Raw genomic sequence first — 72089 nt, forward strand, 5'->3', positions numbered from 1 at the left:
TGATACTGCCCTTCGTCTGGCAATTGTTTCTGCAATTGCCTGATTCATCCTTTAAAACTAACAGAATCTCTGCTTCCAGAACACTGCAGCTTTGGTTTTTGCAATGGCATGGTCAGAATAAAAGAGCAAAGTTCTGGGAGTTCATCCAGGTTATAGAGCAGGTTGTATGCCTCTTTTGTCCCTTTGCCAGCTTTGGTTTAAGGCCTGTTTCTAATAGAACCTGGGAGCAAAGTTTTAGGAGCAGAAACGTACACATTTCTGTAAGCAATTTACACATTGCTACTCAAACTGTGATGGATGCAATCAGCAGCATAGTTTTTCCCTGGGAGTTTATTAGAACTATAGAATCAGACCTACCCCAGGCCTACTGAATCAAAATCAGTATTTTAATGGGATCCCAGGCATTCATGCACGTTCTGTTATAGACTTCACTTACCTTGGAGTTTTAGTCGTTGATACTAAAACAGTCCGTTAATTGTGAAGCATGAGATTGGCTTAGGCCAGTTTGCAACAGAAAGCAAGGAGAATTCCCAAGGATTTTATGCTGGGATCTTTCTGCAAGGAGCTAGAAAAGAAGAGGGGAAGAGAAGCAGGGGTAGAAATAAAGCTTAGCTGAGGTTGCGAACTCACAGGCTTCCATAGACAAGGTCAGTAAGGGAAATGGAAAGTAGGGGTCACAGGGGACCACTGAGAAGTGGAGAATGCATGCCTCTTTCAAACACAGCTGCCACTGCTCCGATCTGGATGGTTGCTGCCCTGAAATGTGGGCTCAGTGTTGTCAGACCTTCTGACTTTTTCAAGAGCCTGGAATATACATTTTAATGGAGAATTCCCTGATTTTTATTCAGTGAGGTCCAGTAGACTAAATATAATTCTATCAGCTAATAACAACTGAGTGTACTCAGTCACTCCTTAAAAGGGCTGTGGCAAGTCATTTCTTCTCTCTGTATTTCTATGTGTGCATTCCTTCCATGGGTTATTATTAGAGAACATGTAATTTTCCACATACATTAGGATAATAACCACATGCTTGGGAGAGAGACCTGGGCCAAAGGCTCTGAGAGTATATCCCTGGTTTCAGTTGGAGGTGATGCAGTTTTCTAACGGGGTCTCAATTTTCTGATGGTGAATTCCAGGGTTTCACACTACTTAACCATCCATTGCTATGTGAACAGGTTACTAAGCTTTGCAGTTTGAGGGCATATAGCTGAGTTCAGAGATGAGGTATAGAGTTTTATTTCTCTAGAGAGATACCAGGCGTGGGGGGGAGCAGTGGGAAAGGTAGGAGGGCTCAGAACCGCTAGATGAATGTAGTGAGCAGCTGGGGACGTGCCTCATAAGGGAATCATTTTCAAGATGTTGTCTAAAACTCCCCTGTATTAAAATAACCTGGAGTGCATTTTTGCAATGCAGACTCCTAGGTCTACAGGAGTAGATAGATGCAGACTCCTGCAACTACAAATCTGCTAAATAAAAATCCAGGGAATGAAGCCATGGAGAAAAATCTCACAGATACTCCAGATCATGTGTATGTATATTAAGATTTTAGAGCAATGGTGTTTCAGTGAGATAATGCTAGGTGGTGTCTGAGTGTTCTTCGTTTCTACTGAGCATAGAGTAAAAAGAGAAGCACTTATCTTCTGTGAAAAGAATGAAGGTGTGTTGGAAAGGGCAATAGGACTGAGACGCTTGAGTGATAGTACCGTGCCATCGAGAGAGCACCCTGGCTTAGACCGGGTACCTGTGTCGCGCAGTAAGCCAGTTCTCCAGGGGGAATAACGCTCTGACTTGTAGTGTCTCCCTAGTCCTGTTGTACAGATAGGAGTATCTGTCGTCACTGAATGAGAAGTTGGGAGGGAACATGAAGAGCTTGCTTTCATGAGCCTGTGCCAGCTGGCTTCAGCTGACCACAGACAGCGCCTCCCAGAGCAGCCCTAGAGGGAAATGAAAGTGCAGGGAACAATGATCAGGCTTCATAAAGGAAAAAAAAAAAAAAAATATATATATATATATATATATACACACCATATTCCATATTCATGTATATACAGCACATATATATATATACACATATCATATATGTGGATTCATGTACCATATATATGTATACACACACACACACACACACACACACCATTTTAAATGGTATATATGGGCTGCCCTGGTGACTTAGACAGTAAAGAATCTGCCTGCAATGCAGGAGACCTGGGCTCAATCCCTGGGTTGGGAAGATCCTCTTCTTATATATGGTGTATGTATATATATATGTGCATATATATATATACATACACCATACAGTAAAACCACATAAAAATTTGCACTAAATCCCAGTGTAGTGCTTCAGATAGCTAGGTTGGACTAGGTGGAAGTCTCCTTTACCTTAATGAAGTTGATATACACACCTGGGGTGGGCTTCCCAGAATGTCCATGTGAGTCACCGGTGGATCTGCTTAAAGAGCAGATTCTGGTTTAGTCGGCTCTGGAACACGGCCAGAGAGAGTTTGTGTTTCTAACAGGCTCCCAAGTGAGACGGCTGATGCTGGTCCGTGGACTGCTTTGAGAATGTCAGCCGAGAGTCAAAGTAGGTTAAGTCATTTTGCTCCTTTTCCTTGAACACTAACCAAAGCCTCAAAGCTTATACTCCAAAGGGGGTTTTAAAGCCATACCCTAGTTAGCACCAGAGGAAATGGAGATAAAGAACTCCAAACGTGAGAAAAACTGTCCTGGTATTTGGTCAGCCAGTTCCACAGTGTTCTTCCTCAGGAACAGAGTAATTGGAATGAGAAGAAAGATTTCTTTTGCCTAGAGACCAAAATCAAAGGGCAGTTCCCTGCTTGTGTGGGTGACTGAAAATGGAAATCAAGAACAAAAGTTGGCTCTGAAATCTGCTTTTCAAGAGATGGCTGCAAACATGATAAATCGATTGCCCAACACAGACATAATAAATCAGTTGCTTATAGAGGTCATATTAGATTTGGGAGGACCAGGGGCATCCACTGTGGTTAGGGTTCTGCCTGACGTCCCTTTTTAATATGTACCACTTTAGTGTTCCTAAAGAATCTTTGAAAGATTAGCACTGGCTTTTGGAGCCAAGAAAACCATTCTTGTTAGTGAAACAATAGGTCTCTCTCTTTCGATGTCTGGACAATAATGGAGTGAGTGTATTTGAGTTTTTCTGGGTGTTGAGCATTGTGGTAGTTACTTCACTTAATTTTTCTTCAAATCTCTCACCAATAATGTGGGAAAGGATTACTGTCCATATAGTCAAAGCTATGGTTTTACCAGTAGTCATGTATGGATGTGAGAGTTGGACCATAAAGAAGGCTAAGCACTGAAAAATTGATGCTTTTGAACTGTGGTATTGGAGAAGACTCTTGAGAGTCCCTTGGACAGCAAGGAAATCCAACTAGTCAATCTTAAAGGAAATCAACCCTGAATATTCATTGGAAGGACTGATGCAGAAGCTCCATCCTTTGGCTTCCTGATGCGAAGAGACAGCTCATTGGTAAAGACCTTGATGCTGGGAAAGATTGAAGGCAAAAGGAGAAGGGGGTGGCAGAGGATTAGATGTCTGGATGGCATCACCGACTCAATGGATATGAGTTTGAGCAAATTCTGGGGGATAGTGAAGGACAGGGAAGCCTGGCGTGTTGCAGTCCATGGGGTCACAAAGAGTCAGACACGACTGAGGGACTGAACAGCAACAGATTACTGCCCTAATTCTCGAGTGAGAAACTGAGGCACAGTGAGATCATTCAGTGTGCCTGATGTCAAGGAACAAATTTCAGAGCCAGAATTTAAACCCAAGTCTGTTCTGCATTTTCTGTGTATGTTTGTCCTTTTTGCTTCTTAATTGTAAACTTCTGAGAATAAGGATTATGCCTTCTCTCTTTATTTTATCATGGAATACACAGACAGTATTGTGTCTGTGTGTGTGTCTGTTGTTTATATACACAAAATATCTATACACAATACTGTGTTTCTTGGAGCTCTTGGGGACTGAGAACTGTGCAAATAAAAATGTTAAATCAACATTATTTGTCTACTTATATGTTCATATAAGTCAATATGTTACAAATAATTCCAAGCTATTTTATGATTATTGCATATGTTTTCAGTATGTCACTGGTAGAATTCACTAATAATGTACAAGAAAATACATGCAGTATGGTATGAGCACATATCTGGACCACTCAGGGAGAAGCCAACAAGCCCAACAGCAGAACAGAGTTGGAAAAGCTCTATATATCCCCGTGGGCATAAGACTGGAAGACACTTAAAAGCCTAGCATGATCAAATAAAGATGATAGAATGGGAGAACCCTGTGCTCACTTTCTCCTGCAGACACACCAAAACTAAAACTATTAATGCATATAGAGTAACAATCTCTGAGAACAATCTGAAGATGAGCAGAACCGATTTTCTATAACTAAGGATAAAAACAAACTGTTCTGGATCATAACAAACTGGAAAATTCTTAAAGAGATGGAAATACCAGACCACCTTACCTTCCTCCTGAGAAATCTATGTATGCAAGTCAAGAAGCAACAGTTAGAACCAGACGTGGAACAATGGACTGGTTCCAAATAGTCAAGGCTGTATATTGTCACCCTGCTTATTTAACTTATATGCAGAGTACATCATGTGACTCCAGTGTTCTTGCCTGGAGAATCCCAGGGATGGGGGAGCCTGGTGGGCTGCTGTCTGTGGGGTCGCACAGAGTCGGACACGACTGAAGCAACTTAGCAGCAGCAGCAGCAGCACATCATGTGAAATATTGGGCTGGATGAAGCACAAGCTGAAATCAATATTGCTGGGAGAAATGTCAATAACCTCAGATATGGAGATGACACCACCCTTATGGCAGAAAGCAAAAAGGAACTGAAGAGCCTCTTGATGACAGTGAAAGAGAAGAGTGAAAAAACTGGCTTAAAACTCAACATTCAAAAAACAAAGATCATGGCATCTGGTCCCATCACTTCATGGGAAATAGATGGGGAAACAATGGAAACAGTGACAGACTTTATTTTCTTGGGCTCCAAAATCACTGCAGATGGTGATTGCAGCTATGAAATTAAAAGATGCTTTTTCCTTAGAAGAAAAGCTATGACCAACCTAGACAGCATATTAAAAAGCAGAGGTATTACTTTGCTGACAAAGGTCCATCTCATCAAAGCTATGATTTTTCCAGTAGTCATGTATGGATGTGAGAATTGGACCATAAAGAAAGCTATCTGTGTGGCTTCCTATTAACCTCAAACTCAAGTGACACTCAGGAGAGGGAGTTGAATAACCCACGCTTTGGAGGGAGAATCCAAGGTCCACAGCATTAGTGGTCTTCTTGACCACCTTTCATTTGTTCAAGAGCAAAGCACTGATGCTCGAAGTTGTGTACTGCTCCCATCTGGAAAAGGGCTTTCCTTCCTTGTGTTTCTGCTTGCCATGGGGTAACGGGTTCATGCTTCTTGAAATGAGAGCCAGCTCTGTCAAACTCTAACCTTCGGAAGTGTGCAGACACTGTGGATGTTGGTCCAGTTACTATTTTCTGCTTCCTTCCTGGCAAAGCCAGCCTCTGATGACAATGGCTAAAATGTTGGATACCCACTTGCCCAGTATCTCTATGGCTCCAGGTGGTCATGCCATTCATTCCTGCCAAATAGATTTAAAGAGAAGTATGTTAGGGAGTGGGGCTTCCCTGGTGGTTCAGTGATAAAGAACCTTCCTGCCAGTGCAGGAGTTGGGGGTTTAATCCTTGGGTCAGGAGGATTCCCTGGAGAAGGAAATGGCATCTGGCTCTAGTATTCTTGCCTGAAAAACCCCATAGACAGAGAAGGCTGGCAGGCTATAGTCCATGGGGTAGCAAAGAGTCATACATGACTGAGTGGCTGAACGTACGCACACACAAACACACACACACACACATACACATATTAGGGAATTCGGGGTAAAATTTTCTTCCCTGATGAAAAATTGTGCTGTGACCAAAGTGAAAGTGAAAGTGAAGTCACTCAGTTGTGTCCGACTCTTTGTGACCCCACAGACTGTAGCCTACCAGGCTCCTCTGTCCATGGGATTTTCCAGGCAATAGTACTTTAGTGGATTGCCATTTCCTTCTCCAGGGGATCTTCCCAACCCAGAGCTCAAACCCCGGTCTCCTGCATTGTAGACAGATGCTTTACCGCCTGAGCCACCAAAGAAGTCCTAACTCCCCTCTGTCTTGCCTGTGGTCTGGTGGTGTAAACGTGTAGTGTCTGGAACTGTAGCAGCCATCACAACACCACCGTGAGGCAAGAAGCCTAAAGACTGTGAGCCAACATGTCAGGGGTGGAAGGGAGGAAGGATGAATACAGCCAGGGTCCTTGATGTCATTGTTCATCTGCTGACCCAACCTTGGGACCCAGACTCCTTGTTCTGGAGGCTAACTCGAAGTGTTTTTGTTTAAGCCATTGTTAGATGCTCTGTTGCTTGTTTTTCAAACCATCCTAAGTGACACACAAGTTACATAAACTCTCTGAACCTAAAATTTCTCATCTAAAAAGTGAGGTCAGCACCACCTGGAGAATTGGGAGTAACTAAATAATTCGGTACATAAGTCACCTGACAGAATGCCCCCTCAGAATAGATACTCAGCACATTTTAGCTAAACGCAAAGAAAAACTGGGAGTGTGCCACACTGTATTTGGCCAAATGTGAACATTGCCACAGCTATTTGATGAACCTTCTCATGTATAAAGTGAACATACAATGATTTTTTTTCTTTTGCTTTACATTGGTTTATGTTATTACTCTGGGGAAGAAAATAACAGCCCATTCCAATATTCTTGCCTAGAGAACCCCATGGACAGAGGAGCCTGCAGGCTATGGTCCATGGGGTCGCAGGAGTTGGGCATGACTTAGCAATTAAAGAGAGGTAAATATGCATACCCACATTTACATTTTTTTTCTCCAACTGTCATTTTCACTGCTTAGTTGGGGAGCAGACTATTTCTTCTTTTTCTGGGAAGGAAGGGAGATTATCATAGTTGAGTTTAAAGGCTCAGAAAACAGTCTGGATATATACAATAGCTACCCATTTAAGAACTCTTTCTACAGCTGTCTAGGCTGGTTTAACACTCATCATATCAGGTTTTCCTGGTAACATTTTCTAAGTTTGTATAAGCTTCTGCCGACCAGACTTTAGCAGAACCTTGGACAAGATGCTCATTGATCTACTATGCAAACACTGTGAAACCCAGTTTTCCTCCCAGATGGAGGAAATATGTTCCCTGGTGAAGCTTCATCTCTTTTGTTACCCATCTCTTTGTCCTTTCAGAAGTAGCTGCTCTCACAGACTCCTGGGTGGTTGCTGAAATTGGCTTTATTTTTCTGCTTCTTAGAAAGCAATCAAGTTGTCTATGAAAATCATCTTCCATTGTCAGGCCAACAATGGCTCTTGCAGCCTCTTCTGTGTCTTCAAGTGGAATTCAAAAGGCATCAGTCTCTTCCAATTCCAAAGGGCCAGAAAGCAGCCGAGGCTCACCTCCTGAAGCACCTGATGAAAGTACTCCTGGGTCTTTCTTCCTTCTTACGGAAGTATACAAAATGGCCCTTTCTCACTGAAAATTTTCAAGAGGGGTGGAGTAGACCACTTCTTGTATGTTCCTCTTACCCACTTTTTTTTTGCAGCACACTACACTTCAAGATGCAGAGACCCACATCTTTGGTAACAGTGGCTGTGGGCTGGTCTGGCATAGGCTGGTGCTGAATTGGGCCAGCTTCCAGGGGAGGCAGCCCTGGGCCCCATGCCCATATTTTCCTTGCAGATTGAGGTCATATGGTTGTATGTGTGTATTAGTTGCTCAGTCATGTCCTACTCATTGTGACCCCATGGACTGTAGCCTGCTGTCCATGGAATTCTCCAGGCAAAACTACTGGAGTGGGTTGTCATACCCTTCTCCAAAGGATCTTCCCCACCCAGGGATCAAACCCAGGTCTCCTGCATTGCAGACAGATTCTTTACCATCTGAGCCATGAGGGAAGCCCCATATGGTTGTTCTCACCAAATCCAGAACCAGAACATGGCTCAAAATGCATCTTTCATAACTAGTGTGAACTCCTGGAGGCCGATGCTCAGTACAGACGGTTCAAGTCTTACGACTTCTCAACTTCATGATGGAACATGATACACACTCAGTAGAAACTGTACGTTGACTTCTTATCTCTTCCCCAGCCCAGGGATATGCAGTGTGATACTCCCTGTGATGTGGGGCCTCTACAGCAAGCCCCAGATCCTAGTCAACCACATGGTCACAAGGGTAAACAACGGACCCACTTCTACACCCATGCCACCATTCTGTTTGTCACTTTCAGTACAGAAATGCTGCTGAAGGAGATAAAACCCCTTCTCACTCAGTGTTTTGATTTTTCAATTCTGTGGCCAGTCGTGGCTTAGAAGAGCATATCAAACACCACCCAGAGTCCTTAGAGCACAGGTCTTACTGATTTCTAGCTAACAGACCTTGCAGAGTGAAGTGCTGTGCTCTGCCAAAGAATTGCACTCATTTGCTAGATGCATTTGGATTCTCCTTACAGTGAAATGCCTTGAGTATGCCTGGTGGCTTCTGAGCAAGGATGTAGCTAGAGACAGGAAAAGACAGGAAAACTGGAGGAAGAAAGTGCACAGGATACCTGGGGGCAGGACATAAAAAGGGAAATGTTGTTAGTTCTATTTTTTGATAAGGCTTTCTTTACCTTTCCATGACCTGCCTGTTCAAATAGTCCTTCTCATTACAGAAGGAGAAAATAAGATATAGAGCAATACATCTCCTTCTGTGAAAGCAAGCCAGATTCCGTTCTCATGTTCTAGTGAGTCAGTTCTTAATGCTGGTCCTTCCACTGCAGCTAAGGGAAGACAGTGGCCACAGCAGGAATGCTTGACATTTACTAAGCACTTGTGTGAACCAGGCCTGTGCTAAGTGCTGGACAGATATCATCACACCGCGTGTTTGTGTGTCTGTCTGTCTGTAAGGGTTCAACTGATTGCTAAGGTCGAGGTCTTCCAGAGGCATTCAGATTATAATACCACACACGTCAGTCTATGTTTCACCTGTTTTTGCATCTTTTATCTCATATACTGGTTAAGAATGAAGACCTCAGAGGCAGACTGAGCTTTAAATCCAGTTCAAGTACTTTCTAGCTGCATGGCCTAGGACAAGTGTTTTAACTTCCCTGGGCTTCCATTTCTTGGTTTATAAAGTAGGAGAATTAATAGTTTCTATTTCATGAAGTTGTGCAAATTAAATGAGATATAACACGGGCCTGGCACACAAAATCTATCATTTTCATTGATTCTCTATGATTCATCCTCCAAGGAAAATATAGTCATTGCTTTCAGTACTCACCTCCTTTCTTGTATGTGCTTAAGGGTCTTGATCTATAAAAAAGGGAATAGTATATGTCTCAGTGCATGTGTGCTCAGCTGCTCAGTTGTGTCTGACTGCGGCCCCATGGACTATAGTATGGACTAGAGTACTCTAGGCTTCTCTGTCCTTGGGATTCTCGAGGCAAGAATACGGGAGCAGGTTGTCATTTCCTTGACTATGCCAAAGCCTTTGACTGTGTGGATCACAACAAACTGTGGGAAATTCTTAAAGAGCTGGAAATACCAGACCACCTGACCTGCCTCCTGAGAAATCTGTATGCAGGTCAGGAAGAAACAGTTGGAACTGGATACAGAACAACAGACTGGCTCCAGATCGGGAAAGGAATATGTCAAGGTTGTATATTGTCACCCTGCTTATATGCAGAGTACATCCAGCGAAATGCTGGGCTGGATGAAGCACAAACTGGAATCAAGATTTCTGAGAGGAATATCAATAACCTCAGATATGCAGATGATACCACCCTTATGGCAGAAAGTGAAGAAGAACTAAAGGACCTCTTGATGAAAGTGAATAAAGAGAGTGAAAAAGTTGGCTTGAAACTCAACATTCAGAAAACTAATATTGTGGCATCTGGTCCCATAGCTTCATGGCAAATAGATGGGGAAACAGTGAAAATCACTGCACATGGTGACTGCAGCCATGAAATTAAAAGATGCTTGTTCATTGGAAGAAAAGCTATTACCAACCTAGACAGCATATTAAAAAGCAAAGACATTACTTTGCCAACAAAGGTCTGTCTAGTCAAGGCTATGATTTTTCCAGTGGTCATCTATGGATATGAGAATTGGACTATAAAGAAAGCTGAGGCTGAAGAATTCATGGCTTTGAACTGTGGTGTTGGAGAAGACTCTTGAGAGTCCCTTGGACTGCCTGGAGATCCAACCAGTCCATCCTAAAGGAAATCAGTCCTGAATATTCATTGAAAGGACTGATGCTGAAGCCGAAGCTCCAATACTTTGGCCACCTGATGTGAAAAACTGACTCACTGGAAAAGACCTTGATGCTGGGAAAAACTGAAAGCAGGAGGAGAAGGGGATGACAGAGCATGAGATAATTGGATGGCATCACTGACTCAATGGATGTGAGTTTGAAGAGACTCCAGGAGTTGGTGATGGACAGGGAGGCCTGGCATGCTGCAGTCCATGGGGTCACAAAGATTCAGACACAACTGAGCGACTGAACTGAACTGAATGACTTAGGGACTTAATATATGTAAAGTATTACCCTCTATACTATGTATGTCAAGTATTACACCTATATTGTCTGTTCACAGAGTGCCTTCCATAAATGAGTTTGAACTTCTCTTGATGTCGTAGTATGGAAACTTATTCTAAGATTTTTGTTTTATCTTTAATTTTGTGGGTGCCAATCAATAATAATGCATTCATTAATGTACAGATTTACTCATTAATATGTGAATTACTTTGACCTCAAAAGTATTGTTTCTTTTTTTTCCTGTAAAAGTCTCAACTCTATTAAATATGATATATGCTTCTAAATACACATATATCCAAAGAACAATGAAGTGACACACCAGTAAGTTAATACTAACCTCCAGGTAATTTTTTTAATGTGTTTATTTATTTATTTTTGATATAAATTTATTTATTTTAATTGGAGGTTAATTACTTTACAATATTGTATTGGTTTTGCCCAGGAGGATGGTACAGGGAGGGAGGAGAGAGGGGGGTTCAGGATGGGGAACACATGAAAAAAGTATTGTTTCTTGTATCAAGTGTAATGAAAAAAGAGAAATAACTTTTTAAGGCAATATGCAAAGTTGAAAGGTCATTTCCTAATCAGTAAAAACTTATGAACCAAAATGAACTTTGATTCAAACAAAAGTGAACGTGTTAGTCACTCAGTTGTGCCTCAACCCATGGACTATAGCTTACCAGACTCTTCTGTCCATGAGATTTCCAGGCAAGAATAATGGAGTGGGTAGCCATTCTCTTCTCCAGAGGATCTTCCCAATCCAGGAATCAAACCCCCAAACTTGACCACTACTAATTGAATATCTATGATGGTCATAGCACTCTGTTGGATAGAGAAAGAGGGAAAATTACTCCAAACCCCAGAGAGCTTTCCATCTCCCCAGGCAGACAAGGCACACACATGAAGCCGCAACATAAGAGCAGAAGGTAGGGCATGATTGACCTGCGAGTCCACTGAGTTCAGAGATGGTGGAAATCAGTGTGAACGCTGTTAGGGCTGGCAGTGGGTTCAGAGGAGCCTTGAAGAATTATTAAGGATTTAACCAGACAGAAGAAGAGTGCGCAGGGTATCCAGGTTGAGGAAGAGGATACGCCAATGCTGGATTCACCAGCATGTGACATAGAAAGGCTGGAAGTAGAGCCTCTCTGAAAGGGAGCTGTCAGCTACCAGGGTCGGTCCCAGGAAGGTTAGCGTTTAGAATAAAACAGCCAGGGATTGGAGACGACAGGACAGAAGTGAGCCAGAAACAGATGGAATAGAAAAAGCTCAGGGCAGGGGGAAGAGTTAGGCTTCCCGGGTGGCGCTAGTGGTAAAGAACCTGCCTGCCAATGTAGGATACCTAAGAGGGAAGGGTTCGATCCCTGGGTCAGGAAGATCCCCTCAACCCACTCTAGTATTCTTGCCTGGAGAATCCCCATGGACAGGGGAGCCTGGCGGGCTACAGTCTGTAGGGTTGCACAGAGTCAGACACGACTGAAGTGACTTAGCACGCACCAGGGGAAGAGTTAGGGATTTGCTGACAGAGAAAACGGCAACGGCAATGCATCTACTTGAGCTTTGACATTTCCTCAGTGCGAGGACACTTGAGTGCTGCTTTGTCAGAGGCAGTTGGAGGAAGAGAGGCTGCAGAGAGGGGAAAATAATTGATGATGAATTGCAACCTTTATTTTGAACTGAACTCCACATAGAGATAAGGATATCTGACATCTAGGTATTCCTTTCCCTTTTCTGTGGAGACACAAGACTACACCCTTATTTCATCTTATCCTTGTAAATGGCCAAGTGGGTTGTTAAGGGAAGCAGTGGTAGATTTAAAGTATTTAGCTTTTGTAAATATAAACTTTCCAGTTTTAAAAAACGAAGATCATGGCATCTGGTCCCATGACATCATGGCAAATAGATGGGGAAACAATGGAAACAGTGACTCTAAAATCACTGCAGATGGTGACTGCAGCCATGAAATTAAAAGATGCTTGCTCCTTGGATGAGAAGCTATGACCAATCTAGACAGCATATTAAAAAGCAGAGACATTACTTTGCTGACAGAGTTCCAGCTGGTCAAAACTATGGTTTTTCCAGTAACCACGTATGGATGTGAGAGTTGGACCATAAAGAAAGCTGAGCACTGAAGAGCTGATGCTTTTGAACTGTGGTGTTGGAGAAGACTCTTTAGTCCCTTGGACTGCAAGGAGATCCAACCAGTCCATTCTAAAGGAGATCAGTCCTGGGTGTTCACTGGAAGGACTAATGCTGAAGCTGAAACTCCAATACTTTGGCCACCGGATGTGAAAAACTGACTCATTGGAAAAGACCCTGATGATAGAAAAGATTAAATGCAAGAGGAGAAGGGGACGGCAGAAAATGAGATGGTTGGATGGCATTACTGACTCAATGGACGTGAATTTGAGCAAGCTTTGGGAGTTGGTGATGACCAGGGAAGCCTGGCATGCTGCAGTCCACGGTTTTGCAGAGTTGGACATGACTGAACGACTGAACTGAACTGAAATATAAACTTTTCAGTTTTCACATCTGTTAAAAAATAAAATCCATATAACATACTATTTGTCCCTTGTACAGAGAGGAAAACCAGGTCATAAGCAAGCTGAAAAATTTGCCCAAAGGAATAGCTGTGCATGATCAACCACTCAGTTGCAGCTGACTCTTTTGCGACCCTTTGGACGATAGCCCACCAGGCTCCTTTGTCCATGGAATTTTCCAGGCAAGAATACTGGAGTGGGTTGCCATTTTCCTCCTCCAGGGGATCTTCCCAACCCAGGTATTGAACCCGTGTCTCCTGAGTCTCCTGCACGGCATGCAGATTCTTCACGTGCTGAGCCATCAGGGAAGCCCAAAGGAACAGCAGGTAAGCAGCAAAGCTGGAATATAGCGAGTTTGTCTGTAAGACTCACACCCTTGCCAACTATTCAGCACTCAGTCTCCTAGGGTGAGAATTCTCTAAGAGCTGAGCTATTACTCTCACGATCTAGAAGCACAAGACTCTTCACTGTCTTCTCCTATCCTCTTCCCCACAAATACAGTGTCTTGTAAACAAGTAAATAACCCAGTGCTTGTGCAGAAATCCTTCAGAGGTTCAGGGGAAAAAATACATGCTCAAAACAGAAGCTAACAGGCCCAGGAAATGCCTCAAACTCTCTGACCTCACAAGGCCAACAGACTGTATTTCTCCAACCTTGCATGGATTGACAAGAGCAAGCAACATTTAGGAATCCATCAAAATGAGCAAGGTAATAAACACACTACAACTCTGTTTTATGCTTTAGTTATTTCTCACCTGGACTACTGTTAGCACCTTGGCAGGTCCTTTTCTTTCATCCATCTTGCTTTTACTGTCTATTCAAAACATAGAAGCACATTTATTTTTTTCTCCCCCACTAACTGTAATTCTCAAACCATCCTTTGTGCAGGCAATTACACCAGTTTTCTATTTCATCAGAGAATTCAATTTAAAATTTTAGTGCCAGTGGTTCAAATACTTACTTCATACATAGCTTCAGGTTTGTATGCTGTTAATTTACATTTATGTTTCCATTCACACCTTGCATTCTTTAATTGATTTATTTGTTAGTGATGCCATCTGTAGATTTTAAGTATTGAGCTTTCACAAATGACTTTTATTCCCCTTCCCAAAGCTGTTTGGAAAACTATTTCCCCCACCTTATTGCAATTAAAGCAGAGCTACATTCTTATTTTCAGAGTGGAACATTTTTAATGCATTGCCTTCTTGTGTCTTTAGGTTGTTACAAGTCTGGGCATAGACAGTAATTTTTTAACCACAGAGATACTCTTTTCCTGTGGAACCTCTGGGAAGGAGACCTCTAGCTTGAGCTCTGTTATCTGCTCTATAGGCACCAAGAAAATCTAACTCCCTGTACTATAAAACCTGGCCATTGATTCTTTGGGTTGGTTGCTGAGCCTCTAATTTGTAAAGAAGAAATTATCTGAGAAGCCTGGAGTTTGTGTATATAGACAGATCTCTTCTAACTTGTATTCTGTGACCTTTGAGCAAAGGGTCCTTTCTCTCTTGGTATATCCACCTCCTAACCTGGCGCCGAGTCTGTAGGTAATCTACAAATGGCTGTTAAATGAATAAATTATAAATCCAGGTTAGTTATTTTATCAGTCTTAAGACATGACCATGTTCAGCATGAAACGAGGAACAAGAAGTGTCATCTTCCTTTTGTTTTCACTCTCTCTAATGTCTTGAAATGATTATGACCTGTAAGGATAGAAGATCATGCATCAGCCTGCTTTTCCTTTGCCTCTAAAAGTTGTTGGCTAGATGGCATTCTCTCTTCAGTTTTTCCCTAGTCAGTTTGTGACTGAGAAGAGTGAGGGCTCTTTGCCCCTGAAACATGAGCGTGTACAGTCAAAAATACCTTGGTTTCCAACCTAGAACCTATTATACAGAGTGAAGTAAGTCAAAAAGAGAAAGATAAATATCATATTCTAATGTATACATAATCTAGAAAAATGGTACTGAAGGATTTACTTACAGGGCAGCAATGGAGAAACAGACATAGCGAATAGACTTGTGTACTTGGAGAGGGGGGAGGAGAGGGTGAGATGTATAGAAAGAGTAACATGGAAACTTACATTACCATGTGTATAGCTGCTAAGTCACTTCAGTCATGTCCGACTCTTAGCGACCCCATGGACTGCAGCCTACCAGGTTCCTCTGTCCATAGGATTTTCCAGGCAAGAGTACTGGAGTGGGGTGCCATTGCCTTCTCTGGTAAAATAGATAGCCGAGGGTAATTTGCTGTATAGCTAAGGAAACTCGAACAGGGGCTGTGTATCAACCTAGAGGGGTGGGATGGGGAGGGAGATGGGAGAGTTCAAAAGGGAGAGGATATATGTATACCTATGGCTGATTCATGTTGTGGTTTGACAGAAAACAGTACAATTCTGTAATGCGATTATGCTTCTATAAGAAATAAATTTTAAATGAATTCTTTTTAAACGCTGAGTAATACTCCATTGTGTATATGTACCACAGCTTTCTCATCCATTCATCTGCTGATGGACATCTAGGTTGTTTCCATGTCCTGGCTATTATAAACAGTGCTGCGATGAACATTGGGGTACATGTGTCTCTTTCAATTCTGGTTTCCTCCGTGTGTATGCCCAGCAGTGGGATTGCTGGGTCATAAGGGAGTTCTATTTGCAATTTTTTAAGGAATCTCCACACTGTTCTCCATAGTGGTTGTACTAGTTTGCATTCCCACCAACAATGTAGGAGGGTTCCCTTTTCTCCACACCCTCTCCAGCATTTATTGCTTGCAGATTTTTGGATCGCAGCCATTCTGACTGGTGTGAAGTGGTACCTCATTGTGGTTTTGATTTGCATTTCTCTAATAATGAGTGATGTTGAGCATCTTTTCATGTGTTTGTTAGCCATCCGTATGTCTTCTTTGGAGAAATGTCTATTTAGTTCTTTGGCCCATTTTTTGATAGGGTCGTTTATTTTTCTGGAGTTGAGCTGCAGAAGTTGCTTGTATATTTTTGAGATTAGTTGTTTGTCAGTTGCTTCATTTGCTATTATTTTCTCCCATTCAGAAGGCTGTCTTTTCACCTTGCTTATATTTTCCTTTGTTGTGCAGAAGCTTTTAATACTAACACATATATATGGAATTTAGGAAGATGGCAATGATGACCCTGTATGCAAGACAGGGAAAGAGACACAGATGTGTATAACGGACTTTTGGACTCAGAGGGAGAGGGAGAGGGTGGGATGATTTGGGAGAATGACATTCTAACATGTATACTATCATGTGAATTGAATCGCCAGTCTATGTCTGACGCAGGATGCAGCATGCTTGGGGCTGGTGCATGGGGATGACCCAGAAAGATGTTATGGGGAGGGAGGTGGGCGGGGGGTTCATGTTTGGGAATGCATGTAAGAATTAAAGATTTTAAAATTTAAAAAATAAAAAACTAAAAAAAAAAAAAAAAATTTGTTCTCATTAAAAAAAATGAGTTGATGTCAAATTAAATTATCTGTATATTGAAAATAGAATAAAAATCATCATTTAAACTTAAAAAAAAAAAAAAAAAAAAAAAGAAATAAATTTTAAAAATACCTTGGTATATAGGTGAGTTTTAGGGTTTTGTCTTCTTTAAGTTCTTTGCTCCAAATATTTAACTGTTACTGGAAAATCAATCCTTCTAGATTATTTCCATGCTCATAAATCTATATGCAGCAATGCCTCCTACCTTGGCTGAAGGTTGGAATCACTCAGGAGCTTTTTTTTTTTTTTTTTTTTAATTTTTATTTTTTAAATTTTAAAATCTTCAATTCTTACATGCATTCCCAAACATGAAACCCCCACCCACCTCCCTCCCCATAAAATCTTTATGGGTCATCCCCATGCACCAGCCCCAAGCATGCTGCATCCTGCGTCAGACATAGACTGGCGATTCAATTCACATGATAGTATACATGTTAGAATGTCATTCTCCCAAATCATCCCACCCTCTCCCTCTCCCTCTGAGTCCAAAAGTCCGTTATACACATCTGTGTCTCTTTCCCTGTCTTGCATACAGGGTCGTCATTGCCATCTTCCTAAATTCCATATATATGTGTTAGTATACTGTATTGGTGTTTTTCTTTCTGGCTTACTTCACTCTGTATAATCGGCTCCAGTTTCATCCATCTCATCAGAACTGATTCAAATGAATTCTTTTTAACGGCTGAGTAATACTCCATTGTGTATATGTACCACAGCTTTCTTATCCATTCATCTGCTGATGGACATCTAGGTTGTTTCCATGTCCTGGCTATTATAAACAGTGCTGCGATGAACATTGGGGTACATGTGTCTCTTTCAATTCTGGTTTCCTCGGTGTGTATGCCCAGAAGTGGGATTGCTGGGTCATAAGGTAGTTCTATTTGCAATTTTTTAAGGAATCTCCACACTGTTCTCCATAGTGGTTGTACTAGTTTGCATTCCCACCAACAGTGTAGGAGGGTTCCCTTTTCTCCACACCCTCTCCAGCATTTATTGCTTGCAGATTTTTGGGTTGCAGCCATTCTGACTGGTGTGAAGTGGTACCTCCAATAAACAAATGGGATCTAATTAAAATTAAAAGCTTCTGCACAACAAAGGAAAATATAAGCAAGGTGAAAAGACAGCCTTCTGAATGGGAGAAAATAATAGCAAATGAAGCAACTGACAAACAACTAATCTCAAAAATATACAAGCAACTTATGCAGCTCAACTCCAGAAAAATAAACGACCCAATCAAAAAATGGGCCAAAGAACTAAATAGACATTTCTCCAAAGAAGACATACGGATGGCTAACAAACACATGAAAAGATGCTCAACATCACTCATTATCAGAGAAATGCAAATCACTCAGGAGCTTTAAAATACATTGCTGCCTGGATCACACTCAAGCCAGCCTGATTGAATTGGCCTGGGACACGGCTTCTGCACAGGAGTTTTAACATTTTTCCAGTTGATTCTAATGTTCAAGCCAAGGTTGAGAACTACTCCTGTAGAGCATTATTTTTAAATACTTAAAAGGCTAGAACTCTAAATATGGCATGAAACATTTTATATCAACACTGCTATTTTTAAGACTTTTTATGTTAAAATACTCATGACTATCACTGAACTGCCTAGAAAAAAATGTTTTTCGAGTGCACTTGGATATCTTGTCATCAAATATGCATATATTTAGACCCCACCTTAGAGATTCTGATTCAGTAAACTTGCACTAAGTCCAAAATCAGCATTTTTAAGTGCCTCACACTTGATTCCTGTGTTCACTGAGCTTGACAAGGTCCTGCTTCAAAAAGGCATAAGTTAAAACAAGTAAGTTAAAACAAGGTAGTTCTGGACAACCTTAGGCTCATGCCACTTGGTGATCTTGTGATCCTGTGTCACAGAAGAGTAAGACCTCAAAGTACAGAGAAAATATAGGTTTACTTTTTCCCTTTAAGTTTTGAACTGTTTGGGGAATGCAAATTACATATTGACAACAGTAAGAATTTTCCCCCCAAAATGCATGCATGAATGAATCATCAGTACATTCATACATTTAGTGATATAAATGCATTAGTGTACAATTCAACCCTATGTAAAAAGATAAAGATATGAACTTAAATATATTAGCTCTACTTCAAGTTTTAAAAAAAGATATGAAAAAATTCAAGACTGCTTCCATGTTAAAAATATATATGCATCTGGAATACCTTTCAATTTAGTCTTAAAAAAAAAAAAAACAGTCCTTGGACCACAAATGTTTTAAAGGAATAGGAAAAATTTTAAGGCATCCAGTTAGGTTGCACAAATTTAAGAATACTAAGGATAACAAAGTCTTTGAGCTTTAGGACAAAGTACACATTTTAGTTTAAGGCAGAAAGACTTCTCTATCTAGCTTAAACTTCCTTGGGAATTCAAGGAAAAGAAAATGAATTACTCAAACTGGAACTACATCAAAATGTCAAGTTAACACATTTTGGCTTGTAATGGTGCCAAAGGATCTAATGCCTGAGTGATGAGGGCCTTCGGTTTCCAAATCATTTTAAAGATAATTTCATTACCAGGATGCTGGAGCTTTCATTTTATTTTTTCCTTAGTTCTTTTCTATTTCTGCTTTAACCCATGCAAGGCTAACCAAGACCTGATAATATCACATTGCAATTTATTGAAAAACTTGCAAAACAAAACAAAAGACTGCAAAGAGAACTGTCAGCACAGAAGACCACAAATCAAGAAAAAAAATGCACAATTTTCTCAGGATAGTCAGTGATGCACTTGGTTTTCTCTAAACTTTTGTCAGATTTTTGAGAGCTGAATAACTTATGTTGTCTGAGATAGTATTAGAACCTGTGGTTGCCATTGTTGTTAGGTTTTTCTTACAAACTTTTCTGATTGGTTCTTTTCCCCCTAGTATGTGTTCCGTGCTCAGTAACTTTTCCATGATTTTCATACCCAATTCCTAGCCAGAGAGATGGGCTTATAACCTGGGTGATCTAATCATAGTGCCCATGTACGTAACAGTTAGTCCAAAGGTTGGCTACGTGACTCAAGCTGTGCTCATCAAGGTCCACTGGAGTTCTTAACATAGAGTGGGAGAAGGGGCCCAGCCTCTGGGGCCAGGGCATAGAAAAGATGTAATAAGCCAGTGGGAGGCCGTCTTTCCCAACATATGGAGAAAGCCTGTCTGCAATAGGAGAGGGATGAAGCAGAGAGAGAGGAAATTAGGGGTAAGCAAAGAGAATCCTAGGGCATTGATTCTTGGTTCTATCTTGAAGCCTTGGTTTCTGCAGCTTTTCTATGCTGCTATGAGCACTTCTCAAGCATCATTTCTTGCTACATGAACTAGTAAGTTCCCTTTTTGGCTTAAGCCATTTTGAATTGGGTTTCGAACATTTGCAACTAAAATTCTAAGACAGAATATAAGATCAATTAATCTCACTTATCATTGTACAGACAAGAAAACAGATTTACTTGCGCGAGGCCACACATCATGACTGAATTGCCTTTCTGGCTCTTCAGTCTCCTGGCATGCTCTCCCTCAAGAAAAAGCTGAAACTTTGTTACGGGAGTCTGTGTTTTTACTAACCCTCGACACGTAAGCAGGGCTTCCCAGGTGGCACTAGTGGTAAAGAACCTGCCTGCCAATGCAGGAGACATGAGACATGGGTTTTATTCCTGGCTCAGGAAGATCCCCTGGAGAAGGGCATGGCAACCCACTGCAGCATGCTTGCCTGGAGAATCCCATGGACAGAGGAGCCTGGCGGGCTACAGTCCATGGGGTCGCAGAATTGGGCATGACTGAAGCAACTTGGCACAACACATAACCAGTCTCAAGCAGACTAGTGAGTGACTAGTTTTGAGGACTTCGAGAGCAGAGAATTCAAGGTTCTCAGAATTTGGGGCTCCTGCTCTGTACCTGAGGAACTGCATTGATTCTTGCTCCACAGAGAGGCTAGCTATAGAATCAAGCCCCCAAAGATGCAATTTCCACATTCCCTTCAAGAGCTAAGTTTGTGACACCTTGAATGATCTAAAGAGTTGAGTATTTTTTTTTTTTAAAGAAAAAACAGAAAACCCCACTTGGTTAAAACATTTTTTATAACTGTTTTACAAGTTGTCAGTATCAAAACACTAAGTTCCCAGTAGTAATCTGCAATCTGCCATGCAGAGAACACACAGTGAACACCTGTAAGAAAAACCCTTACATGGCCACCTGATGGTAGGCTAAATAAACTGTAAAAACCCTTAGATACTGCAGACTACTGGGGCAGATTAAATAACTGTCTTCTTGTCATAACCTTGTATACCTTTGGGCTTCCCAGGTGGCACTAGTGGTAAAGAATCCAACTGCCATTGTTGGAGACACAGGTTCGATCCCTGCGTCGGAAAGATCCCCCAGAGGAGAAAATGGCAACCTCCTCCAGCATTCTTGCCTTGAAAATTCCATGGACAGAGGAGCCTGGTGGGCTACAGTCTACAGGGCTGCAGAGAGTCAGACATGACTGAGCGGCTAGGCACACAAAGCACACCTATACTTTTACCTTCTGCTTTGCAACTGTTGTGCTTTCCACACAGAAAAGACTGTGGGCAGACTGTGACTCTGTGGGCAGAGTCAGCTCCCCATTTGACTAACACTGCTTGCTCGGGTGAACTTGTTCTGACGAATGTATAGTTGGGTCTAAAGATGCCTCCATGCTTTGGCTTGTCTTGTGCTTCCACTTGTGAAAGGTGGGCATTTGCATAACTTAACATGAATAGGCAGTATTTGCAAATGCTGAAAAATCCCACAGGTACCTAAGGGTATACACTAAAAAGTAAGCATCTTCTTTACCCTCATCCTCAACCACCCAGGTCCCTCCCCAGAGGAATTTGGTACCCTCTAGAGATTCCATCGGAGAAGCCAATGGCACCCCACTCCAGTACTCTTGCCTGGAAAATGCCATGGACATAGGAGCCTGGTGGGCTGCAGTCCATGGGGTCGCTCAGTCAGACATGACTGAGCGACTTCACTTTCACTTTTCACTTTCATGCACTGGAGAAGGAAATGGCAACCTACTCCAGTGTTCTTGCCTGGAGAATCCCAGGGACAGGGGAGCCTGGTGGGTTGCTGTCTATGGGGTCACATAGAGTCGGACACGACTGAAGTGACTTAGCAGCAGCAGAGATTCCATATATTACCAAGTCAAATAGCAGTATTTATTGAGTCAGAACCAAGGCCAGGGGGTAGGAGCTACTGGATCAGGCTGGAAAAAGTCCTTCCTGAGGAAAATCTGACTCTCTCTTGAGGATGCACTATTTATAATCTGAGAGTCCAGCTGCTTGTAGGCAGACCTATAAAGGACTTATTACTGTAGACCAACTACCAAGCTACAAAAGAATTTGTCATTTAAACTCTTAAGAATTCACTGTTTCCAAAATTTGCTTAAGGTTACTTTAGGGTATACTTGAAAAATCAGATAGGGGATTGCTTCGTGGCCTAAAGCAGGTAGCAAATAAACACACAGTTGGCATTTCAACAAAATTTTCTCTCCTTTTAGAGACAGAACATGCCAAGTAAGAACCATGATAAAAGAAATCTTAATTTTCATCTACTTACAGCAATAGATAAGCTAACTGTTCTTTCATTCTAACTTTCAGTTCAGTTCAGTTCAGTCACTCAGTTGTGTCTGACTCTTTGCGACCCCATGGACTGCAGCACACCAGGCTTCCCTGTCCATCACCAACTCCCAGAGTTTACTCAAACTCATGTCTATTGAGTCAGTGATGCCATCCAACCATCTCATCTTCTGTCATCCCCTTCTCCTCCTGCCTTCAATCTTTCCCAGCATCAGGGTCTTTTCAAATGCATCAGCTCTTCCCATCAGGTGGCCAAAGTATTGGAGTTTCAGCTTCAACGGCAGTCCTTCCAATGAATATTCAGGACTGATTTCCTTTAGGATTGACTGGTTGGATCTCCTTGCCAGTCCAAGGGACTTTATTGGGACTCAAACTAAAATTTTTAAATTGAGCTCAAATGGTAACTTTAATGTTTAATTTGTACCACAGATGAACTGAACTTGATATTTTCATCTGCAAGAATGTTTAAACCTTTAATTTTCTCCTAAACAGGTAATGAAATGAACAAAACAATCAGTGATCAAATTTAGAAATTTATTTACAAAAGTTAATTATTTTTGCTTTTAAAAAACAATTATTCAATTCATGAAGAGTAACCAAAAACAAATCTCATCAAAATGTATTACAATAGTCTTTCACAGAATCAATAGCTTTTTAAAAAACCACCAGTGAATACTTTACTGTAAAACCACAGTGTAAAAAATAGAAACTTTAATTCTAGTGACTAGACTGAAAGCTGATAAATAATCTTCTTCAAAGGGAAAAAATACTTGAGGGGAAAAAAAACGGTATAATGTGTAAAGCCGGAAATTTAAATATCAGTTTAGTTCCTCATTGCTAACATGGCATTTATATCCCAGATGAGATTTCGTAATTGATCCATAATTTGCTTCAGCTGTTGATTCTTCTGTTTGAGTTTCTGCAGAAACAAAAGAATTTATCAAAAAATGTTTCATGAAATACAGACCATGGAGATATAAGATTAAAATGTCATTAAGTCAGAACTCTAATGAACCAGACAGAAATTAAGTAAACACTTCCTTAAGGCAGAGGAGGAGTAGGAAACGGCAACCCACTCCAGTATTCTTGCCTGGAAAATTCCATGGACAGAGGAGCCTGAGCGTTGGACACGACTGAGGGACTAAGCACGCACCTAAGGCAGAAGGTCTCAATGCTTTTCTGGCTGCAAACACCCACTGAAAGGCATAATAAATTCTAATTCAGCCTACAGAGCCTGTGGCTCCAGCCCCTACCTCCTTTTCCTCCTCCACTCGAACCACTGAAGAAAATAAGCTGAATGTTCAATTGCAAAACCTAAGCATACAGGTTTCCACAAGGCAGTGTAGCTTAATGGTTAAGAATATAGGCCCTAAAGCCTGGGTTCTCTGGGTTTACGCTCAGCCTCTTCACTAAGTAAATATTACTTAATCTCTCTGTGCGTCAGCTTCCACAACAGAAAAATGGGGATAATAACTGAACCTATTTCATAAGGGTTATTATGGACAGTAAAAGATCTGATTCACGTCAAGTGTTAGCAGTGAGCCTAGCATACGAGTAAGTGAAAGTGAGTGAAAAGTCAAAGTGTCAGTTGCTCAGTTGTGTTGGACTCTTTGAGACCCCATAGACAACAGCCCGCCAGGCTCCTCTGTCCATGTGATTCTCCACGCAAGAATACTGGAGTGGGTAGACATAAGCATTCAACAAATGTTACTGGTAGGCACAGAGAATATAAAGTATAATAAAAATGCAATTGATCTTTCAAACATGGCAGAAGTCACTAATTTCTCTAAGCATGAAGTGCAATCTACTTCTAATTCTGAAAACTGAAGACAGGATGCCACAGCCCTAATAGAATCTTCTTCATAACTGAGATTTGCTGGATGCCCTGATTGCACAAGGAATGTGTCTGTTATCTCCAGATCTGGCTCTCTAACAGGCCACAGTTTATCAACTTATTAAGCATCTTTCCTTCAAATTGTATGTAGTAAATGTCTGTGTAGATAAAACAAGATCAAAATAGAGAATTTCAAAGTGTTCACTAGTTGTTATAATAATCATTACTCTTAAGTGACCTCTTGGAAATATTACATTTGGAAGTAATACATTTAGTTAGATAATTTTAAAGACACTACATTAAAATACCTCTAGATCAAGTCATACATAATCATGTTCATTTAAGGAGACCTAGAAATGTTAATTTTGATTTATTGAAGAGCAAACTGAGATTAAATAAATTGTTCATATTCTATCTAGAGTCAGAGAGGGAACAGGAGGAAAGGAGCCAAAAGGGAGGAGGAAGAAATTCCTCTTGGTATTCAGCTTCTTGAAAGGCCAAGTTTGGTGACAGAAGCTTAGTGATCACATTTTCCGTATTCATTAAGCAGTAACTGGAAGTAATAAAATTATATTAATGAGTGGTTAAAAAGAGACTTTCAAATCAGTATCAAAACAGAGGTTACAGGTGGCTCCTACAATGGTTTCATCAATGGAATAAATGCTACTTTCAAGAATACGCACTTGGAAATATAAATTCTGATATTAAAAAATTTAGCTTCATTAACTCAAAAAATAAAGAGAACTAAAAAAAGGTAGGATATTTTCAAGGTAATACTCAACTTTAGGGAACAGTAAAAATTTTTAATGTAAAGAATGCCATATTATAAGGTATTAGGATAGTTTGTCTCAAAGAGACCACCAAGTTTTAAATTTTAAAAAATTAGCATGCAACTAAAAAATACCTGGGGCCAAAATACATCATGAAAATATCAACACCAAAGCTGACAGCTATGCTTATTAGTGGTTAAACTGTAAATAAATTTTCATGACATGATACAGGATTTAATATATACAATCTTGCCACTGATTGATTTTAACAGAGGTTGACAGCTGCTATTATCAAAATCCATCAGCTGTGCCTAATTTGTTACATTAACAGGTGAATGTGTAAGTAGAGTACTAAAAAAATGTTTATGCTAAGTAATACTCTGTAATTTAATATTCATCCAAAGGCTGTGACAATTGATCAAAGCAGTCTGTCCTCTGTGTCCATGGTTCTGCATCTGCAGATTCAGTCAGCTGCAGATTGTGTAGTACTGAGTATTTTACTGAAAAAAAATCTGCATCTAAGTGGACCTGCACTATCCAAACCTGTGTTGTTCAAGGGGCAGCTGTGGTTGCAAAATCAAACCAATTAATTTCGACTTTTAATAGCATCTGTGTAATTATGTAATTAAATTGTTGTTTAGTCGCTCAGTCATGTCTGACTCTTTTGTGACCCCATAGACTATAGCCTGTCCATGGGATTCCCTAGGCAAGAATACTAGAGCGGGTTGCCATTTCCTTCTCCAGGGGAGCTTCTCGACCCAGGGACTGAACCCACATATCCTACACTGGCAGGCAGATTCTTTACCACCAAGCCACCAGGGAAGCCCGTAATTAGATTAGACCAACATTTTACCATCTGAAGGTGGTTATTTAAAATAAACATTTTTCACAGAAATACTCAGGTATGTGTGCCATTAAGGCAGAAAAATATATCAATTGATCATGAGTTTACTCAGTGTTTTATAATTTTTCAATTATATTTTAATCTTATATTCCAGGAGGGAGGTACAAAATTTGAAGAAGTAGAGGAAAGGAAAAAATAATTAGTAGCACTAATTATACATAAGATAACTTGGTTAATAGGATATGTATTATGTTTAATTCACATTTATGATGCTTTATTTAAGGAATAAGTTAAAAACCTTTTTGGGTCAAAAAATCCACTTTGGTTTTTACCTATTAACTTTATTCTCTTTTGCCTTTTTAAGGGGAATTTCAATTTGAGTTAACCAAATATTAGGCCTCTCCCCTTGAAAATATATATATATATATTTTTTTTTTTTTTCAAACTTTAAACTTTTTAGGATGGACCTTAAGAGTGTCATTCAGAGTGAAGTAAGCCTCTCCCCCCCCCCCTTTTTTTTTTTTGGTCTCTGTTTATCACTTAGTTCTTCAGTCTTTCCTCAAATTAGACCAACAATTTCCAGGAGTAAGAGAGAGCTACGAGGCCAATCAAATGAATACTTCTCCCACCACTCAAGAGAAGATACTTTCTCTCTAAATTCTCTTTAAATTTTTTTTTCCAATGGAAATACAGGGCTAAGCTTTAAATCTGTTTAATTTAAAACATTTAATGGATTCTTTCCTTTTTGTAATAATCTTCAGTTCAATACCATGTTAAATGAAACAAGTTTTACCCCAAAGCCAGAAGCACATACAACAGCAAATTCAACAGATTCAAATGGTTTAATCAAAATCAAAAAGTGTTCTCAAATGCCTGAAGTAGAAATGGGAACAGAATTTAAAATATGGGCTTTTATTCCAAAACTAAATAAACCTTCAGAAATACTATTTTGTGTATTGAAATAAACTTACTGCAGATACACACTGTGGACTAAACACGTTTCTTTTTTTTCTCAAACCCTAATAAAATGGCAGGAGGGGAATGAAAAGGCTATAAATTCCCATGGAGAAAAATGATCAGAAAGGAGACAATAGTAGATACCAGGTGGCACATTTCAAGGTGGGGCTTAGAAGGGGAATAGTAAATGACAGGAATGAGAAATGACATGGGGGGAAACCACTGTACCACCCAGAAGGATGCCACTGAGAATGGCTGATCCTCCATGGAGAACTGGAGGCAAGTGCCACCGCAAAGTCTGCTGTGAGGCCTGGGGACGAAAGCTGGAGGCGAAGAGCTACAGAAACAAGCGAGAGCCTAGGCTGCTCATTCCTACTTCTCACCAAAACGGGACTGAGTCCCCTCTCCAGAGTTCCGTACCCACTCCCACTTTGAGGGAACCAGGTTTGTTTCTTATGAACCAATAGCTGGGGATTCCGGGATTCAGTGCCACCAGCACAGAAGGCAAGAAGACAGGAGACTATCCCTCTGTGTAGGACACTGGAAGATTCTGAACAGCCCTAAAGAAAAAAATCTCAGCAAATGATCCTTGGGGTTTCCCCAAAGAAAAAAGCCAGCTTGTTTCCAATCTTGCTATGATGAAAGCCAATTCACAAAGCCTATGATTAGTGTCTTAGTGCCTCATTCCCAAATAGAAATGGCTCATGTTTAAGCATCCAAAGCTCCACAGATCTTTGATCCTCCATCTACAAAGACAACAAAACATAATAGACATGGGTTGACAAACGATGGCATGTGACCTGTTTTTGTAAGGCCCGTGAACTGAGGATGGTTTTTACATCAGAACAAGGATCACCATGTCTCACAAAGCCTAAAAATATTTATAACTAGACTTTTAAAAATCTACCAAATGCCATATGAGAAGACTATGGAAGAACACATTTTAATTTCCGAGGGAAATTAATTTACAACATATAATTTTATATGCAGCGAACAATCAACTGGACAGATACACAAAGACTAAAACCTTCAGTTCGGTTCAGTCACTCAGTCGTGTCCGACTCTGCCACCCCATGAATTGCAGCATGCCAGGCCTCCCTGTCTATCACCAACTCCCAGAGTTCACTCAAACTCACGTCCATTGAGTCAGTGATGCCATCCAGCCATCTTATCCTCTGTCGTCCCCTTCTCCTCCTGCCCCCAATCCCTCCCAGCATCAGAGTCTTTTCCAATGAGTCAACTCTTCGCCTGAGGTGGTCAAAGTAATGGAGTTTCAGCTTTAGCAGCAGTCCTTCCAAAGAACACCCAGATCTCTTTTAGAATGGACTGGTTGGATCTCCTTGCAGTCCAAGGGACTCTCAAGAGTCTTCTCCAACACCACAGTTCAAAAGCAGCAATTATTCCACGCTCAGCTTTCTTCACAGTCCAACTCTCACATCCGTACATGACTACTGGAAAAACCATAGCCTTGACGAGACAGACCTTTGTTGGCAAATTAATGTCTCTGCTTTTCCATATGCTATCTAGGTTGGTCATAACTTTCCTTCCAAGGAGCAAGCGTCTTTTAATTTCATGAGTGCAGTCAACATCTGCAGTGATTTTGGAGCCCCCAAAAATAAAGTCTGACACTGTTTCCACTGTTTCCCCATCTACTTCCCATGAAGTGATGGGACCAGATGCCATGATCTTCGTTTTCTGAATGTTGGGCTTTAAGCCAACATTTTCACTCTTCTCTTTCACTTTCATCAAGAGGCTTTTTAGTTCCTCTTCACTTTCTGCCATAAGGGTGGTGTCATATCCATATCTGAGGTTATTGATATTTCTCCCAGCAATCTTGATTCCAGCTTGTGCTTCCTCCAGCCTAGTGTTTTTCATGATGCACTCTGCATATAAGTTAAATAAGCAGGGTGACAATATACAGCCTTGACGTACTCCTTTTCCTATTTGGAACCAGTCTGTTGTTCCATGTCCAGTTCTAACTATTGCTTCCTGACCTGCATACAGATTTCTCAAGAGGCAGGTCAGGTGGTCTGGTATTCCCATCTCTTTCAGAATTGTCCACAGTTTATTGTGATCCACACAGTCAAAGGCTTTGGCATAGTCAGTAAAGCAGAAATAGATGTTTTTCTGGAACTCTCTTGCTTTTTCGATGATCCAGCGGATGTTGGCAATTTGATCTCTGGTTCCTCTGCCTTTTCTAAAACCAGCTTGAACATCAGGGAGTTCATGGTTCACGTATTGCTGAAGCCTGGCTTGGAGATTTTTGAGCATTACTTTACTAGCATGTGAGATGAGTGCAATTGTCTGATAGTTTGAGCATTCTTTGGCATTGCCTTTCTTTGGGATTGGAATGAAAACTGAGCTTTTCCAGTCCTGTGGCCACTGCTGAGTTTTCCAAATTTATTGGCATATTGAGTGCAGCCCTTTCACAGCATCACCTTTCAGGATTTGAAATAGCTCCACTGGAATTCCATCACCTCCACTAGCTCTGGTCGTAGTGATGCTTTCTAAGGCCCAACTGACTTCACATTCCAGGATGTCTGGCTCTAGGTGAGTGATCACACCATTGTGATTATCTTGGTCATGAAGCTCTTTTTTGTACAGTTGTTCTGTGTATTCTTGCCACCTCTTCTTAATATCTTCTGCTTCTGTTAGGTCCATACCATTTCTGTCCTTTATTGAGCCCATCTTTGCATGAAATGTTCCCTTGGTATCTCTAATTTTCTTGAAGAGGGCTCTAGTCTTTCCCATTCTGTTGTTTTCCTCTATTTCTTTGCATGATCGCTGAGGAAGGCTTTCTTATCTCTCCTTGCTATTCTGTGGAACTCTGCATTCAGATGCTTATATCTTTCCTTTTCTCCTTTACTTTTTGCTTCTCTCTTTCACAGCTATTGTAAGCCCTCCCCAGATAGCCATTTTCATTTTTTACATTTCTTTTCCATGGGGATGATCTTGATCCGTCTCCTATACAATGTCACGAACCTCCGTTCATAATTCTTCAGGCACTCTATCAGATCTAATCCCTTAAATCTATTTCTCAATCCACTGTATAATCATAAGAGATTTGATTTAGGTCATACCTGAATGGTCTAGTGGTTTTCCCTACTTTCTTCAATTTAAGTCTGAATTTGGCAATAAGGAGTTCATGATCTGAGCCACAGTCAGCTTCTGGTCTTGTTTTTGCTGACTGTATAGAGCTTCTCCATCTTGGCTGCAAAGAATATAAACAATCTGATTTCGGTGTTGACCATCTGGTGATGTCCACGTGTAGAGTCCTCTCTTGTGTTGTTGGAAGAGGGTGTTTGCTATGACCAGTGCATTTTCTTGGCAAAACTCTATTAGTCTTTGACCTGCTTCATTCCATATTCCAAGGCCAAATTTTCCTGTTACTCCAGATGTTTCTTGACTTCCTATACTTTTGCATTCCAGTCCCCTAAAACAAAAAGGACATGTTTTTGGGGTGTTAGTTCTAGAAGGTCTTGTAGGTCTTCATAGAACCGTTCAACTTCGGCTTCTTCAGTGTTACTGGTTGGGGCATGGACTTGGATTACCATGATATTGAATGGTTTGCCTTGGAAACGAACAGAGATCATTCTCTCATTTTTAAGATTGCATCCAGGTACTGTATTTTGGACTCTCTTCTTGACCATGATGGCTACTCCATTTCTTTTAAGGGATTCTTGCCCACAGTAGTAGATATAATGGTCATCTGAGTTAAATTCACCCATTCCAGTCCATTTTAGTTCGCTGATTCCTAGAATGTTGACATTCACTCTTGCCATCTCCTGTTTGACCACTTCTAATTTGCCTTGATTCATGGACCCAAAATTCCAGGTTCCTATGCAATATTGCTCTTTACAGCATTGGATCTTGCTTTTATCACCAGTCACATCCACGACTGGGTATTGTTTTTGCTTTGGCTCCATCCCTTCATTCTTTCTGGAGTTATTTCTCCACTGATCTCCAGTAGCATATTGGGCACCTACCGACCTGGAGAGTTCCTCTATCAGTATCCTATCATTTTGCCTTTTCATACTGTTCATGGGGTTCTCAAGGCAAGAATACTGAAGTGGTTTGCCATTCCCTTCCCTACATTTCTCCGGAAGAAGCCACTGATGTATGAACCTTACAAACAAGGGAGGAAATAAACCAAGAAAGAGGAAGATGGGAGGCTGAGGAGATAGTAAAATTAACTGAAGAGGTGAAGGAAAGGCCCTAGGACAGTAGTTGAATACCAGGCTTAGTAAGCATTCAATTCAGACCTAGCAAGATCGTCCCAGCAAGACAGAGGATTCTGGGGGCAGGGTGGAATGGGGGGAACAAACCTATAAGTCAGCTGATAATCTGATGCTGGAAAGTTGGGAAACAGTACTGAGCTGCTCCCACAGATGCATAAAGAACTAATCAAAATTTTTCAAAATTATAGAACTATTAACTCTAGGAAAACAAAAAATTGTTCAAGGAAATATAACTCTGGTTTCCTACGTGGTTTAGCAATAAACAGTATCTATGTGCCATAATAATATGAACACAAAATATTTACTGAATCCCAATTATGACATAACCACACTGAAAGAATTGGGGGAAGGAAAGAGGTAGGTGGGTCCTAGACAGACACCATAAAGAGACCTACATCCTAATATGGAGAAATACTTTTACATGTCAACTGCTTTGTATCAATTATATCCTTATCTTAAACTTCACAAAATTCTAGCTAGTAAGAATGTTTTGATTACACAGTGTCAAGGAATTACTATATTCTGATTATTTGAAAAGAAAGTGAAAGTGAAGTCACTTAGTCATGTCTGACTCTTTGCGGCCCCATGGACTGTACCCACCAGACTCCTCCATAGAATAGGCTATTTCAAAATCATATTAGAAAAAGGGAGAAACTTAGAGAAATAGGAAGTGAAATGAAACTTATCTTTAGAGAAATGATCTCATCCTGAAGCTTTTCTCTCCCCTGCCCCACCAAAATATCATAATATCTTCTAGGTTAGAGAACAAACTATATTTAAGTCACATGTAGCATTCTGAAATCAAATTTATCATCACAATGGTGTTTTATTTACCTATACATTTCATAACATCCTTACTACAGAGAAAAATAATAGAACACATCCATTGTGAACTAATATATAAGATTATCAACAGAAACATATAACACTTCTTAATATATGGATGTCTCATCTCTCTGAACTACCAAACACCACTTACTCTTCAAGATTTAACTTAAAAGTTTCCCCTCCTAATCTCTACTGTAAATTCTTTATGCTTATTACTGTTAAATTTGCTGAAAATATTCTTAATGTATAGTCTACCTCATAAAATTTTCTTAAATGTTATTTTAGAAAAATCTTTTTTTTTTTTACTGAGTTTTTATATATAATTTTTCTTTTAGTTTTCTAATATTTTGTTTTACAAGTCTTATTTTCAACTCTGAAATTCATTTTGACACATGGTGTAATGTAAAAACTAGCTAAATTTCCCCCAAAGTGTCTATTTTTAAAGACTAATTTTCCACATAATCCCTCTTATGTCATATTAAATTCTCATATATTAATATAATAGTAAGACAGTTTTTCTGAATATTATTTCACTAATCTGTCTGTATAATTGTAAGGGATTTGATTTAGGTCCTACCTGAATGGTCTAGTGGTTTTCCCTACTTTCTTCAATTTAAGTCTGAATTAGGCAATAAGGAGTTCAAGATCTGAGCCAGTCAGCTCCTGGTCTTGTTTTTGCTGACTGTATAGAGCTTCTACACCTTTGGCTTCAAAGAATGTAATCAATCTGATTTCAGTATTGACCATCTGGTGATGTCCATGTGTAGAGTCTTCTCTTGTGTTGTTGGAAGAGGGTGTTTGCTATGACTGGTATGTTCTCTCACAAAACCCTATTAGCCTTTGCCCTACTTTGTTCTGTACTCCAAGGCCAAATTTGCCTGTTACTCCAAGTATTTCTTGACTTCCTACTTTTGTATTCCAGTCCCCTATAATGAAAAGGATATCTTTTTGGGTGTTAGTTCTAGAAGGTCTTGTAGGTCTTCATAGAACCATTCAATTTCAGCTTCTTCAGCATTACTGGCTGGGGCATAGACTTGGTTTACTGTGATATTAAATGGTTTGCCTTGGAAATGAACAGAGATCATTCTGTCATTTTTGAGACTGCATCCAAGTATTGCATTTTGGACTCTTGTTGACCATGATGGCTACTCCATTTCTTCTAAGGGATTCTTGCCCCCAGTAGTAGATACAGTGGTCATCTGAGTTAAATTCACCCATTCCAGTCCATTTTAGTTTCCTGATTCCTAAAATGTTGATATTCACTCTTGCCATTTCCTGTTTGACCACTTCCAATTTGCCTTGATTCATGGACATAACATTCCAGGTTCCTATGCAGTATTGCTTTTTATAGCATCGGACTTTGCTTCTATCACCATTCACATCTAAAACTGGATGGTGTTTTTGCTTTGGCTCCGTCTGTTCATTCTTTCTGAACTATGGACGGAGGTTCGTGACACTGTACAGGAGACATGGATCAAGACCGTCCCCAAGAAAAGGAAATGCAAAAAAGCAAAATGGTTGTCTGAGGAGGCCTTACAAATAGCTGTGAAAAGAAGAGAAGTGAAAAGCAAAGGAGACAAGGAAAGATATACCCATTTGAATACAGAGTTCCAAAGAACACCAAAGAGAGATAAGAAAGCCTTCCCCAGTGATCAATGCAAAGAAATAGAGGAAAACAATAGAATGGGAAAGACTAGTGATCCCTTCAAGAAATTTAGAGATACCAAAGGAACATTTCGTGCAGAGATGCACTCAATAAAGGATATAAATGGTATGGACCTAATAGAAGCAGAAGATATTAAGAAAAGGTTGCAAGAATACACAGAAGAACCATACAAAAGAGATCTTCACGACCCAGATAACCATGATGGTGTGATCACCCACTTAGAGCCAGACATCCTGGAATGCGAAGTCAAGTGGGCCTTAGGACACATCACTACGAACAGAGGTAGTGGAAGTGATGGAATTCCAGCTGAGCTATTTCAAATCCTGAAAGATGATGCTGTGAAAGTGCTGCACTCAATATGCCAGCAAATTTGGAAAACTCAGCAGTGGCCACAGGACTGGAAAAGGTCAGTTTTCATTCCAATGGATGTGAGAGTTGGAATATAAAGAAAGCTGAGTGCCGAAGAATTGATGCTTTTGAACTGTGGTGTTGGAGAAGACTCTTGAGAGTCCCTTGGGCTGCAAGGAGATCCAACCAGTCCATTCTAAAGGAAATCAGCCCTGAATATTCATTGGAAGGACTCATGTTGAAGCTGAAACTCCCAATACTTTGGCCACCTGATGCGAAGAATTGAATCACTGGGAAAGACCCTGATGCTGGAAAAGACTGAAGGTGGGAGGAGAAGGGGATGACAGAACATGAGATGGTTGGATGGCATCACCGACTCAATGGATATGAGTTTGAGTGATGGACAGGGAGGCCTGGCATGCTGAAGTTCACAGGGTCACAGAGTCAGACACAACTGAATGACTGAACTGAATTGAATCTGTTCTTATGCCAGTATTTCACACTTAATTATTGTTTTTATAATATGCTTCATCTAACATTTTAATTTTTGAAGCAAAGAGTCTGTTCATTTTATTACTCTTACTGGAATTTTTTTTATTATATGTATTTGAGTATGCTCTCAAGGAAAAAAGTTCCAATTTTTTGTTTGTTTTTTGATTGGTATTGCACTAAAATCTTACTATTTTGTGCAATTTCAAGAGAATTCACATTTGTACTTGGAGTGTTACTAACACTATTCTGTAAAGCAATTATCTTTGAATTAAAAAATAAATAAAAAACTATGAAATAATCAAGACTGGCATTTTTAGAGTAGTTATTGCCCATGTAAGAATGTCATGTGTTTTTTCAACTGTTCAAAATTTCTTTATGAGTCTGGCTAGGGGTTTATGAATTCTGTTTATCTTTTCAAAGTACCAGCTTTTAGTTTCATTCATCTTTGCAATTGTTTTCTTTGTCTCTATTTCATTTATTTCTGCTGTGATCTTTATGGTTTCTTTCCTTCTACTAACATTAGGTTTTATCTGATCTTTCTCTAGTCATTTTAGGTATAAGATTAGGTTCTTTATTTGGGATTTTTCTTGGGAAGGGACAGTTAGGGAGTTTGTGTTGGACATGTATACACTTCTATATTTAAAATGGATAACAAAAAGGACCTACTGTACAGCACATGGAATTCTGCTCAATGGTATGTGGCAGCTGGAATGGGAGGGCAGTTTGGGAGAGAATGGATACATGTGTAAGTATGGCTGAGTCCCTTTGCTGTTCACCTGAAACTATCATAACATTGTTAATCAGCTATACTCCAATATAACATAAAAAGTTTTACCAAACAATAATCCTTTTATATATATTAAGTTTAGTCTCATATATTATGGAAATCCTAACTATTTAATATTTGTTGTTGCAACTGTGAATAGGATCTTATAATCTAACTGGTTTATAACATTATAGGAAAATGGTATAAATCTTTAAGCTCTTTTATCAAATACTTACTGCCTCTACTTGTTAATCAGTGAGCTGCTTTGAGCTTCGGAAGCTTAAGCTATAATGTTATGTACTACCTTAACAAACTTAACAAATTTGTATATAATAACTTTTGCTTCATAAAGGTTGTTTCACTGGCTATAATTTCTAAAATAGCATCAAACACAGTAGTATAAGGCATCTTATTTTCTGCCTGTTTTTAATATGACTGGAGAAGGAAATGGCAACCCACTCCAGTATTCTTGCCTGGAGAATCCCATGGACAGAGGAGCCTGGTGGGCTGCTGTCCATGGGGTAGCACAGAGTCGGACACAGCTGAAGTGACTCAGCATGCATGAATGCTTTGAAGAAGGAAATGGCAACCCTTGCCTGAAGAGTCCCGTGGATGGGGGAGCCTGGTGGGCTGCCATCTATAGGGTCACACAGAGTCGGACATGACTGAAGCAACTTAGCAGCAGCAGCAGCAGCAATGTGACTAGTTCTGTATTTCATTTCTATGAAAAATGTTGACTACATATTTGAGATTAAACATTCTTTTTTTAAGACTATCACATTAATAATTTTAAGCATTCTTTGAGTCAGCAACATTTTAAGTCTATCAAATGTCTTCTAGATCTGAGGAAAAACAATTTTTTTCAATCTGGCCTACAGACCTTATATAAGTAAACTAAGTCATCCTCCTCTACCTCAGAAAACCCTCTTTGGCTGTGGTAGATTAATGTCCTGATGAATTCTATTAACTGGCACTAAGAATTTCAGGAGTGAGGCAGGAGGTGGGGGCACTTATTTTTAAGTAAAGCACCAAGGCTGGTAGTTTCATTTTGTGTGCTATTTGTTAGCCATGCTTCTATCCCAGAATGGACCGACAACACCCCTTATTTCCCTGTGTTTCAGGAGAACTATCTGAACATTACCTTCTGAACTTCTGAAAGTACTCAGCAATAAATTCAAGTTAGGAACTTTTGTAGGGTGAAGGGTGGGATGGGATAACTTGATAACTCTCAATTTCTTATTCAGCTGTTGAGACATTCACATCTCCTACTTGTAAAGTATTATCATTTGCTGCTCCAAATATGCTGTAACCTAGAGAGCTACAATTCTGCCTGGAGAAGAAAATGTAAACGGGTCGTGACAGAGCGCCTATGAGGCCTTTCCAAGAGCTTTATTGCCTGAATTCTGGGATCTTCTGACTAACTAGATGGCATTTCTGTTTACCTCTGAGTTTGGGGTTGTACTCTTCAGTAGGTTAAATTTGCCACAGAAACAACTTCAGGTCCAAATTATGTTTTTGCGTTACATAGACTCCCTTTTAATTTTTATCAATAATTCAGAAATGTAAGACATACAGACTAGCAACTCACTTTATTGACTTCCGCAATTTCTCGCCTCTCTTCACTAGCAAAACGAGGTGGGCCAGCCCGGTCATCTTTTGAGCCATCTTCTTCCACATATGGAATAAGTTGCTGAGAGTGACAGACACAAGTTAAAAGTCAAAGATATGACACGCAATTTCCAATTATACTGGCATAGATAATACATCCAATAAAGATCAATTTTACACTTTTATCTTAACAGTACAAAAACACATTTTAATTCAAGTGATGGCCTAAAATAAAAGCATTAGAAGTATGTATCATTTCAATAAGTTCTGTACATTTGCTTTTTTGGTTTCTTTTGCAAAACAGTCCTTTTAGCAAAATTAGTTGTCACATGTAATTAAGTAATGTCCTACTCAGTCAATCAGCAAATATTTAATTTGCAGACACTGGGTGAGCAGACACTGCAAAAATAATGCCAAATAAGATACTAGTCCTACCCTTAAGTACTTTATGTCCATTCAGCTAGAATAGGCTGCCTTGATCTATACTAGAAAGAAAGGAACTTCATGGACATATATAATTATGATTTACTTGTTATCAAAGTGTCTATGTACATTTCTAGATGTCTTATATTTGGGAGAAAGTTTTTTTGTAAGAGAAAAAGTTTATATAGCAATGAAACTTCCAGCAGAATTATAATTAGATATGTATAGATTTGTGATGACATTTGTTTGATGAAACCCCTTAGAGAGTCACCAGAGGCTTGTCTCTTCCATCTTATATCACCAATGCAGGAATAGGACAGAGGTAAGTAACTAGTATAACCAGTAATCAATCTGGCCAAACTTCTGTGAATTCTTGGGACAAATATAAATTTGCCTACATCCACAACTACTTTCTTCCTTTCCTCTCTCCAAATGCAGACAGTGGTCCTTCATCTCAAATACATTTAGTCTTCATTCCTGTACACTGATTCCTCTGCCCTCCCGACTTCCTTAGTTTCCCCTGACCTCACCTGACTGTTTTCTTCCATTTTCATCTAAACAAGTTCTCCCATTTGGAAGGGGCGGGAGGCGGGGACCCAAACTTTATCCCTCCTACCACCTACTGCTTTCTTCTTTTGTTTTTTTCTTTTTTTAATTTTTTTTATTTTTTATTTTTTTTAATTTTAATTTTAAAATCTTTAATTCTTACATGCGTTCCCAAACATGACCCCCCCTCCCACCTCCCTCCCCACAACATCTCTCTGGGTCATCCCCATGCACCAGCCCCAAGCATGCTGCACCCTACGTCAGACATGGACTGGCGATTCAATTCTTACATGATAGTATACATGTTAGAATTCCCATTCTCCCAAATCATCCCACCCTCTCCCTCTCCCTCTGAGTCCAAAAGTCCGTTATACACATCTGTGTCTTTTTTCCTGTCTTGCATACAGGGTCGTCATTGCCATCTTCCTAAATTCCATATATATGTGTTAGTATACTGTATTGGTGTTTTTCTTTCTGGCTTACTTCACTCTGTATAATTGGCTCCAGTTTCATCCATCTCATCAGAACTGATTCAAATGAATTCTTTTTAACGGCTTCTTTTGTTTTTAGTCTAAGCTTCTTATCCACTTTTTGGCTTCAGTTCCTTACTTTCTGTTTAATCTTCAGCTCACTGTGATCTGACTTCTGTTGCTATCTTTCCACCAAAGCTCCGACCAAATGTACCAACAAATTTCCTCTAGTAAAATCTGCTGGACAGTTTTCATTCCTTATTCTCCTTGACTTTTCTGCAGCCTCTGTCAGAGTCCACCATATTTCTGACCCTCCACATCTCTGACCACTTTTTTTCAGGCTGTATTGCAGTTTACTCTTTCCCTGTTCACCCCATATATGCTGCTCACTCAAATAAGCAAGCACTGATGACATGAAACTATTCTTTTATATAGAGTGAGAGAACATCTAACCCCACTCCCTGGCACCAGCTACCTCTGCTGGCAGAGATTATCACTTGTCAACAGGAAAGGACCACCTATAAAAATAACCGTATACCTGATTAACTAAAATATACCTATGACCCAAAGTTAAACTTAAATAAATACATTTAAAAACTAGAGTGATTCTACTAAGATAATTTAATAATGATAAAAATGGTTATAACCTTTTATCCATAAAGAACTTACATGAAAACCACTGTAAAAGTATTTTACAATACTATTAAAATGTCTACTAAGACATCATGCACTGATTTAATTAAAATGAGACACTGAGAGCAATAATAGAATTTGCCACAGATAATCTCTGATAATCTCCCCCAACAACAAAAATTCACTATCAGCCTGGATGCTAAAGTCTGCAAGAAATTATCAACATGAAAAGACAGTTCTATATATATACACACACACATATATCTCACAATTTCATCTTTTCTAGTCAAAAGTGAAACCAGTATGATCAAAATCTGGAAATACGGTGAAAATAGAAGAGAAAAAGGAAAAAAATTACAAATGTCCTAAGCCTCTTACATTCACCCTCCCTTGACCACTAAAACTTGCCTCTACTGGAATGGGATCCATCCCTCCGCAGTTTTCATTGCATTTATCATAGACCAGTCTCAGCTTCCTGAAGAGAATAGAAAGTTGGCGAAGATGATCCTGTAGTTTTGCTAACCGGTCTTGGTATGTTCCAGTATGGTAAGTGACACCGTTTGGCAGCTTCTCGGACAAAAACCCCCAAACATAAAGTAATGAAAATCAAGATTTTCTTTAAGCAAAGCTAACAAACAGAAACAGTCTTTGAGCAATGCATAAAAGCCAGCTGTTCCTGACAATGAATCAAGTGCAACTTTAAGAATTTAACAGTAATATATGCTCATTTATTAATTAGCTCCTTAGCATACTGTCAAGCAATTCTATAAGACTTTGTGATAAGCCTTTCTGATCAGCTGAAATGCTTTCTGCCTCTCACTTTTGATTATATTTATACCACAGCTTTATATTATAACTAAAAAGAATATGCAATTTTAATATCACTTAAGATAATGTAAAAGCAGCAAGGTGCTGAACTCAACCAGGAGCTGAATTCAAACAACTCAAAATACAATTTTAAGGAAAAGAAGAAAAGGAAAAAAATGAAGATAGGACTTTTCAGTAGAAGAAAAAGAAGAGTATGCTGCTATTGTTGCAAAAACAATCTCAAGATACCTTAACTATTATAATTAAGATGCTCTAGACATGCATTCAGAGAAGGCAATGGCACCCCACTCCAGTACTCTTGCCTGGAAAATGCCATGGACATAGGAGCCTGGTGGGCTGCAGTCCATGGGGTTGCTAAGAGTCAGACACGACTGAGCGACTTCACTTTCATGCATTGGAGAAGATGGCAACCCACTCCAGTGTTCTTGCCTGGAGAATCCCAGGGACAAGTGAGCCTGGTGGGCTGCCGTCTATGGGGTCGCACAGAGTCGGACCCGACTGAAGTGACTTAGTGGCAGCAGCAGCAGCAGGCATGCATTAAAACATAAAGCTGTCACCAAAAGTTTTACTTTAAAAAGAAATCAATAGCAGGCAATATATAGTAACAAATCAATCTGTACTTGAAAATTATTAATAAATTATTGCAAATAACTGCTACGATCATAACTCTGTCTTGGATGCTTATATATTTTTAATTCAGGAATTTTACCAAAAGAAGCCAAGATACATACTGAAATGACAAAAATCACACGTAAATGGAAAAACTGACTACTACTTACAACTAAATGCACATTTTGTGCAGTGCTGAAACTTGCAAAATCTTCCTATCTGTGTACATCTTTACAATATTTTATTCCCACAATTTGATCTGTGAAATTATCCTAAAACTAGAATTAACAAAGTTTGTACCATGGTTTCTCGTATACAAGGTAATTTCATTAAAATCACTAATTCATACACTTATCGTAGGGATTATAAAGTGACTTAAAATCAAAAGTCCAACTAATGTCTAATAGCTAGAAGATCAATCCAGTCTTTTCTAAACCTCACTTGATCCTTTTTTTCTTTTCTAAACAGCTGAGGTAGGAATCAAAAAAAGCCTGATACAGTGTTCAGAGAAGAAAGAAAATAAGAGCCACTATTGTTCCAAGTAGGTAAAACCATAAATACGGAGGGGGAAAAAAAAAAACCAAAGGCATATACATATATATATATATATATATATATATAGTTATTAAAAGGTAATAGTTCATAAAAGATGTAATAGGAAGATAGGCTTAATAATTGATTTTCTTCTTTTATTTCATTTTTAAATTTCCTATAATGTTATGGTTTATAACTTAAGGAGATGGATCTTTTAAAATTCTTTGAAATTAGTTTTTTATAATATTAGGATTTTTGGAAGTTTTCAAGCATTAAAACATTCTGCAGATGATATCTCAAAGAAAAGGGTTAAAGTATCAAATACTCAATTAGTGGAAACAGTTTAAAGGACAAAAGCACTGAGAGTTCACCCTCCACAATACTATGTGGGATTTCTCATGATCTTTCAATTTATGAACTTTCAAAACATTAAAAAATAAGAAAAAAATTTTCAAAGGGTCACTGCTTTCTTGTTTGGGTGACAATAAGAAAATAATAATTACACTTTACATACAGAAGCAGGCTATACCTTTATTATGGTATTACATTTATTTGTACTATTATGGTACTACATTATTTTGTACCTACACTGTAGATACTACATACTTTGCCTATATTTTGTATTTAATAAAGACTAGAAGATACTCATGATGTACTCTGCATAGAAGTTAAATAAGCAGGGTGACAATATACAGCCTTAATGTACTCCTTTTCCTATTTGGAACCAGTCTGTTGTTCCATGTCTAGTTCTAACTGTTGCTTCCTGACCTGCATACAGATTTCTCAAGAGGCAGGTCAGGTGGTCTGGTATTCCCATCCCTTTCAGAATTGTCCAGAGTTTATTGTGATCCACACACTCAAAGGCTTTGGCATAGTCAATAAAGCAGAAATAGATGTTTTTCTGGAACTCTCTTGCTTTTTCGATGATCCAGCGGATGTTGGCAATTTGATCTCTGGGTCCTCTGTCTTTTCTAAAACCAGCTTTAGAAGTTCACGTTTCACGTATTGCTGAAGACTGGCTTGGAGAATTTTGAGCATTACTTTACTAGCTTGTGAGACCAGTGCAATTGTGTGGTAGTTTGAGCATTCTTTGCCATTGCCTTTCTTTGGAATTGGAATGAAAACTGACCTTTTCCTGTCCTGTGGCCACTGCTGAGTTTTGTGCTGGCTGGAAGAGGCACAAGCTGGAATCAAGATTGCCGGGAGAAATATCAATAACTTTAGATATGCAGATGACACCACCCTTATGACAAAGTGAAGAGGAGCTAAAGAGCCCCTTGATGAAAGTGGAAGAGGAGAGTGAAAAGGTTGGCTTAAAGCTCAACATTCAGAAAACGAAGATCATGGCATCTAGTCCCATCACTTCATGGGAAGTAGATGGGGAAACAGTGGAAGCAGTGTCAGACTTTATTTTTGGGGGCTCCAAAATCACTGCAGATGGTGATTGCAGCCATGAAATTAAAAGACGCTTACTTCTTGGAAGGAAAGTTATGATCAACCTAGATAGCATATTCAAAAGCAGAGACATTAATTTGCCAAAAAGGTCCATCTAGTCAAGGCTATGGTTTTTCCAGTGGTCATGTATGGATGTGAGAGTTGGACTGTGAAGAAAGCTGAGTGCCAAAGAATTGATGCTTTTGGACTGTGGTGCTGGAGAAGACTCTTGAGAGTCCCTTGGTCTGGGAGGAGATCCAACCAGTCCATTCTGAAGGAGATCAGCCCTGGGAATTCTTTGGAGAGAATGATGCTGAAGCTGAAACTCCAGTACTTTGGCCACCTCATGCGGAGAGTTGACTCATTGGAAAAGACTCTGATGCTGGGAGGGATTGGGGGCAGGAGAAGGGGATGACCGAGGATGAGATGGCTGGATGGCATCACTGACTCGATGGATGTGAGTCTGAGTGAACTCCGGGAGTTGGTGATGGACAGGGAGGCCTGGCATGCTGCGATTCATGGGGTCACAAAGAGTCGGACACGACTGAGCGACTGGACTGAACTGAATAAACATGATCCAAGGATCATCTGCGTGGAGATCCTACCAGTCCATCCTAAAGGAAATCAGTCCTGAATACTCATTGGAAGGACTGATGCTGAAGCTGAAACTCCAATAGTTTGGTCACCTGATGTGAAGAACTGACTCACTCATTCCCCTGATGCTGGGAAAGACTGAAGGTGGGAGAAGAAGGGGACGACAGAGGATGAGATGGTTGGATGGCATCACTGACTGGATGCACATGAATTTGAACAAGCTCCGGGAACTGGTGATGGACAGGGAAGCCTGGCGTGCTGCATTCAATTGGGTCGCAAAGAATCAGACATGACTGAGTGACTGAAATGAACTGGGGAGAGAGGTTAGACAGGCAGCAGAGGAGGAGGAATGTTCACTGTAATGTCCCTTTTCATTTCTGAATTCAGAATATATTTTATATTTTTTAAAAAAAGGTAAGATTTAAAGCATAACAAATAGAACCAAAGCAATACTTTTTCATGCAAGGAATCAACCTAGGTTCTAGTGATTTGGAGGGAGACATCTGTTAGCCCCATGAAATTTTATTCAGAATGTTTCTTTATATGTGCAGTCTTCTCAGAAGAGAGTCTGTAGTTTCCATCAGATTCTCAAGAGGCTAAAGGACAACTAATAAAAGGACTTCTCTAAAACCAATGCTCAGAAATAACCTGAGAAGTTGGTATTTATGGCATGTCATGCTTCTGGATTAATACTATAGAAGATAATTTTAAAAATTTGAACTTAAAAATGTATTAACAAATAGTTTATATGTAGTCTTGTTTGTATCACTTCTCCTCCCAGCTTTCTATAAATTAAGGAGCACACTGTTGCTTAATTTACAGCCAATTATGATATGGCCCAAAGGGTCTTAGTGAGTTAAAACACAGAATTCACAAGCACAAAGGAACAGTTATTGTAGTCCTTACAAATTGGCTTTGAATATATGTCTGCATGTAATCTAGTTATTGATAGTATCTTTTGAGAGCTCAGTTCTTTCACTGTCAGTCATGGATGTGTATTAGCTCTCTGTTCATAATATAAACTGTTGATAGCAAGTTAGTATAATAAAGAGGTTAGTAGAAAAAGCTACCAGTCATACATGATGTTGAGTAAATTCTACTTTCTTTAAGTCTCAGTTTCCTTAATTGTAAAATAGAGATAAAAATACTTCTTAGAACTGTTATTATAACAATGTACCTGACTAAGGAAAGTATTTGATAAACGTTAGCTATTAGCTCTACTAGTCCAATAGAGCAGCTTAAAAATGAATAATTGCTAAATTCTGAGATCATTTAATTTGTATTTTAAATTTTAATCTGTAAATTTTTAAAATAATTGCCAAAGATTTCATATCTCCTCTTGGATTCCCTTTTTATCTCACAGTGGCTTATTCACAGGGTCTTAAAATATTTCCATACAGTTGTACTACTTCTAGAATCAAGAGGAAAAATACCCCAACCATTTTATTTAAAAAGGCAATAAAACACCACTAAACACTTATTTAGTGTACCAGCTAAAATAAGAGTTTGAAAGTTCTAAGAGTCTGAGGACCTGGTTTCAAATTTACCCTACACTGACTATCACCTCTGTCACTTCACCTCTCAGAGCCATAGAATCCTCATCCATAAAACAAGAATGATATCCACATCACACAGTAGGAAGATAAGCCTTAAAAATGGGTTAGTAAAATAGGAAAATGGTGCTGGAATGACATGATATCCAAACGTAAAAAAAAAAAAAAAAGACAGATCCATATCTATCATTATTTTTAGAAAGTAACTCCATGTGGATCATAGACCTAAATGTAAAACCTAAGACTATAAAACTTCAGAAGAAAACATAAGAAATCGTTGGGTTAGGGAAAGATTTCTTAGGTATGGCACCAAAACCCAAAATCTGTAAAAGGACAAATCAATAAATTGGATTTCATCAAAATGTAAAATATCTGTTCTTCAAAAGACAATGTGAAGAGAATAAAAAGACATGCCACAGGCTGGGAGAAAGTACTGATGAAACAGAAAGACATACAATTCCAAAAAAAAAAGGAAAAAGAAAGACACTAACAACTACTGGTAAGGATGAGGAAACTTTTGGAAAAGTTTCTTAAAATGGTAATCAGACATTTCCCTCATAACCCAGAAATTCCATGCCTAGGCATCTACCTACTCAAGAGAAATGAAACACATGTTCACACAAACATTTGTAGCTGAACACTCAGAAGTATTATTTATAATACTCCAAAGTGGATACAAACCAAATGGCCATCAACAGATACACTAATTGTGATATATTCATACAACAGAATAATGTTCAGCAATGAAAAGGAATGACCTATTGATATTTGTTGAGTGAAAGAAGCCAGATCCGCGCCCCCCACCAATCACAGTGTATGATTTCATGTGTATGAAACTCTAGAAAATGCCAACTAGCTATGATGCCAGAAAGCAAAAGAGAGACTGCCTGTGGATGGAGAGCCAGAAGTAAAGATTTAAAAGGGACACAAGAATGTGCTCACTTCTCCACAGAGGGAACTGTGGGGTGACGGACGTTGGTTTCACAAGTACACGTGTCAAAACTTTGAATAAATGCATTGTATTGGGAATCAGTTATACCAAAATAAAGCTGTTTAGCAAAAATGGTTAGCAGAATCTGAATTCAACTCCTTGAACCATCACAAAGTATTCTGTGGAAAAATATGAGATTAAAATAACCCAAAGAGCGTGGAGGAGTTAGGCCCACCTCTACCTTGAAAGATACAAGAGTTCGCCTAGAGCCTACAGAACCTGGTCGAATCTAGAAAATGCGGCTTCATCCTTTTCAGAAATCTGGTCTGCAAAACATCACCTTCACATCTTGGTGACAGACACTTTATCGGGGAACACTTCTGAATGTAAATGGGGGCGACCCCATACTCGTAGATTGCCCAGGGCCGCCGCATCGACGCCGAGGGACCCCAGGTAACAATTAAACCAGCTGCTCCTTCCCTCTCAGAAGCACCTCGCTTTCTCCAAGCACGCCCCGGAGCGAGGCCCGCCCTCCTTCCTACCTGCATGTTCCTCAGGAGCTGGAAGATCTCCATGGTGCGGTACACGATGTCTTGGACCGTCTCCTGCCCGATTCGGCAGAGCGATGCAGTGTTAACCTCTCGGGCCGCCTGCTGGGCCTGGGGCCCGGCGAAGGGCCCGGGCGCCATCCCCGACGCCGCCAACGGAGGGGTGGACATGGCGTGGCAGCGGCGTCAGGTCAGCAGGGCTGGAGGATAGGTATCGGGGATGTCCCCCGACGCTACTCGACCTCAGGCCTCGGCGTAAGTAAGAGCTTGTGAGACTCGGGCGGTCTGATTTCAAAACAGCGGCCGCCACTTCCGCCACGGTGACGTGGCGCGCCGTCAGACGTCACAGGGCCCGCCCACTCGGCTGGTCCCTGGGAACCTGTGGTTCAAGGACGACTGGGATTGGACTGGACGCGCGGGCGGGTCGGGTCGGAAGTGTTGAGCAGCCAATCACCGGGTGCACTCCAGACAGAGGGGGCGGTGTGCAGGGTGGAAGGCAGGTGGGCTTTCCCACAGTTCGTTTCCCAGTCTGAGCCAGTGGTTAAAATTCTTAATAGAACTCTGAATTCGCGTTAATTTCCTTGCTGATTATTGCCTTGTCACGAGCCTACGAAGTTTGTAGTATTACTTTCCTTTCACAACTAGAAGGCAGACTCAGAGGGGGTAGTTCGACGTGTTTCGTCACAAACAACTTGCAACTGAAAACCTGAAATTTGAGTTTTTGCTATTCCAAGCTTCAGTGTGACATGATACTAATTTCCCACCTGTTGTTGTTTCCTGCTAAAAAGTCCGTTTATTTGACAAGGTTTCCTGATCACGGAAAGCATAAAATTAACACTTTGTCTCTCATGGCACACAATTCCTCCGCTTCCTTCGCTTTTCTCACTTTGGCACTATGTTATATATAATTTTCAGTCTGTTTTCTTTCTGACTTCTCCTTGTTTTATTCACACACACCAGATATCCTGGACTAATATTCAAAGTTAGCACTGCCCAACTGTGGACAAATCACATCAGCGTCCATGTAAAGCCTGGGAGTAACCATCAGTTCAGTTGTCTCTCAGTCGTGTCCGACTCTTTGAGACCGCATGGACTGTGGCCAGACTTTCCTGTCCATCACCAACTTCTGCAACTTGCTCAGACTCATGTCCATCCAGTCGGTGACATCCAACCATCTCATCCTCTGTCGTCTCCTTCTCCTCCTGCCTTCAACCTTTCCCAGCATCAGGGTCTTTTCCAGTGAGTCAGTTCTTTGCATTAGGTGGCCACAGTATTGGAGCTTCAGCTCAGGCATCAGTCCTTCCAATAAATATTCAGGGCTGATTTCCTTTAGGACAGAATGATTGGATCTCCTTGCAGTCCAAGAGACTCTTCAAGAGTCTTCTCCAGCACCATAGTTCAAAAGCATCAATTCTTTGGTGCTCAGCTTTCTTTATAGTCCAGCTCTCACATCCATACATAACTACTGGAAAAACCATAGCTTTGACTAGATGGACCTTTGTTGGCAAAGTAATGTCTCTGCTTTTTAATATACTGTCTAAGTTGTTCATGGGCTTCCCTAGTAGCTCAGATGGTAAAGCATCCACCTGTAATGCAGGAGACCAGGGTTCAATCCCTGGGTCGGGAAGATCTCCTGGAGAAGGAAATGGCAACCCACTCCAGTATTCTTGCCTGGAGAACCCCACGGACAGAGGAGCCTGATGGGCTACAATCTATAGGGTCGCAAAGAGTCGGACACAACTGAGCAACTAACACACACACACACACACAAGTTGTTCATAGCTTTTCTTCCAAGGACCAAGTGTCTTTTATTTTATTTATTTATTTATTTATTTATTTTACCAAGTGTCTTTTAATTTCATGGCTGCAGTCACCATCTGAAGTGATTTTGGAGCCCAAGAAAATAAAGTCTGTCACTGTTTCCATTGTTTCCCCATCTATTTGCATGAAGTGATGGGACCAGATGCCATGATCTTCCTTTTGTTGATGTTGAGTTTTAAGCCAACTTTTTCACTTTCCTTTTTCACTTTCAATAAAGTTTTTTAGTTCTTTCAGTTCAGTTCAGTCGCTCAGTTGTGTCCGACTCTTTGTGACCCCATGAATTGCAGCATGCCAGGCCTCCCTGTCCATCACCAGCTCCTGGAGTTCCCTCAAACTCATGTCCATCGAGTCAATGATGCCATCCAGCCATCTCATCCTCTGTCGTCCCCTTCTCCTGCTGCCCTCAATCCCTCCCAGCATCACAGTCTTTTCCAATGAGTCAACTCTTCCCATGAGGTGGCCAAAGTACTGGAGCATCATTCAGCTTTAGCATCATTCCCTCCAAAGAACACTCAGGACTGATCTCCTTTAGAATGGACTGGTTGGATCTCCTTGCCGTCCAAGGGACTCTCAAGAGTCTTCTCCAACAACACAGCTCAAAAGCACCAATTCTTCAGTGCTCAGCTTTCTTCACAGTCCAATTCTCACACCTATACATGACTACTGGAAAAACCATAGCCTTGACTAGATGGACCCTTTTTGGCAAAGTAATGTCTCTGCTTTTCCATATGCTATCTAGGTTGGTCATAACTTTCCTTCCAAGGAGTAAGCCTCTTTTAATTTCATGGCTGCAGTCACCATCTGCAGTGATTTTGGAGCCCCCAAAAATAAAGTCTGACACTGTTTCCACTATTTCCCCATCTACTTCCCATGAAGTGATGGGACCAGATGCCATGATCTTTGTTTTCTGAATGTTGAGGTTTAAGCCAACTTTTTCACTCTCCTCTTTCACTTTCATCAAGAGGCTTTTTAGTTCCTCTTCACTTTCTGCCATAAGCATGTTGTCATCTGCATACCTGAGGTTATTGATATTTCTCCCAGCAATCTTGATTCCAGCTTGTGCTTCTTCCAGCCCAGTGTTTCTCATGATGTACTCTGCATATAAGTTAAATAAGCAATGTGACAATATAAGGGTGGTGTCATCTGCATATCTGAGATTATTGATATTTCTCCTGGCAATCTTGATTCCAGCTTGTGCTTCATCCAGCCCGGCATTTCACATGATGGGAAACTTTTGGGATTGTTGATAGTATTAAGTGAGATTCTGAATATAAAGTACTTATAGTTCAAAGCATAAGTATTCAATAAATGTGTTCACATGTGTAACAGTGAGAAGAAATAGGTAAAGTGAGAAGTAAGGAATAAAGTTGTCCCAGGACAGAGGCAATAGGAATACTAAGGGACATAAACAGGAAAAGAAGGCCATAATAACAAAGTTGACAATAGTCTGAGAGATTGAAGGAAAATCTAGATAATATCATACCATGGAAGCCACAGGAAGCACAGGTTATTTCAGAAAGGAGCTCTTGGTGAACAGTGTGAGATCCTGCTGTAAAAGGAGGTATCTTAATTTAAAGAATAGGAATATTAAGTGGAAAATTCTTGCCTGACATCATGTAGAAAAAATGGTGAAGTGAGACAGCAACTATGTCTTCAATCCAGGAGCTATGCTGCCTTTTCCCTCTGCAACAGAATATCTGATTTTAATAGACATCAGGATGAATATATGTCTCAGTCTTCATTACATGTTGGCAAAGCTGTTTTACTGGGTCATAGCCAGTGGGTTAGAAGCATGGGTGACACGTGAGGCTATTGGCAGTTATGTCTAAAAGAAGGGAGCCATCTGAACAGCATGATAACCAATGAAACAAACAGGCAACCTGTGGAATGGGAGAAAATATTTCGCGAACCATAATATTCACGTAAGGGGCTAATATCCAAAATATATAGGCACTTATACCACTAAATAGCAAAAGGACAAATAATTAATTTAAAAATTTGACAGAGGCTCTCAATAGATAGTTTTCTAAAGAAGACGTAAAAATGGCCAAAGAGTCCATGGAAAAAATCAAATCAAAATCATCAGGGAAATGCAAATCAAAATCACAAGGAGATATCACCTCACACCTATTAAAATGGCTATTATCAAAGATAAGAGATAAGAGTTGGCTACAATGTGGAGAAACGGGAACCTTTGTGCACTGGTGGTAGGAATGTGAATTGGAACAGCCACTGTGGAAGAGTATGGAGGTTCCTCAAAAACTTAAAAATAAAACTACCATATTATGTAGCAGTCACACTTCTGAGTATATATCCAGAAGAATTTAAATGAGGATTTCAAAGAGATATCTACATTTCCATGTCCATTGCAGCATTATTCACAGTAGCAGGGATGTAGAAATGACCCAAATAGTCATCAACAGATGAATGGATAAATAAAATGTGGTGCGTGCATGTATTTCAACCTTTAAAAAGAAGCAAATTCCATCCCTTGTGATAACAAGGATAGACCTACAAGATGTTATGATAAGTTAATTAAGTCAGTCACAGAAGATCAAATGCAGCCATGATTTATCTTATGTGAGGGGTCTAAAATAGTCAAATGTATAAAAGTAGACAATAGAATGTTGGTTACCAGTAAATGGAGACAGAGGTTTATGGGGGAATTGTTCTAATGGATAAAGGTTAGTTATGCAAGATGAGAAAGTTCCAGAGATGTGATGTATAATATAATCAGTATAGTTAATAAGATATTGTATACTTAAAAATGTGTTAAGAGGGTTAATCTCATATTGTATCCTTAACACACACACACACACAACCACAAAGGGACACAAGGAAATTGCTGGAGGTGATGAATACATTTATTACCTTGATTGTGATGATGGTAAAATGAGCATATACATATGTCCAAACTCACGAAATTGTGTGCATTAATTGTGTGCAGTTCTTTGTATACCAGTTATTCTTCAATAAAGCTTGAGGGGTGGACAAAAAGAAGAGAGCCTCCAATTGCTCCTTCCAACTGGAATTCAGACATTGTGGCTGCCACTCAAATGAACTCTTATTTGGGGACATTTTTTGTCACATGCAGCTGTATCTAATTCTAGCTACTAAAGTGGCAACTTTGGAATTTGACCTGAGCTCCATTTAGTTCTTCTTGATTCCAACATAGTTTCTCCTAATACAATGATTTACCGTCTCTCCTTTAAATGATCCAAAAAACAGACCAGAGCCCCTTTTGACCTGGTCCACCATCCCCAGTGGTGCCACAAGCTCTTGTGTAATTTCAAGAGTGGAGTTTGTTTTGCTTCTGTTCCCACAGAAAGTGCTCACCTCTGCACTTTCTAGTACCTGGGCATGCTCAGTTGTTCAGTCATGTCCAACTCTTTGAGACCCCATGGACTATAGTTTGCCAGGCTCTTCTGTCCGTGGAATTTTCCAGGCAAGCATCCTGGAACGGGTTGCCATTTCCTCCCCTAGGGGATCTTCTTGACTGAAGGATTGAGCTCCTGTCTCCATCTCCTCCATTGGCAGGTGAATTCTTTACCATTGAGCCACCTGGGAAACCTAGCACCTAGGAGATGAACAATTCTGGGATGTTTTGTGGAGTTAGGACATTGCTAGTTGAATCAAAGGTTACAGGTCACTGTTGTTAGTCTGAACCTAAAAGACAATGTTTGAGAGTACACTGACTGGAAAGCGGTGGACACTCAGGGTAGGGAAGAGAGAAATACAGATTATGGAAAGATATAATGAAAGGAAAACCCCTCTCAAGTCAGCACAAAGGAAACCAGATTTGCTTTGTCTTTACATAGTTTAATGGGCTTAAGCTGGTCTATTGGAGAAGGCAGTGGCACCCCACTCCAGTACTCTTGCCTATAAAATCCCATGGACGGAGGAGCCTGGTAGGCTGCAGTCCATAGGGTCGCTAAGAGTCAGACACGACTGAGCGACTTCACTTTCACTTTTCACTTTCATGGATTGGAGAAGGAAATGGCAACCCATTCCAGTGTTCTTGCCTGGAGAATCCCAGGGACAGGGGAGCCTGGTGGGCTGCTGTTTATGGGGTTGCACAGAGTCGGACACCGCTGAAGAAACTTAGCAGCAGCAGCAGCAAGCTGGTCTATAACCTGTTTCACTCCTAAACTCTTACACTTTTCATGAACTCACACATGCCATAGAAAAGCTTCAAAGTAACCTAGGGACATTTGGAAATTTTACCACATAGGACCTAGTAAAGCAAAGGATTGTGTGTAAACCATCATTGCCATAATCTTGGCCTGCCAGTAGTGATGTTGAAATGCCCATTTGTGCAAATTTATTCATGACTGATAGACTATATTTTTCACTTCAGCCACTCATGTCAAGAATATTCCCTCTGGATACAGAATTATTGAATTTAAACAAACACTTATTGGGCACCTATAATTGGTCCAACTAACAAGCATTTAGGTTGATTTAGACTATTGCCTACACCTAATTAGTATTCCAATTTAACAAACTATGCTAACTGATCCCTGAAGATTCATTAGTAAAGGTTTTCTTTGCCTCACAAATGCTCAGTTAGAATTCCATACTTAAGAAATGCATGAATTAAATCACCACTTCACACTGAAGAATGGTTCCTCCCACAAGTTTAGAGAACTTGTGTGCCCTGGTCAACTGTTTTGGGTATTTAAGCACTTAATATCTCTTTTCTCCCTAGGTGTCACATATATTGCCATCCAAAGTCTGCTATTCAGACACATTTAGCAGGGATCAAGAGATGTTTGTAAATATCAGTAATGAGAGCATGAGGCTTTAAATAAGCAAACATGGTTTGGGATGCAAAGGCTCAAGTTGTATATGAATTTGCCTATTGTTTGTGGTGTGTTGTCTCACAATTACATAAGCTGATAATGATTGATGGTTATTCTTTTGTTGTGCTTGAAGTCAATATTCTACTCCTTCTTTTTGAGTTGAATGGCCATCAAACAAACTAGCAAAAACTTGTTATAAGGGCTTTGTGATCATTGATACTTCAAGGTGAGCTGTAAGTGAGAAAGAATAAAGTGAATAATTCACCTGTCAGAATTTTCAGTACCCTTGTCTTCTACGACTTCTTCTAAAGTTTGTTTCAGACTTTTTCATGGAGTACTGGATGGAAAGCCTTCTGCATTACTGTTAATGGTCTAAAGCATGATCTTCAGATTCCTTAGGATAGTAGAATGATTGGGTGTGATCACTCACCTAGAGCCAGACATCCTGGAAAGTGAAGTCAAGTGGGCCTTAGAAAGCATCACTATGAACAAAGCTAGTGGAGGTGATGGAATTCCAGTGGAGCTATTTCAAATCCTGAAAAATGATGCTGTGAAAGTGCTGCACTCAATATGCCAGCAAATTTGGAAAACTCAACAGTGGCCACAGGACTGGAAAAGATCAGTTTTCATTCCAATCCCAAAGAAAGGCAATGTGAAAGAATGCTCAAACTACCGCACAATTGCACTCATCTCACATGCTAGTAAAGTAATGCTCAAAATTCTCCAAGCCAGGCTTCAGCAATACAGGAACCATGAACTTCCAGATGTTCAAGCTGGTTTTAGAAAAGGCAGAGGACCCAGAGATCAAATTGCCAACATCTGCTGGATCATGGAAAAAGCAAGAGAGTTCCAGAAAAACATCTATTTCTGCTTTATTGACTATGCCAAAGCCTCTGACTGTGTGGATCACAATAAACTGGAAAATTCTGAAAGAGATGGGAATACCAGACCACCTGACCTGCTTCTTGAGAAACTTATATATGCAGGTCAGGAAGCAACAGTTAGAACTGGACATGGAACGACACACTGGTTCCAAATAGGAAAGGGAGTACGTTCTGGCTGTATATTGTCACCGTGCTTATTTAACTTATATGCAGAGTACATCATGAGAAACGCTGGGCTGGATGAAGCACAAGCTGGAATCAGGATTGCCGGGAGACATACCAATAACCTCAGATGTGCAGATGACACCACCCTTATGGCAGAAAGTGAAGAGGAGCTAAAAAGCCTCTTGATGAAAGTGAAAGAGGAGAGTGGAAAGTTTGGCTTAAAGCTCAACATTCAGAAAATGAAGATCATAGCATCTGGTCCCATCACTTCATGGTAAATAGATGGGGAAATAGTGGAAACAGTGTCAGACTTTATTTTTGGGGGCTCCAAAATCACTGCAGATGATTATTGCAGCCATGAAATTAAAAGATGCTTACTCCTTGAAAGGAAAGTTATGACCAACCTAGATGGCATATGGAAAAGCAGAGACATTATTTTGCCAAAAAGGTCCGTCTAGTCAAGGCTATGGTTTTTCCAGTGGTCATGTATGGATGTGAGAGTTGGACTGTGAAGAAAGCTGAGCACTGAAGAATTGATGCTTTTGAACTGTGTTGTTGGAGAAGACTCTTGAGAGTCCCTTGGACTTCAAGGAGATCAGTCATGTGTGTTCATTGGAAGGAATGATGCTAAAGCTGAAACTCCAGTACTTTGGCCACCTCATGCGAAAAGTTGACTCATTGGAAAAGACTCTGATGCTGGGAGGGATTGGGGGCAGCAGGAGAAGGGGACAACAGAGGATGAGATGGCTGGATGGCATCACCAACTCTATGGATATGAGTTTGAGTGAACTCTGGGAGTTGGTAATGGACAGGGAGGCCTGGTGTGCTGCAATTCATGGGGTCGCAAAGAGTCGGACACAACTGAGCAACTGAACTGAACTGTTTAAAAATATCAGTATTGGCTGCATTCACACTGCCCCAATCTACTGCTTCAGTATCTAAGGAGATGCCTGGGAAACTCTTTCAAATTACACCTTTTTTGTCTCTGTTTCTTACCCTGGCCCCTCAATTCCATTTGTATTTTGATATAATTTATTTCCCCACTTCTCACCTTACCTTATTGAAAACTTCAGATCTAAAAAACAGGGTCCTTCATCGATTGCTTTAGAGAGAATCATCTTACAACCAATTTTGTTTAGTTAGGGTAATGATGTAAAGTGAAAATACCTGTATTTTAAAATGTTAACGCATATTCTGAGAGGTAAAACTATTAAGGTATGGTAAGCCAATGCATTTCGCTTAGGAGAACATCATGTACAGATTGAATTTTGAGCAGATTTTTGAGAGAGCAGTTACAGATAATGGTGTGGCCGAGGAGCGGGAAAGCATCTCATGTTTTGGCAAGGGATGAAACAGACAAATCAGGGGTGAGGAATCAAAAATGTTCAGGAGAGCAATAATGTTGGGAGAAAGTACTGACTTGTCACTGGCCAAGTTTTCAGAAAGGACCAGTTATGACAAACAGCTCCTACTTTCACTCACTTTTTCCTAAGGTCAGAGAGGTGAATGAGGGATGAGAGACTGGATCTAGGGTCAATTAATCAATCTCCCGTCCCCCCATCTTCTTTCTCTTCCTTCGGCTAGCCTCCACAGTGCAGTATCCTCACCTCCTCTCCCTCAGGCGCTGTCCCTACCCTGCCTGGGACTGGTTGGCAATTCAAGAGAAAGGCAAAGGAAAACCATGTTCTATAACCTAGCTGATATTCTAGGATAAGGCTGATATTTTACCTTTATCCCTTTGAATTTTCTGTACCCTTTCACATCATATTTGTTCTGCTGGGTTAAAAGAAAGGCAATATTATGTCCTTTAAATCTCAATGCATGGTCTAATTGCAAAGGAAGTAGAGAATTAAGATAAACCTACTTATCTTCCTGAAACTCCACTTTCACCATGTCAGTCTCTGTTTATCTCCTTCATGTGATTTCTTTTTTTTTTTTTTTTGGTGTTTTTCTTTTCTTTTTTTTTTTTAATTTTTATTTATTTTATTTTATTTATTTATTTATTTATTTATTTATTTATTTTTTTTTAGTTTTTTATTTTTTAAATTTTAAAATCTTTAATTCTTACATGCATTCCCAAACATGAACCCCCCTCCCACCTCCCTCCCCATAACATCTTTCTGGGTCATCCCCATGCACCAGCCCCAAGCATGCTGCATCCTGCGTCAGACATAGACTGGCGATTCAATTCACATGATAGTATACATGTTAGAATGTCATTCTCCCAAATCATCCCACCCTCTCCCTCTCCCTCTGAGTCCAAAAGTCCGTTATACACATCTGTGTCTCTTTCCCTGTCTTGCATACAGGGTCGTCATTCATGTGATTTCAATCATCTCCATAAAAAGTCTCAGTTTCTCTGATTTCTCAAGGCCTCCCATTTTTTACTTCTACTTTACTTAAGCAATCTTATTTCTCACTGTGTGGAGCGGATCAATCATGGTCCTTGCCATCCTCAGGGCCCTTTCTAAGGGGAACTGTTCTTCCTACTTAGGCGCAGTCTTAGGTGTCCATTTCCATACCACATGACTCCTGGTCCCAGCTGCTGATTAGGGATGGGCATGTGACCCAAGGGCAACCAGTGTGTACTCTGACCAGCAGTATATCACCTGACTTTGTACAAAAAGCTCTGCTCAAACAAGGATGAAAGTAATAAACTGGGATGATCAGAAAGTGTTTCTCAGGAGTTTGAAGGGGAAAGAAAGAGTGAATCAGGCAGTAATCTAAGAGAACAGGGTAGTTGGGAGCTAGACAAGAAATGAACTCAAAGAGAAGCAGAGACTGACAGAGGCTGGTAGTGTTGGAAAGGATGACTGGAAGAAGCTTGCATTTCAGGACCATGAAACCTCATGCACCATCTTTCTACCATAATTTATTTGACCTCAGAGGATGTGCTTTTCCACACAAGTTGCTCACAAATTTGCACATAAGCTCTGGACTCCTGAACACACCTGATGGGGTCCTGCATGCTCTGTTCATGTCCTACCTTTTCTTAGCTCTTGCCTCTCTGGCACCCATGCACTGAGCATTGTCACATTGTCCTTGAAGCTTTTCAAAGGTGCCAGGTTCTTTCCAACCTTGGAGTTTTCCTACAGGTTCTTCTTGAACGCTGTGAATTACTTTACCCCACCTCACTCACTCCGAACACTTTTATTTCCCTGCTGGCTTCCTCTTCATTTAAATTCCAAGTGAAATGTTAGTCCCTTGGACCTCCCCAAGTGAAATGTGATCTCTGTCGTATTCTGAACACTTCCTGTTCCATCGTTTCATAGCGCTAGTCATCCTTTGCAATGATATCTTTACTTGCACATTTATTTATTTGATGACTACTCCTTCCATTAGTCTAGAAGCCACATGTGGAATAAGGAGAAGGTGCATATTTCTTCACCACTGTGTTCTTAGCATTCAGCTCAATACCTAGGACATTGTAGATTTTTAATAGCCATTAAATAAATGAATGAATGAAATATGTTAAATGATTTCCCCACTTTGGCTCAATCCTAACTACCTTTCTTAAACCCAGATGTCAGATCCTTCACTCCTTTCTCTATCTCAGTGCTTCTTTTTTCTCCCATCTTTTAATTACATTTATAGTTCAATCACTAAAAGTGCTTTTGACAAATATTATTATATCATTCGTTATTCCCTAATTGTTTTATGCATGGTTCGCTAATTTATCCACTGATGAAAGCAGGGACTTTGACACATGCCATGGACCCCCTCCTTTCTTAAAGTGCCTAACACAGTACTAGACATGTTATGAAAATTTAATAAATACTTGGCAGCCTGAATCAAGTCCCTTTCTGTGACTGCACCAAAAGAGAGATATGAGATGCTATGCAGTTCTAGAGACTTACACTGAAGTCTCACATATTAGGAAAAAAGTTCATCAGGATAAGGAACTGTGCTTTCTGTCATCCTTGTCTCAACGACTGAGAAATAAAGGCCCACAGTCGAAGATCTGGAATAAGCCCTGGGGAGGTTTTAAAGCCCAACTAAAAACATAGTCCTAATGTGTTTCTCAATTAAAACTTAGACAACTAAGACTTGCTTTATGCTTTGAATACTAATAATTAGATTCATTGGTTCCCTTTGCATGAACAAAGTCGTAAGTGGGGAGAAATCTATCTATTCATCTCAAATTAGACTTTAACATTTCCTAGCATAAAATTCAAAAGTATTGCTTGTAGTTCTACTTTTTGGACCTAGCTACCTTACTTTAAAAAATCTTATCTTTATCTCACCTCCATACCTAGATTATAAAAATCTTTGAAAGCAGGCACCATATCTTCTTTCTTTTCAAAGAAATAGTTTTTATTAATTTAGTTTTACTTATTTAAATAAAACTTACATGCAATAAAGCTGCACATATTTCAAGCGTAAAGTTTGAGTTTTGACATATGTTTACACCCAATAACTACCACAGTCAAGATGCTGAACTTTCTTAAAATTTATTTATTTGTTTCTGGCTGTGCTGGCTCTTTGTTACTGCTCAGGCTTTTCTCTAGTTGTGGCGAGCGGGGGCCCCTCTCCAGCTGCAGTGCACAAGCTTCTTATTGCGGTGGCTTCTCTTGCTGCAGAGCCCCGGCTCTAGGGTACGTGGGCTCCAGCAGTTGGCAGCTCACAGGCTTAGCTGCTCCGGGGCCTGAGGGGTCCTCCTAGATCAGGGATCAGAACTGTGTCCGCTACATTGGCAGGTAGATTGTTAACCACTGGGCCAGCAGGGAACCCCAAGACACTGAACATTTCTAACACCTCCAAATTTTCTATGTGATCTTGAACCTTCTACCTCACTATGTGTCCCTTATGTTATGAAATCACTTACCTATTTCTATTATTATAGATAAAATTTCATTTTATAGACTTTTATAAAAGTGTAAACATCAGTATATGCTCTTAATTGCCTGGATTTTTTTTCATTTAGTATAATAATTTCGTTGACTGTATAGAGCTTCTCCATCTTTGGCTGCAAAGAATATAATCAATCTAATTTCAGTGTTGACCATCTGGTGATGTCCATATGTAGATTCTTGTCTTGTGTTGTTGGAAGAGGGTGTTTGCTATGACCAGTGCATTTTCTTGGCAAAACTCTATTAGTCTTTGCCCTGCTCCATTCTGCATTCCAAGGCCAAATTTGCCTGTTACTCCAGGTGTTTCTTGACTTCCTACTTTTCCATGCCAGTCCCCTGTAATGAAAAGGACATCTTTTTTGGGTGTTAGTTCTAAAAAGTCTTGTAGGTCTTCATAAAACCATTCAACTTCAGCTTCTTCAGCATTACTGGTTGGAGCATAGACTTGGATAACTGTGATATTGAATGGTTTGCCTTGGAGACAAACAGAGATCATTCTGTCGTTTTTGAGATTGCACCCAAGTACTGCATTTTGGACTCTTTTGTTGACCATGATGGCTACTCCATTTCTTCTGAGGGATCCCTGCTTGCAGTAATAGATATAATGGTCATCTGAGTTAAATTCAGCCATTCCAGTCCATTTTAGTTCACTGATTCCTAGAATGTCGACGTTCACTCTTGCCATCTCTTGTTTGACCACTTCCAATTTGCCTTGATTCATGGACCTGACATTCCAGGTTCCTATGCAATATTGCTCTTTACAGCAGCGGACTTTGTTTCTATCACCAGTCACATCCACAGCTGGGTATTGTTTTTGCTTTGGCTCTATCCCTTCATTCTTTCTGGAGTTATTTCTCTACTGATCTCCAGTAGCATATTGGGCACCTAATGACCTGGGGAGTTCCTCTTTTGGTATCCTATCATTTTGCCTTTTCATACTGTTCATGGGTTTCTCAAGGCAAGAATACTGAAGTGGTTTGCCATTCCCTTCTCCAGTGGACCACATTCTGTCAGACCTCTCCACCATGACCCTCCTGTCTTGGGTTGCCCTGCAGGCATGGCTTGGTTTCATTGAGTTAGACAAGGCTGTGGTCCTAGTGTGATTAGATTGACTAGTTTTCTGCGAGTATGGTTTCAGTGTGTCTGCCCTCTGATGCCCTCTTGCAACACCTACCATCTTACTTGGGTTTCTCTTACCTTGGACAAGGGGTATCTCCTTACCGCTGCCATTCCTGACCTTCAACGTGGGATGGATAGCTCCTCTAGGCCCTCCTGTGCCTGCGTAGCCACCGCTCCTCAGGTTGCTCCTCCTGGCCGCCGGCCCTGGCCTCGGGCGTCAAATTCAGACTCAAATGGAAGAAAGTAGGGAAAACCGCTAGACCATTCAGGTATGACCTCAATCAAATCCTTTATGATTATACAGTGGAAGTGAGAAATAGATTTAAGGGCCTAGATCTGATAGATAGAGTGCCTGATGAACTATGGAATGAGGTTTGTGACATTGTACAGGAGACAGGGATGAAGACCATCCCCATGGAAAAGAAATGCAAAAAAGCAAAATGGCTGTCTGAGGAGGCCTTACAAATAGATGTGAAAAGAAGAGAGGCGAAAAGCAAAGGAGAAAAGGAAAGATATAAGCATCTGAATGCAGAGTTCCAAAGAATAGCAAGAAGACATAAGAAAGCCTTCCTTAGAGATCAATGCAAAGAAATAGAGGAAAACAACAGAATGGGAAAGACTAGGGATCTCTCCAAGAAAATTAGAGATACTAAGGGAATATTTCATGCAAAGATGGGCTTGATAAAGGACAGAAATGGCATGGACCTAACAGAAGCAGAAGATATTAAGAAGGGGTGGCAAGAATACACAGAAGAACTGTACAAAAGAGATCTTCATGACTCAGATAATCATGATGATGTGATCACTCATCTAGAGCCAGACATCTTGGAATGTGAAGTCAATTGGGCCTTAGAAAGCATCACTACGAACAAAGCTAGTGGAGGTGATGGAATTCCAGTGGAGCTATTTCAAATCCTGAAAGGTGATGCTGTCAAAGTGCTGCCTTCAATATGCCAGCAAATTTGGAAAACTCAGCAGTGGCCACAGGACTGGAAAAGGTCCGTTTTCATTCCAATCCCAAAGAAAAGCAATGCCAAAGAATGCTCAAACTACCGAACAATTGCACCTATCTCACATACTAGTAAAGTAATGCTCAAAATTCTCCAAGCCAAGCTTCAGCAATACGTGAACCGTGAACTCCCTGATGTTCAAGCTGGTTTTAGAAAAGGCAGAGGACCCAGAGATCAAATTGCCAACATCTGCTGGATCATGGAAAAAGCAAGAGAGTTCCAGAAAAACATCTATTTCTGCTTTATTGACTATGCCAAAGCCTTTGACTGTGTGGATCACAATAAACTCTGGACAATTCTGAAAGAGATGGGAATACCAGACCACCTAACCTGCCTCTTGAGAAATCTGTATGCAGGCCAGGAAGCAACAGTTAGAAATGGACATGGAACAATAGACTGGTTCCAAATAGGAAAAGGAGTGCGTCAAGGCTGTATATTGTCACCCTGCTTATTTAACTTCTATGCAGAGTACATCATGAGAAACGCTGGACTGGAAGAAACACAAGCTGGAATCAAGATTGCCGGGAGAAATATCAATAACCTCAGATATGCAGATGACACCACCCTTATGGCAGAAAGTGAGGAGGAGCTAAAAAGCCTCTTGATGAAAGTGAAAGAGGAGAGTGGAAAGGTTGGCTTACAGCTCAACATTCAGAAAACGAAGATCATGGCATCCGGTCCCATCACTTCATGGGAAATAGATGGGGAAACAGTGGAAACAGTGTCAGACTTTATTTTTTGGGGCTCCAAAATCACTGCAGATGGTGACTGCAGCCATGAAATTAAAAGACGCTTACTCCTTGGAAGAAAAGTTATGACCAACCTAGATAGTATATTCAAAAGCAGAGACGTTACTTTGCCGACTAAGGTCCATCTAGTCAAGGCTATGGTTTTTCCTGTGGTCATGTATGGATGTGAGAGTTGGACTGTGAAGAAGGCTGAGCACCGAAGAATTGATGATTTTGAACTGTGGTGTTGGAGAAGACTCTTGAGAGTCCCTTGGACTGCAAGGAGATCCAACCAGTCCATTCTAGAGGAGATCAGCCCTGGGATTTCTTTGGAAGGAATGATGCTAAAGCTGAAACTCCAACACTTTGGCCACCTCGTGCGAAGAGTTGACTCATTGGAAAAGACTGTGATGCTGGGAGGGATTGGGGGCAGGAGGAGAAGGGGATGACCAGGATGAGATGGCTGGATGGCATCACGTACTCAATGGACATGAGTCTGAGTGAACTCCGGGAGTTGGTGATGGACAGGGAGGCCTGGTGTGTTGCAGTTCATGGGGTCGCAAAGAGTTGGACATGACTGAGCGACTGAACTGAACTGAACTGATAATAATTTTGAGTCATTACCTGTTGATGCAAATATTAGTAGGTGGTACCTTTTGACTGCTGAGTACTATTCCACTGTATGGTCATACCATATTTTGTTTATCTCTTCACTCCTGATGGATATTTGGGTCATTTCCACTTTTAGAATATTATAAGTGAAGCTGCTATGAACATCTGTAAACATGTTTTTGTATAGAATCAGGTTATAGATAGTGGAGTCACTGGCTTATAGATAGTGTTTGTTTAAATTTGAACAAATCCGCTAAACTTTTTTCCAAAGCATTTGTACAATTTGACATTCCCGCCAACAGTTTCTGAGGTGAGATCACCCGCAGCACTTGGTATTGCCAGTGTTTTTAATTTTAATTCTTATGAAAAGTATTTAATTTATGTATATCATTGTTTATTTTTTTCTCATACTGAGGAACACTTTTTTCCATGTGCTTATTGTCCATGTGTGTATCTTTTATGACATGTCTGTCAAATCTTTTGCACATTTGTAAACTGGCACGTTGTTACAGTTCTTTTTAAACTCTGGATTCAAGTTATTTGATATAACTTTCAAATTTTAGCCTCTTGTGGAATTTTAGGTCATTGAGAATTTGTTGTATTTTTCTGCTTCTTTGTGTTTTGGGATATTTCGAATTCTACCATGGGCATTCTGAAAGTTTTGTTGTGTAGACTCTGGGTTCTATTATATTCCTCTGAGAAACTTTGTCGATGTTTCCTTTTTTACCATCAAGTAATTTGGTACAACATAAGCTATAACTCTTTTCTTACTTTCTGTGGGCAGTCATCTAAATTTTAGTTCAATTCTTTAGGCCTTTGCTGTATTGTTTTAAATCTGTCTCACATATGTTTAGTTAAAGTGTCAACCTGAACCTTTTAAAAAAGTTTTCATGCATAGGATTAGGGATTTACCCCTCTGGGATTCTCTTTCCACCATCCAGTGTTGGCTGTTGTGCAGGCTCTTTCCATGGTTCTTCTTTCAAGAAAGATGGTGGGCTTCTCTTATAGTTCTAGCTTCTTGAGTTTTAATAAACTCTGTTACTGCAGCCCAAGTCTGGGGGAAAACCATAGGAAAATGCAGGACTTACCCCCTGCTTGTTGCTGCTCCACATTTCTGTCCTTCCCTCCATAATCTGCCTGCATTTGTTTACTCTTCAGAATCTTCAGGTTTATTTTTTTTTCCAGAGTCTATAATTGTTAGAAGGGGGAAGATTGGTCTGAAAGGGGGTTATGCCCCCACAACTGAAGGGAACCCCATCATATTCTGTTATCTTATCCCTTGCTCCATCTCTATAAAGCTAGAGCAGGAGCTTAGAAATCAGGTCTCCATTTTTCTTTCTGCTTCTTCATGAATGCACATAGCCAGGACAATTGAAAAGACATACAGGATTCAAACAGAAGTTGGGAGGTTGGGGATGTGGTTAAGGGAGAGAGCAGAAGTGCCAAATTTTCCTAAGCATTGCAGAATAGATATTTTGGTTCTTAAAGTCTCAATTAGTGGACTATATCCACTTTTTTTTCCTGCTTGTTTATAATACCTACCACTGTTGAACTTCTACTGTGTGCCAGATATTGTGCTTTACACATGTTATCTTTAATCCGTATGTCTACAACAACTAAAGATTTTTTTTTCAACTCTGTCTGCTCACGTTAGGGAATAGGTCTCAGGAAAGTTAAACACACTGTGCAGTAGTTCCTTGTGCTTAGTCACTCAGTCGTGTCCGACTCTTTGTAATCCCACGGACTGTAGCCCGCCAGGCTCCTCTGTCCATGGGGATTCTTCAGGCAAGAATACTGGAGTGGATTGCCATGCTCTCCTTCAGGGGATCTTCCCAACCCAGGGATCAAACCCAGATCTCCCTCTTGCAGGCAGATTCTTTACAATCTGAGCCATCAGGGAAACCCAAGAATACTGGAGGTGTAGCCTATCCCTTTTCCAGGGGAACTTCCTGATCCAGGAATTGAACCGGGGTCTCTTGCATTGCAGGTGGATTCTTTACCAGCTGAGTTACCCCTGAAGCCCTTGGAGCACAAATCCTCTTCTTTCTGTTATGAAGCCCTATCCCATTCCCCTCACCGCTCTACTTTTCAAGCTTGAATTCAGTGTGTTAGTGTCATTGCCTCTCCATAATATTTTGACACGGGCATCATTTCTTTTGTTGACTTAGAGGGCTGTTGATTTCTCCCAGAGGAGTTACCATCTCTACAACCTATTCTCAGATCTAAACAAAAATTGGGAACTGAAAAAAGGTCTGTATTTGTGTTACAAAGGGAAGGCCAGTCTCATTTCCCTTTTTTATCAAAAAGTGCACTCCAGGTATTTGCTCACTCAAGCCTTTAATAAATGCTTGTTGAAATGAATTGAGTCCTTGGGAAAGTGTTTAGGAAGATCAAGCAAATCACTAAAATAACCATGACAGTTCAAAATCATATACAACTTAAGATCTATTAGCGCTTGCAATTGTACCTTAACACAAACATTGTAGCAACTTGAAACTCATTAGCAGCTTGTTTTCTGACTTGTATGATCAATGTTTGCTTTCCACTTATAACATTTTTCTCCTTGCTGTGCTTCACAAAAGAAGAGATGAGAGCTAATGGATAAGTTCAGTTCAGTTCAGTCGGTCAGTCGTGTCTGACTCTTTGAGACCCCATGAATTGCAGCACGCCAGGCCTCCCTGTCCATCACCAACTCCCGGAGTTCACTCAAATTCACATCCATTGAGTCAATGATGCTATCCAGCCATCTCATCCTCTGTCGTCCCCTTCTCCTCCTGCCCCCAAATCCCTCCCAGCATCAGTCTTTTCCAATGAGTCAATTCTTTGCATGAGGTGGCCAAAGTATTGGAGTTTCAGCTTTATCATCAGTCCTTCCAAAGAATACCCAGGACTGATCTCCTTTAGAATGGACTGGTTGGATCTCCTTGCAGTCCAAGGGACTCTCAAGAGTCTTCTCCAACACCACAGTTCTAAAGCATCAATTCTTCGGCACTCAGCTTTCTTCACAGTCCAAGTCTCACATCCATACATGACCACTGGAAAAACCATAGCCTTGACTGGATGGACCTTTGTTGGCAAAGTAATGTCTCTGCTTTTGAATATAAACATACCCAAATCAGGGAAGTTTTATGCATTCTTAAGAAGCTTCTTAACATTTTTTAACATCTTTCAGAGTTAAAAACATAGGGGCTTAAGTCCATGAGTTCTTTTCTTTACATAATATTATCATCTGGTTATTTCTGAAAAAGCTACAGATTTTTCTCTATGACTCATTCAGTGTTTATTTAACAAACTTTTATTGACCACCTGACTTGTGCCTGACACTGTTCTAAGCCCTGGAGCTAATGCAATGAAGAAAATAAAGAAAAATCCTGGCTCACCTGAAATTACTTTCTAGTTGTGGGAAGAGCCAATAAACAGTTGTTTTTCTTCAGTTGCTAAGTCGTGTCCAGCTCTTTGTGACCCCATGGACTGCAACACATCAGGCTCCTCTGTCCTCGACTATCTCCTGGAGTTTGCTCAGATTCATGTCCATTGTAAATGGAGTTATCCAACCATCTCATCCTCTGCTGCCCCCTTCTCCTTTGGCCTTCAGTCTTTCCCAACATCAGGGTCTTTTCCAATGAGTCAGCTCTTTGCATCAGGTGGCCAAGGTATAGGAGCTTCAGCTTCAGCATCAGTCCTTCCAATGAATATTCATGGTTGACTTCCTGAATACACTAAGACATTAATAAAATGACAGACAAAAAAAAGTGAAATATATACTATGTCAATGGTGGTAAGGGCTATGGAGAAAACCAAATCAGAGAAAGGAGATAGACAATGTTGTTTAATTAAACTAATCAGAGAAGACATCACATAGTGGATAATCTTTGAATGGTGATCTGAAGGAGATAAGGAGTCAGGCTCTGATGTATTGAATAGTAACTTTTCTGTTTGAGAGTGACAGCTTGTCATCTCTCTTACTTGACCAAAGGTTTGCGGGCCTTGAGCAGGGAGGTACTGAGAAGGGAGCTGCCTGGCATGTTCAAGACCCAGCAAGTAGGTCTGTTGGGCCAGCACATTGCAAGCATTGGCAGGTGGAAAGAGGTTGGCATATCATTCAGTTCAGTTCAGTCACTAAGCCGTGTCCAACTCATTGAGATGTGATGGACTGTAGCATGCCAGGATACCCTGTCCATTACCAACTTCTGAAGCTTGTGCAAACTCTTGTCCATTGAGTCAGTGATACTATCCAACCATCTCCTCCTCTGTCGTCCCCTTCTCCTCCTGCCTTCGATCTTTCCCAGCATCAGGGTCTTTTCCAATTAGTCAGTTCTTCACATTAGGTGGCCAAAGTATTGGAGCTTCAGCTTCAGCATCAGTCCTTCCAATGAATACTCAGGGCTGATTTCCTTTAGGATTGACTGATTTGATCTCCTTGCAGTCCAAGAGACTCTCAAGAGTCTACTCCAACACCACAGTTCAAAAGCATCAATTCTTTGGTGCTCGGCTTTCTTTGTAGTCCAACTCTCTTAAAGAAAGTAGGAGAAACCACTAGATCATTCAGGTATGACCTAAATGAAATCCCTTACAATTGTACAGTGGAAGTGACAAATAGATTCCAGGGATTAGATCTGATAGAGTGCCTGAAGAACTATGGACAGAGGTTCATGACATTGTATAGGAGGCAGGGATCAAGACCATCCCCAAGAAAAAGAAAGGCAAAAAGGCAGGATGGTTGCCTGAGGAGGCCTTACAAATAGCTCAGAAAAGAAGAGTAGCTAAAGGCAAAGGAGAAAAGGAAAGATATACCCATTTGAATGCAGAGTTCCAAAGAATAGCAAGGAGAGATAAAACCTTCCTCAGTGATCAGTGCAAAGAAATAGAGGAAGACAGTAGAATGGGAAAGACTAGAGATCTCTTCAAGAAAATTAGAGATACCAAGGGAACATTTCATGCAAAGATGGGCACAATAAAGGACAGAAATGGCATGGACCTAACAGAAGCAGAAGATATTAAGAAGAGGTGGCAAGAATACACAGAAGAACGATACAAAAAAGATCTTCGTGACCTAGATAATGACGATGCTGTGATCTCTCACCTAGAGCCAGACATCCCGGAATGCAAAGTCAAGTGTGCCTTGGGAAGCATCACTATGAACAAAGCTAGTGGAGGTAATGGAATTCCAGTTGGCATATCATATAAGGCACTTATTCTAGAAAGACATGGGGTGCAGAGCTTGTTTGAACAGAAGAGAGATGGTCTGACTTTTATTTGAGCAGAATTTCTCTGAATAGAATAGACTATAGGAGACCCAGATTGGGGAGGGTAGGGCATAACAAACAAACAACAGTGGAGACAGCTAAAATAATTCAGAGGCAGCCCATCTTGAAAAATATTTCACACAGTGCACATTGGGATGAAGGTGCATTCCACTCTCATTGACAGTTTTTTTAATTAATTTTTGTTGGAGTATAGTTGCTTTAAAATGTTGAGTTAGTTTCTACTGTGCAGCAAAGTGAGTCAGATTGAGATCGACATCTATACACTACTGTATATAAAGCAGATGACTAATAAGAACCTACTGTATAGCATAGGGAACTCTTCTCAATACTCTGTAATGACCTATATGAGGAAAGAATTAAAGAGTGGAGATATATATATATATATATATATATATATAATTATCTTTGCTGTACAGCAGAAATATAACATTGTAAATCAACTTACTCCAATAAAAATTTTAAAAAAATAGTTCAGAGGCAGGATCCTGAAAGGCTGGACCAGGGTAGTGATAGGGGCAGAGGAGAGGAGTGGTCACACTCTGGATTTGTTTTGAAGGGAGAGCCAGAACGAACTGCTGAGTGCAAGGAGAGCAAAAGAGAGGTCAGGAATGCATCCAGAACTGTGGCTAGAGCACCAGGACTGATGTAGTCATCAGTAACTCAGAGAGAGAAGGCCTTGAGAGGAGTACCTTATGGAAACATAAGAGGATAGTTTTAACCTGTAATGTGTGAAATGTCCATCAGACATCCAAATAGTTAGACACAAGGATGCAGAGGTTAGGAGAGAGGTTGGCCTAAAGTTATGGTGGTGAGAGTTTTCAGAATATAGATGATGTTTAATACCATAAGGATGATTAAGATTGCTTCTGATTTTTGGAGTGCTGTGAAATTAAGAGATCCAGGAGATGAGGAGTGATAAGGACAATAGGCTAAGAAGGCAAGGACAGTGATACAGGTGGCAAACAAGGAGAGTGTCCTGAAACCCAAATTGAGAGAATATTTCAAGCAAGTGAGCAATCCGCGAGTCAGATGTTCCTCACGGGTCAAATAAGGTGAGGAACAACATCACAGAGGTCATCAGAGATCATGATCACATTAAAACAGTTTAATTAGAGTGAAGACTGGTTGCAGAATATTATAGAGATAATTGAAAGAGAGAAACTGTTGGTGATGAATATAGAGAATGTTTTCCAAGAATTTTCCTCTAAAAGAAAGGCAGAGAAATAGAGGGTGCCTGGAGGAAGCTGGAGGGTCAAGAGGTTTTTTTTAATTTAATAAGATGGGAGAAATTATAATATGGTTATTTGCCCCTAGAAATGATCAAACAAAGAGAAAGAAATGATGGTGCAGCAGAAAGTGGGAGAAATTGCTGACAAATTCTAGGAGTTTATGCTTATAGAAGTGACAGAATAAAGAGAAAGAAATGATGGTGCAGCAGCAAGTGGGGAAAGAAAGGGGATGGAGTCTACTGCACAAGTAAAAGAGTTGGCCTTGGATGAGAGTTCGTCCAAGAGTAGGAGGAGAGAGGAGGGAAGACTGAGCCTCTTGGCAGAGATACAGGTGCATGTGGAATTTTCATTCTAGTTACCAAAACTTTTAGTTGGTAAGAGGAAGATTAAAAAATTTAAAATTGTGTTGGCATGTAACATAAAGGCATAGTAAATATTAATAATCTTTAATTGGGAAAAATCAAAGCTGGAAGAGGTCAGCTTCTCAGGTCTTTCATTTTTCAAGATGATAAACCAAGACCAAGACATTAACAAGCTAGTTGTTGCTTAGATTGATTTCATCTCATATTCCAATGCTTAGCTCATGATGATGTGTTACTTTGCTACCTAAGAATGTACCTACCATCTGTTTCTGAAAAAAAATTTACATCAATAAACAATACATACACCAAGTAAGTATATAGTATTCAGTTCAGTTCAGTCGCTCAGTCGTGTCTGACTCCTTGAGACCCCATGAATCGCAGCACGCCAGGCCTCCCTGTCCATCACCAACTCCTGGAATTCACTCAGACTCAGTCCATTGAGTCAGTGATGCCATCCAGCCATCTCATCCTCTGTCGTCCCCTTTTCCTCCTGCCCCCAATCCCTCCCAGCATCAGAGTCTTTTCCAATGAGTCAACTCTTCCCATGAGGTGGCCAAAGTACTGGAGTTTCAGCTTCAGCATCATTCCTTCCAAAGAAATCCCAGGGCTGATCTTAGAATGGACTGGTTGGATCTCCTTGCAGTCCAAGGGACTCTCAAGAGTCTTCTCCAACAACACAGTTCAAAAGCCTCAATTCTTAGGCACTCAGCCTTCTTCACAGTCCAACTCTCACATCCATACATGACCACTGGAAAACCATAGCCTTGACTAGACGGACCTTTGTTGGCAAAGTAATGTCTCTGCTTTTCAATATGCCATCTAGGTTGGTCATAACTTTTCTTCCAAGGAGTAAGCATCTTTCAATTCCTAAATTACAGTCTTTTATATTCTTTCACCTAGCCATCAAAACCACCATGAGTTATGCATTATTGTTACCAATTTTTCAGATAAAATTAGCATCTCAAAGCAGTTAGCTAACTTGGCTAAGAATCCACAGCCGCAGGTAGCAGAATCAGATCTGAAATCCAGGTTTTCTGACTCAAAGCCTATATATTCTCTAATATATTTTGTTATTTCTAGTAATGAGATCTCAAGTCATATTCTTGAGTTATCCAAAAGTTTCTATTATCTTTAAGTCTTCTTTTAAGATAGGAAAATAAATAAGTCAAATGGAGTTAAAATAAATGTGCTAACACTTGAGGGAGTTGTTTCAGTTGTCTGAAGATACAGCTTGTCCAGAACTCCCCTTCTCTCCATGATAAATGAGATGTGGAAACACGAAAGAGAATTGATGTCTAGAAGGCAATGAATGAAAATAAAACTTTTGGGGGATGGATTTAACTTAAAACTGAAACAAACACACTTAAAAGTTACTGATGCTCTGTGGTATGGAAACATTTTTAATATTTCTTAGACCTTGAAGTCACTGGTGGAAAGAAAATCTGATATTTGAGAGACGTGATATAAGAGGTGATTCCAGTGTACGTAGCTTGCAACCCAAGAAGCTGAAAAATCCAAATATTTCAGAATCAAAGTTTTTGCATTAGTTTTGTTCCTGATACCCACAATCCAACTAATGTGAGCAGAAGCTAGTTTTCTCAGGGCTGCTGAAGTAGAAAGTTGATCGGATAACATTGCCCTACTTCCTCTCATTTAACCTTGAGACACATGCTATCTATCCCTGGGTCGCTTTATCTCAGTCTGGATGCTAGACTGTTCTCTGGATCTTTTGTAGAATTTTTGTGGTCTTTTGGGCCAGTCAGTTATCTCTGTGATTGAAATTGAGGTTTTGCCATCTTATTGGTAGGAATGTATCTCCTATCTACTTTCTCATCTTAAAGTTTTGGTAGCTCTTTACTGTGGTGAAATGTTTTTGTCAAGAAGTAATAACAATAATGACAGTTTATGGAGTATTTACGGGATGGTAGTCATTTTACAGAACACTTAAAAAAATGTGGTGAAGTGTAAAAATGGTTCATTTTATTCTACCAGTGATCTTATGTAAGTACTATTTTTATCCTTCTTATTCTACAGATGAGTCATGTGAAGTTTAGAGAAGTTACGTGACTTGTCCAGGGTCCTACGGCTAGTAAACATTGCTTATTTAACTCTGGGTATTCTTTCATGAAGGGAGGACTTTGGGGAGAGGCTTCAAACTGCTTTGCTTTTCTGAGAGAGGCCTGGGGAGAAAGGTGGAAAGACATAACAAGCTGAGAATACAGTCTTTCTAGTAGTTTATGGTCTCCTTCTTGCTGGAAATCTCTGTAGTCCTCAGAAAGGCAGTTATGATGGGACCATCAGCTGGGAGAGGCACCAAGAAAGGTTCGACTTTCCCTTGTATACCCCAATCTGCAAGGTGAGAATCCCTGTTCTAATTAAGTGCGGACTTCAAACTCAAGTTGGTATTATAGTCAGTGTTTTAATGGAAATGAAGACGACAAAAGAAGTTAGAAGTCAATTGAGAGAGTACCGTTGACATATATACACTACCATTTGTAAGGTAGCTAGCATTTTGGGACAGAATACACAAACTTGCCACCAAAACTAAACAGCTGTAGCACATATTTTTTCAAGAACAGATTGATGAGGAAAAAAGTCTTAAATACTGTATTGTTAAAATAAGTGCATACGCGCCACACACACACACACCCCAAAATCCCAGAGCTACACACACACACACACACACACCCCAAAATCCCAGAGCTACACACACACACACACACACACACACACACACACACACACAGAGGACAAAATCCCAGAGCTACTTTGGTAAATAATAATTTGATTTTTAAAAGATCCCCAGTGATGGCATTGTGCCATTACAATTTTAATAAGTAACTACAAACTTTAATTAACTAGCTGTGAAATGCAAACTGTCCAAGCTACATAGGCATTGTGTGTTAAACATGACTTCAGAATGAAACAAGCTAATTTAATTCTAGTAATCAAGTTAATACATAAGAGATTCATTGAGTATTGCCTTTTCCTACATTCTATTAATGGTTTGTGTAAAACTCAGCCACATAAAATGCAAAATTGCCTCAAAATTGCAGGCTACATATCTAATTGAATCAAGAGAAAATAAATATCAATAAAAGGCTGACTTGTGGAAACAATATCCAGTATTCAGATATGATTGCTTGGTATGTGTTTTGGTTATGCACTTTCTTTTTCATGTTCACTGATATCTGTATTTTTCTTGGAAGTCCAGAATTTATATCTTGGGGATAATATATGAACAGTGGAGAAGCTGAATTTAATGACTTACTACATCAGAAAATCTTTTTTTCTTTTAGAATGTCATACGCACCTACATACACACACATACCCATGTATGTGCTATGTGTGCAGCTCAGCTCAGTTCAGTTCAGTTGTTCAGTCGTGTCCGACTCTTTGTGACCCCATGAATTGCAGCACGCCAGGCCTTCCTGTCCATCACCAACTCCCAGAGTTCACTCAGACTCATGTCCATCGAGTCTTTTCCAATGAGTCAACTCTTCGCATGAGGTGGCCAAAGTACT

At 40.2% G+C, this 72089-nt stretch overlaps 1 protein-coding gene across 2 annotated transcripts; it reads right to left on the minus strand.

The window, feature by feature from the left end:
* Positions 1-22779: 22779 nt before the first annotated feature.
* MED30 (mediator complex subunit 30) lies at positions 22780-46089 on the minus strand. 2 transcript variants are annotated; one of them, XM_069600356.1, is made up of 4 exons: positions 45711-46089; positions 39094-39252; positions 36594-36695; positions 22780-23181 (listed from the first exon to the last, which is right to left on the minus strand). In XM_069600356.1, the coding sequence occupies exons 1-4, from the start codon at positions 45885-45887 to the stop codon at positions 23086-23088; spliced, it is 534 nt and encodes a 177-aa protein (XP_069456457.1). In that variant the 5' UTR covers positions 45888-46089; the 3' UTR covers positions 22780-23085. The 2 variants fall into 2 exon arrangements, with proteins under 2 accessions (XP_069456457.1, XP_069456458.1); XM_069600357.1 differs by lacking the exon at positions 39094-39252 and having other exon boundaries at positions 45711-46061.
* Positions 46090-72089: the final 26000 nt, after the last annotated feature.

This window comes from Ovis canadensis, chromosome 9 (assembly GCF_042477335.2).
Source record: "Ovis canadensis isolate MfBH-ARS-UI-01 breed Bighorn chromosome 9, ARS-UI_OviCan_v2, whole genome shotgun sequence".
NCBI classification, from domain to species: Eukaryota; Metazoa; Chordata; class Mammalia; order Artiodactyla; family Bovidae; genus Ovis; species Ovis canadensis.

Excerpts from the sequence above, each read along its gene's own strand:
- MED30 (XM_069600356.1), bottom strand. The coding sequence starts at position 45,887 with ATGTCCACCCCTCCGTTGGCGGCGTCGGGGATGGCGCCCGGGCCCTTC. Across the intron at positions 39,253-45,710 it reads AGCTCCTGAGGAACATGCAG|CTGCCAAACGGTGTCACTTA; the intron begins GTAGGAAGGAGG and ends TTGTCCGAGAAG. Across the intron at positions 23,182-36,593 it reads AAATTGCGGAAGTCAATAAA|AAACTCAAACAGAAGAATCA; the intron begins GTGAGTTGCTAG and ends TTGTTTCTGCAG.